Source organism: Hyalella azteca, unplaced genomic scaffold (assembly GCF_000764305.2).
Source record: "Hyalella azteca isolate HAZT.00-mixed unplaced genomic scaffold, Hazt_2.0.2 contig10999, whole genome shotgun sequence".
NCBI lineage: Eukaryota > Metazoa > Arthropoda > Malacostraca > Amphipoda > Hyalellidae > Hyalella > Hyalella azteca.
The window spans coordinates 376250-432906 of NW_025941012.1; the positions used below are offsets into that span (position 1 = coordinate 376250).

Here is a 56657-nt window from a genome sequence, read left to right on the forward strand (position 1 = left end):
TCAATGACTGCATTAGTCTAACCAGCATACCATTGTTAAAGAAAACACTTCAGTAGTAAGATAAGAATATTTACTGGTTACACATGCCCATGACTTATGAGGCTCTCAAACCTGCATTTGTGGTAATGAGATAATTTTTATATACCTATTGATGTGAACACATCGAGGCTTCGCGTATAGAGGATATTATGCATAACTTACATAAAGTATATGGTTCAGCAATGAATAAAAAACATGATCAGACGCCTATTCTGCTTGGTTAAACAATGTTACAATTGCTTAAGCTAAAGTCAGTACAGTAAAGTATGACTGAGTTAAATTGCAAAATGGGTCCCACGTGGAGCCAAATTTATTGTTTATTTGTTCAGAGTTAGAGATGAAAATGCTTTTTAGATTCTATAATTACATGCAGGAAGAGACACAAGATAAAAGAAGGTAATGAATGAGGTAATATTAATGCCTAAATTGTTTATATCGGAGCTTTAGACGCCTTGGAAAGCTCGGATGTTCACTTAACTATTAAATATCTGTTCCGAAAGCCCTAGAATTTTTCGAATATCGACAAGGCCTAATCTAAACCACAAAATATGCGTTTAAAAAGTATTTTTTGAAGATCCACTTCTAAAGAGGCCGGTATCTCCGATGTTACACATGTGCAATGGATTTCTTATTTTGTTTTAAATATTTAAAATAATGTAATTTTAATTTTGTTTATTCTTTCAAATTATTTATGCTTTATCTCCGACTTTACGCAAGTGTGCAAAATTTCAGATCGATTGGACAGGTGGAAGTGCGAACAATATCGATTATAAGATTTGTGGCAGACAAATAAACAGACAACAAGAAGTGAAGTTAAAGAGGAGTGTGGCAAAAAAATGGAGCGCACGCTCGAGTTGAAACTATGACAGAAATTTAAGTAAATGATGTTTATTTTGATTTGTCTCAGTCGTTTTATTATCAACTTAATTCATCATGATTTTTCATGCAGAAGCTGTCCATAGAATACATAGTTGTGGTGATAGTAGTGGTTTTGATAGGTAACCATTAAAGCCATTAATCATTTCGAAATTACAGTACTACTGAAGAAAATTAAAATTGCCTGCCTTCAAAATAACTCACAACTAATTAGTTCATTGCGATTGAAAAGAATGTTATAAAAATTGTTGTATAAATTGAATGTATATGAACGTTTAATTTTTATAAATACTTAACAAAAAACGTTTTATATGCGGTTATTGAATTACGAAGACAATAAAGCAATATTTTACGGGGAGGTATGAGGTGTAATTTCAAGGCCTAAGCGTGAAATAAAATTTTGTTTTTGAGGTGTAAGCAAGGTATACTATTATAATGTTCCTGCTGATGTGGGTGTATCAATGCATATTAAAACATTTGTCAGGATAGATATTAGTCTAATATAAATATATCTTGCAACAATACATAGACGAAAGGTGGCTTCGAAGGCGAAATCTTTCCGGATGAATCTGGACTCACGATGAGTGAATCTACGCGGTAGACTGTGCACATCACGCAAATAATTATAAAGAAATATTCACTTCTAAATAATATTTAGATTAAATAATACCTGGCATATCAGAATTAGAATGATAGACGAAAGAATAACATTACGAATTTTTTCTCATTTTCAATTATAATAAAATGCTTCCTATTAGCTCGACTACGTGTATATTGTCCATCAATAAAACCGTCTGACTAGAAACTATATTTTTATTAATTGAAAATGCGAATATTTTAGCTAGGAAACAATTCAAAATGAACACACAATTTGTCACTATCTTTACAGAGGTAATTCCTTTCTTTGTCAGATGAGAGTGATAAGTACAGTTGATTTCTAATAATACTTGTTTTACGTTATTTTAAACAAATTTTTTCCAAGAAAGATGGCAGTACGAAGTCTGGTTCTTGTTACAAATAATCAAAGAACTCATAATACAGTTATTGTTACAGGTAATCAGAAAACTCATTAAATAGTTATTGTTTCTAAGCTTAGTAATGCAGGGATTCCTACATCGTTTTCTCGCTTTAAATTTATGATTACCATAATAGTAAGTAATTATGTCAAAAGATCACATAACTAGCAAGTTCTCCATTTTTTCGTAGGTCTAGCCTCCACTGGTATCCTATCTATTTTGATACCATGAAACTTTCTCACGGGGCTAAAATAGTTTGATTGATTACCAAGATTTCCATGGTTAACTTGATTACTTTGATTCTATTTATCCAGTTGAAAATGAGTAGATAAAAGTGAGACAGTGACTTTTACTGACTAACTGAAGGAAAATTCGTTTTTACTCATCCACAAGTTAATAAACTTTTGTTTTCAATTATTAATCTGTATATTATTTATTAATATTAATTAATACAAATAATACAAATAATATCAATTAATACATCAATTAATGATATGCTTCACACACCAGAACGGTGTGTTCGTAAAAATATCCATTTTAGCAGTTCATTTTGTTACGTCGAAATTAAAATGCACTTCGTTCCCTGTCTCTTAAACGAAGGGTATTATTAACTCCATTTTCTGCTATGCTAACCCAAGGTTGGATGAAAATTTGAAATAATTAATATTTCAATATTTGAGCATGATGAACATTTTTGGAACAGGCTATGATAATAATTATAGACCATCCGGAGAAAAAAGTGCGTTCAAATGACTCGCTTGGAAGAGTGCAAAACTCGTTCAGGCAGCAATTCGCTTTTAGAAAGTCTGCCTTCAACGAATATCTTCAATTATCTGATCAATTCTCACGCCACAGTTGATGAAACTGATGCAGTTTATGACCGACACAGTTTTTGAAAATGATGCAGTTTGTGACCGGCACACTTGATATAAATGATGCAGTTTATGACCGACACAGTTTTTGAAAATGATGCAGTTTGTGACCGACACAGTTTTTGAAAATGATGCAACTCAATTGTTGACGCAGATCAGCTGATGACACTCAATTGTTGACGCAGATCAGCTGATGACGCTCAATTGTTGACGCAGATCAGCTGATGCCACTGGGTACTCTGATGGCTGATGGCGCGAAGGAGGCGCTGTAGGAGGAACGCTTGCATGGAGTCTGCAAAAAAATTATTTCGGCGAAGAATGACACAAATGAAGTCGAGAAATACAGTCAAAAATTTCAAAAAGCTGATAAAATAAATTGATATCGATTGAACAAATTCATAAAATTGATAATTAAATCATAATTAATCTGTAGAATTGCTAATTGAAGTCATAAATATTTTTCGAATGACTGAACGAGTAAAAACATTTGGTAGTGATAAGACCATTAAAATATTTCGATCAAACATGTAAAACTTAGAAATATTAAGAAGCAAAATTCATGACCACACTCGTTAAAAAAATATTACGAAAAGTATTTAATACCAGTTTCCTCTTCTATCAGTACAAAAATAGCATATCCCTACACCACCTGCTACAATTGATTTGTAGAGACCCGAATCCTGAATCGTAGAGACCCGCAGGAGAACACGCGATAACTGCAGATGCCAAATCCAAGGAAAATTAAACAGTTGTCGATGCAAGTCCACCAGGGCTCGCTAACCGCCGATGCAAATCCACCAGGAGTTAGCAGCTGCCGATGTAAGTCCACCAGAGCATGGCAGCTGCCGATGTAAGTTCATTGAGACTTGGCATCTGCCGATGTAAGTCCACCAGGACTTGGCAACTGTCTATGCAAGACCACCAGGACTTGCAACTACCTATGTAAGTCCACTGAGACTTGGCAGCTGCCGATGTAAGTCCACCAGGAATTGGCAGCTGCTGATGCAAGTCCACCAGGACTAGATAGCTGAGATGAAAATTTTTGAGGTGCTGTGCGGAACTCGCTGGGGAAGATTGTCTGGAAAACAATATTCATGTCACCGTCGCATGAGTAATCACCTTCCATCGATACTGGCTGGACAAATCAGATGTTGGGCAAGTCTAGAGTCATCATTTGAAACGAATAAAATAGTCTCAGGGGATGGGTATCATTTTAATTAACGGTATTAAATCAAACGTTTGATCACACACTTGAGTCAACAATGATAAAAATCGAAGAAGTGACAACAAAAAATCTTTTAAATTTTGAACAAAATTTCTTCTTATGCAAAAGGAGAGGAAATATGAAAAACAGTCAGTAGGGTAACGTGGGGCAGCGCGCCCCCCACTTTTTTTAAACTAAATTTTTGATGAAGTTTTAATTGATACGAGGTGGTTCTTTGTTTTGTTTAAAGGTGCAACTAATGAGGAATGTATGATGTGAATTAGATGCCTATAGAGTTATTCGATTTTTAATGAAACACTATTTTGTAAAAAGTGTCAAAATGGGCCCATTGCCCCACCCCTGGGGCAATGGGCCCATGGGCTTGGGACAAAACACCCACCCTTGGTCCCTTTACCACAATTGCATATTTTTCGTTTAAAAATGATAAAACAACACTTTACAGTTAAAAATAAGAGAAATGTAATAAAAAAAATGACATTCATTCATTTATTAACAACTCAAAAATCATATCCATAAACGCAAATATTTAGCAAAACGTAAATCCGTACACTTCATCCCAGTGAAACTGTCGACCGGCGGTAGAGAACACGGACCAATATCTGCCATACTTAGCGAGAAACCCGCTATGGGCCCGTGACCCGCAGTGGGCTCGCTGCCCCATGTTACCCTATTGATAGAAGGTGAATCGTTCATCAAACACATTTATGTAGAGATTCATATTCACTATGAATGATGAGACATCTGGCAATAATGCTCAGTTAGGAACAAAATATATGTTCAGCAATCATCAGAAACCAGAGAAACGAAAGCATTTGTCATCATATTGAGGAAGCATACATTGTTCCGTTACGAAATCGAATATTATGTCTCGGGAAAATATGACGATTGAATACCAAGATCAATAACTGCGCAATCAATCGATCGGCGATGATTTCTCCATCATATTTGAACTCATATCAGTGATTGCGACGTCCGAAATAACTTGACAATACACTTCAGGCGCAAGAAAAAATATCCAAAGTTACTGTTTTTTTACTGCCATTCACTTAGTATTTCTCACATCAGAATTCACGGCCTGGTTGTTTTCAAAAAAAGTAGGTATATAAGTTTTTTAGTTAGTGAAATGTATGTTCACATCAAACAAATATCTCAGTTATACTGTTCTGATTAAATCCGTTCATTGGCACTTTCATGTTGCTAATTCAAGTTAATTAAAGAAATCTTCTGGCATAAATTAAACATTTTTACAGTTATAGTAACTTTGAACGCTTCTTTTCAGGAACGATATCACTTTCCTTTCAGGTCCGGAAAAAATATAAATATATTTCTTACCTTACACTGATGGAACAGCACGATGGATACCTTAGAGTCAACATCGATTAAATTCCAATGTTGTAGCTCAAAATGCCACATAAAACAGAGTGGATCTATCAAATGGAAAGAGTTCACGAACATTCAAAGAAATGAATAAATCATTTAAACTGAAATAAAATTGTTAAACGTTAATGCGAGGAAAGCTCTTTGTGTGTTTTCATCACCACGGTGCTCTATTTATACTGAAATTATGCAAAATAAAGCTGCTAAATTTGCACTAACATCATAAAAATCCTATTATATACTCAACCGACGACGAATATATAATGAGGGGTTTGGAACTTGTTGTCAATCTGCCGAGGGCTGAAGGAAGTCGTAGTAAGGGTCATGCCTGTGCTCTAAAGTATACAAATTTAAAGGTGACATATATGGTGCTCATACCTAAAAGGGTTCAGGCTAAACAAATTGATATTGCCTTCGGTAAATGCACAGAAAAGGCGGAAGCATACATTGACTGGGAAACTACAGCCTGCGACGACGACGACATAAATTTCTACTCATTAAAAATATCTGTCAATAAATAAAATCAGACAAAAAATGGAGATAAATATACATTTACACTTAAAATTATATTTCTTGTAGTTCATTAGGCAATTTCAAAAAATTCCTGAAATATTCATCTCAACTTCCTAATCTTGACCGTATCGCCTTGCGGAAATGTTTGCAAATTTTTATTAATTTTTATGGATATTTCTCAGTGAGGGAAATTGCCAAAGAAGCGATAACATATGAACAAATCAGCCTGATGATGAACATTAAATATATTTATCATATTCGATAACTAGGAATTATTATATTTAGACTAACAATAAATTTTTTTGGAGAAGAAAAACAAACCCTGAGTCAACGACGCAAATATTTTATTATTTTGCAACTTTTTACCTCACGAACGGCAGTGCAATTCAAGAGGTTCAGTGCAGCTGGAAGCAATGCAGTGAAGAAGCGTATCGCAGTGCACGAGATTATAGAATTTTGTGAAAAATTCTTGAAAAACAATTTTATTACATGCTTATATTTGATAAATCTCGGTTGGAAAATAAATCGTTTAATCGATCTTCGTTTAAAAAAATAGAAGCTGTGTTTAAGTAAATCAATAAGTACTTAAGTCCGTGACAATTACTTTAAGCTACATTTTTTATTAAATATAACATCACCATGAGAGTAAATGTGAGAATAATTACAAAAAGAGATTCCAACACGTAATGGCATATCAATTTTTCAAAATAATTCATGATTCTCTTCGTAAACTATGAATTATTGAATCCAGAGAACCATAAAAAACATTTGAAATGCAAAATAACACCGGTGGTTATGATAAAATGCCTATGTAATACGTAAATGTTTGTTGGATGTAAACAAGTTCACGTTAAGTAGTTCCTTTAATGAATTTCATTTAAATCAAATTCAATTTTAGTGGCGCACTGTAGATATCGCTGATCGAAGGTTGATATCTTGCACAAAGACTTCTTGGGTGGACTTCGATAATATCCTTATAGTAAAGTATTTTCGGCATTGAAGACTAGGTCTGTATAGGCCTTGTGACATAAACATGTCGTGTTATAGGCTCGCAGTCTTCTTTGCTGTCCAGCACAACGAGTAGAAAAATTCGCTATGATTACGCTATGACCGGAGGCTCCAAGTGATCTGTCTTCGGCGATATTATAGAGCACCTCATTAAATCATCCTATGGGAGTAAAGCAAAATTATATGTATGCTTGATACTCAGGTTAGTAACATCGGTGAAAGAATACTAGCCGCTGGACATGAGTGCAAGGTATAAGAAATTAAAGTTAGACAAATGCAAAAATCATAGTAAATATCGGTAAGGAAGAAGGAAAAGATTAAAATTTTAGCATCTGAACAGGCTTGGTTATAAAACAATGATTTCGATGCACTGTAAACCAATTTTTTTTCATCCTGTATGAATGGATTAAAATAACAAGCAACAATGAATCAACGCAACTTTCAAGATAGTTAGGTAATCTGCCACTTCGTCTATGATTAAAACAGAAAGCCAGGGTTTTCATGTTAAGAATAAAGTGATTTTATGGTCAATTATAGTATACCAGTTGATAATATGAAGGTTCCATTAGCTGAAAATGACTCAAATCTAAAATTAATAATGGGCAAATTACAGGGCACTCTGAGAATTTAGACATTTTGGTATGTTACTTCTAAAAAATGCGTGGGTATAACTTGATGAGTGGTTTTATACATATAATTTTGCCATATGATGATTAAAAATGATGAGTAAAATATTAATATAGAAGAGCAAAAATCATTATTTAGTCATATTAGTCGGCTGTGGCACTGACCATGCTGCTAAAACTTCACTACTATTAAAATCAATGCTTGTTCTGTTGGTGCAGCAGTCAATGTGACGAAATTTCGACGGGAAATTCTGTAAGAAATTCCATGAGACTTCAAATGTTGTGAAATGCGTCACAGCCATTAGGTTATTGCTCCATATTTCGGCGCATTGTTTGCCCAATGTCATATTTCAGTTAGACGACATAACACTCTTAGGCAAGTTGAATTTCAGAATTACTGTCACGTTCTGAACGTAAGCGGAAGTTTTGTTGTAACATGACTAATAAGATTGGGCGGCTGGAGACAGACAAGCCATGCAGATATACTTTATCCTATTGATCTGTAGAGGCCGCCATGCAGGTTTTACATCACAGCCGAATAACGGCAAATTTGACTTTACATTTGGCTGGAAGGTCTGTAGCTAAGGCACGTATAATAATGGTTTAGTTATTCTATTGGCTAAACATAATTTATTTTCACGTAGAACATATAATATTTATTAGATATGTTATCAAATAACAACGTGGATATAAGTTCTCGACGGTTCTTCACGATGTAATGGAAATGAATGAATTATTAAATGCTTTTAATCTAGCAGTTAGATTTCGAATACCTAAATGAAAGACTAGAATTACTAAGTTAGAATCGTCGATTCATGTGTCTTGCAAGTGGTTTTATTATATGTATAATATTATTATTACGGCCTAATATTTAACACGGAATGTGACTTGACAACAAACTTTATTGCTTGAATCATATTCTATTAAATAAACATGATATTCCACAACATTTTTATACAATTAGCAAGAATTTAAGGGGGGTTCTCCTCCATAAATCATAGAAATAACGTTTTCTGTGTTTTTAATCTTATTTTGAAGGGAGAATTATTAAAATTCGGCAGCAAAAAATCCGAGAGTAATATCTACCGTAGTTTTTTTTTAAAGCAACTGTGAACTTTTAAAAAATGACCATTTTATACCCATAGTTCATAAAGATTTCCTTAATTAAATCTGCATTGGACTGAGCTCATTTTGTAGCTACGGAGAAGACGCGTGCGTCTTGCGCAGCCAATTTTATTTCTGTGAGGGTTTTAATTTTTGCATTAGGCCGTTTTGAACTTTAAAAAATGAAAATTTTATGCCAATATTTACAAATATTTTCTCTCAAATGGTAATTATAGATCATTATTGTAAAATGGTAATTGCAAGGTGTTGGCACTTATTTTGATACTGCAACAAAGGCGCGTTCAACATAGCAAGTACCTTGAATTTGCATGTAATTCTTTTTGTGGAAGGCCTCTTGAACTTTTACGAAATTTTATATAAAAGCATATCTTAGAAAAATCACGTTTACTGCCTGTTATTTGCGTTAAAGTGGACATGAATAAATCTAAAGACGCTTGATGGTACCCTCAATACGAGAAATTGGCAATGGGAAAGCTACCTATGGCTAATGTATCAAGCAAGTTTTTTTTAGCATTTCTTCTTCTAATCTATCTCTCCCTACGATTTTGAAGCTATAGCATTGAGAGACATATCATTCGATTTTTAAAGAGAATTTCTATCGACTATATATATATGCCCTTTTTTCTGATCGGTTCATGGTTTAGATTATCTATAGACAAAACTATTCGGAGGTGGGGGTAAAATGGAAAAGTCGTAACAAAAAAAGTAAAATTAAAAAAAATGCATATAGAGTCGACAGATATTTCCTTTACGAATCGAATGATATGTCTCGATGTTGTATAGCACGAAAATTGACGGCTGAGATTTGCAAACCTTTTTGCCCTTTAGTATGCATTTGACCTTTGCTTCTAATATTTTCGAAAAACTCATGGAATAAAAATTTTTTTTAGTGATTTACATATGCATACGAAGTTTCAGAATGATCGATCATTGTGCCTATGAGATAATTTTGAGAAAGACCCTCTCCTTAAGCTTGAAAAACGTGTTGACTGCTACGTGAAAAATTCCCCGGATCTATCGTTTGGATGCTGGATGTATTTTGAGTGTCAACTTCAGAACGATCATTCACATTAACTCCACTTTACCGCCGACGCACTGAAATGCATTGTAATACATTCATCTCTCTTGCGACGATAGCAATGCTATTATAGTGATGCGATGCGACAGTAAAATGTGTTGCTACATTTCGCTCTAACAAAACTCAGTTCCTAAATATAAATTCATTAATATGAGGATAATCTGTAATTAAAAATGTTCTTAGATTAGCCACTTGATATTGAGTAACATTCAGTTCATGTAAGCATGCGTTTATTGCGACAAGCTTCTAAATATTGCTTGCTTAACTGAAAATAGTGCTACTGAAAAAACAAATGAAAAGCAAACAATTTCGAGACTCTAATACATCTTTAATAATTCAGCAGAAGCGTCTACAGTAAAAGTATTTGAATTTACAATATGCATATATGTGGATATTTGAAAAATTAAATAATTATATATGACACTTCTATAGCGAACGACAATAATGAGCAGAAACAATTGTTGGTGCACGTCAACGACACAATAGAAATTAAACAGCAAACCAGACGCACTTCGAAGAGCTTTTGGTGTGTAATTATTATTAAATATTAGGAACCGAGGTGGCTAAGCTAAGATTAGGTATTATTATTATTAAATATTAGGAACCGAGGTGGCTAAGCTAAGATTAAGTATTATTATTATTAAATATTAGGAACCGAGGTGGCTAAGCTAAGATTACCTCTCATGAGAACGCTGTTCCAGCAGGTGCTAGGGCCACCACGCGGACCAAGCGTGTTAGGAACGGTGAGCAAGAAACTGCGAGGTCCACTCGATCTGAAATAAACCTCGGATTATTGAGAATAAAAGTAATTAGCGATGCGACATTTTCAGGATGGAATAAAAAAATATAACTCAGTACTCACAGCAGTGAGTGACAGAGAGCGCATTTTCTCGTCTACGAAAATGTGAAGTCACGGACGGACAGACAGACAGACGGACGGTCATGGCGAGCACAATAGTGCATTGTTTCCATATTGAGCAAATGCGTTAAAAAGACCGAAAAATGAATATAGGCGGGTTCAAACGGGAGTTATATTTTAGACACAAAATATAAGATTTTGAGGTTCCGTTTTCAGGACAGTTTATGCTAAAATTCAGAAAATACAAACGTATATTGATATAAGCTTCTGTTTAAACGGTTATAAACGAAGATTTATAATAAGAAAAGAAGCTTGTGTACAGAATATATATATACATGTACAAATATATTTAGAATATATAGAATTTTTGCAAAGCATTTATACAGATTTTTGCAATTAATTTGATTTCACTTACTTGTTCGAATGAAGAGTTAGCACCAGATGTCTCCAGTAGACTTTCTTTTGAAGCTGCCAAAGTCGTCGAAGACTAAAATTTTCACGTTTCAATTTAGGCCAGTTAGGTCACAAAATTCCATTTTGCCATACTTTGTCATGGAATTCCAGGCCAATATTGCCAGCACTCCAGCGAACTCCAAAAGAATTGAATTCAACTTCGTGATGGAAGGAACTTAGGCATGCGGTGGAAAGCGTCCGGAGTTCACCCATCTTCTTTTTGATCCGCGTCAATTTCGGATACCAGATATGATGCGATTTGGCCGATTCTTTGTGAAATTTCAGCGAAATTTTCAAATTTCTGATCGTACATTACAATAAAATAGATCACATGATATTGGAAGTCCTAATGAAGCCTCCGATCTTCAGTGGAATGACTCACTTTTTCGCAGATAAAAGATGCAGAGCTCATGTTTGTGTGTAGGTGGCGTGAACATGTGAGAAGGTGGACAGTCGTAAGCAACATGCAAGATATTCCTTGACTCTTCACACCAATGCCCTACTCAACAACACAAGTTGCATAAAAAGTCAAGGAACATCGCAAAAAAGCTTATTGAATCATCATTGGTTTTGTTCAGAGTCCCATGGTTTCGGGCGAGCTACACTAACTGTCACCGCTCCTCCCCTATACATCAAGCCACAGTCAAACCCTGCCAACATATCATTTATGGCTGCCAAGATGCCATGACAAGTAATGCAAATGCAGATTATAGTTTCTTTCAAGCTGGATAAGCAAGGAAATAGGTAACCTTAAAATGTGCATTAGGAATCTGGACATGATTGAAAACTTGAAGTATGTGAATTTTAAGGATGACAAAGAAGTGCCGAATTTCAAATGCAATTTCAGAAATATATCTATATATTCTATGTTATTTGTCATTATATTTGAGGTAATCAAGCAAGTTGGGGAGAGTATATCTCCGAAGTTTGACAAAGGCGTTGAGCCACTAATTCTACCGTAGAAATAAGTAAATTCGGCGTGAACTGTTTTGTCAGAACCTGCCAATTCATGCAAAGACTATCACTAGAAGTAAAAATAATAACATTCAGTAACAACAACAAGTCAAAAATGCTGATACCAACTGAGGCATCTCACTTTAATTACGAAAGCACATGCTTGAAAAATATTTAAAATAATCAAATATTGTGTAGAACGTCTTTACACGGATAAGTATTCAAAACATTTTACTTGATTTTTTACCACATCCGAAGAATATTAATTCTAAAATATAAGGGATCTCAAAATTAAAATACTTCTGTAACACAAAAAATTAAATCAAGAACTCTAATTGCGTCAATACATTCAAAATTGACTCACAGCTCATATAATTAATTATATTGACACATTAGCCATGCGATAGATAAACCATTTTAGTTTGTAACACTAGATCTAAGACAATTTATATAAACATTAATTAACGATGAAAAGCAGCATGACATTCTCGTGAGCATCACATCAGATGCAATCGGAGTGAATATTTCTATACTACAATTTAAAAATCAATCCACGCTTTAATAACTCAGATCAAGATCAAAAATTATTCATTATACACCCCCATAAGCACGCTCGGTAATTGTAATTGGACTAAATTTCAAGCATTATTCTATTGTTACAGATAGCCCTAGATTCATATTTAGCTATTATACCTCTAGGGATAAATGGTATAATTTTTTAAACATTATGCATTTGTCATTAAACTAACTGCATTACTGCACGCAATCAAAGGACACTTCCAGCTCAGAAAGTTAAATTATTCCGTCAACATTATGCTTTAGACTAGAGAATAATAAATTACATTTTGAAATATAAGGCTTCAGGAATTCAAAACTGATGTTTCGTAAAAAACATAAGGAAATTCAAATATTTCTGGCAAGGCTTATTAAATGGGGACAAGGCTGAGAAATTCTTTAGAAGGCACAAAAGAAGCGGATTCGTAACCGAACGATTCTTCCCGAAAAAATCATTGAATAAAGCGGTAAAATTATCATTATAATTTACAAATTAGGGCACTCTGTGGGATGAATCTTAGGCTTCAAACAAAACAATAAATCAAGGAAATTAATCTTTCACTTCAAGAGGGAAACTCATGAGATATCGTGGCGAATTTATCCGCAACTTCACTTGAACTTCGGCAAAGGGACAACTGAAATCTGTAAATATTGATACTCGGCTGTCCACTTCATGTATAACGTGGAGGCAAACCATTTTGTTCTATGAAACTTATTCAAGGTTAGCGAGTTGAGTTAATCAAGGAAAATGTTTTATCTATGGTAAAATTTAAAAGTTTATCTCAGGCCTCGACTCCAAGTCACGAGCTTGTGGAAGGCCACAACGGCCATAACCGAAAGCGGCCAAGTCCAGAGCAGCTGGAGGCTGTGGACAACCATCAGTGACACGACGTTGCTCATCATAAAGAAACAGTCACTTACATAATGTAGACAGCAATGCAATAGGTTTGTGTGCACACAAATCATGCCTGCGATAAAATAAGCAGAAATAGTGCACACTCCAGGGACATTGAAAGAACGGTTGTTACGTATTGCCAATTTCCATGCAGCGTCTGGGTGCCCCGGTGACGAAACAACAACACTCATGCTCTTCAGAGTGACACAGCAAAGCATAACTATAATGATACTCATGCTACTACTACAGGTCTCTATTCCCTGTAAAATAAAGCTCATGGTACCAGCTAGCCATGATTTAGATACAAGAAGAAGCATTTTAGAAGTACTGGGAAGCGAGGAGACCAAAGCAGAAGGTTGAGGTCTGCCTTGTGAAGTGCTGAAGAGGAACGAAAGAAGGGCGGGAGGAGCGGCGTTGCATAGGTCCTCTTCACAAAAGCACATGTGGCCACGACCGTTACTTTCACGCATACAAACGTGATCTACCATAAACAGTTTGATCTGCATCTTATCCGTGCACGTTCTACGGATGGAGGCATAAGCTGAAAAGAGAAAATAAGTAAGAGTTAGTTATAGGTAGCGCGATATTGCCCTAGTGAATACAATTGTTATGCCTGTGCTGGATATTAAAATATTTTCTCGTTCTAGATGTAGCTATTCGGGGCAGACCTTTAAAGAGCAAGCCATGATTTTCTTAAATTCATTTTCGTGTTGCTTCGACTTTCTTCGCCTCTTTGCAAACAAGTCTACTTACTAAAAAGTTGCACAAAAATACAATTCACATTTATTGCGTATTTTTATAGCTTAGTCGTGTGGTGGAAGCATCACAATGGCAATGGTCGTATTCTTAAAATGATCTTGGATCAAAGGTCACATGTCCTTATGAACCTTACTGGAATTTATTGGTTTAATGACGAATCTAAATCTGTCTAAACGAATATTTCTAAACGAAAATTGATACACTATTTTCAATAATTTGATATAGAATCAGCATTGCATTATTCCAAGATATTTCACGTGCTTTTCAACCCCATGAGCAACGCTATAGGCAGGAAGGTGCGCCGAGACTACTATTTAAATTATATTAAATTTTGTACCATGGGCCTTTATCTGCGCTAGAAAATTCCACCATAACATATTTTTTTCCTGTACATGGCAAGCCTCGCCAGGGGCTGCTAGTCTAGTCGTGCGCGAGTCGCAATGCAGACGCGGCGACGTAGTTGCTTGGCAGCGCCGGGCGGCAGTGGCAGCGATCAATGCGGACCACGGCGCCGACTCACGACGCGTGCTGCCTTGAGTGATTATTTATTTTACGGGCGCACATAGTGATTAGAGTGGACCCAAAACGTACGCATTATTATGATCATTTCGTGCTCCGTGAATCGCAGTAGAAGTAATGCCTATTTTGCGCGCTTCCAACTGGATCACGGGACTATTTACCTTCTTGTAACTGTTATCATCCCCGCCAGTTGGGGCCAGGGCCGCTGTTCATTCAATAATAAACAACATAGCCGCAACTGCAAATCGGAATGGTTGACAACCATTGAAACAGTGTTCTTTGTTTATTTATAATAAAATATCTTCGGACTTGACATGCAGTAATTTTTCCCTCTGGCTGAACAATCGTTCCCTGGAAATTTAAATCAAAATACGTTTTAACGTTGATCTACTTTAAATTCCGAAATAATAGGATAGATTTAAACTGACTTACGATCGCGATAAACTATTGTCACGCTAGAAATACTGGATTATCTTAAATATCAGCACTGATACCGTGTAGACTGATAATTAAATTTTCCAGTGGTATTTTATTGAACTCACGAGTTCCAATATGTTGGACGAGTTTGACACAGCAGCCATCGCACTCCTCAGTAGGCGGTTGCTTGGCGCGGGGCAGCGTGAAGTTGAACGGGTCAGAGCAGCGCGGGTCCGTCCACGACGAACATTCGTAGCACATGATTTGACCTGACGAGGCGAGTTGAAAATCTATATGAATATATATATATATACTTTTATATGAATATTGTCCTATCTATATGAATATTGTCCTCTATATATGAATATTGCCCTCCATATGAATATTGTCCGCTATATGAATATTGCCTCTATATGAATATTGCCGTTTATATGAATATTGCCCTCTATTTGAGTATTGCCTTCTGTTTGAATATTGCCGTACAGCAAATTTTAGTTCAGACCGAAAATTTATGATTCATTATTTGACCTGTTGGTAAATCCAGTCACATATCTTAGGATTGAATCAAGGAAGTCAGAAATCAATACGTAGTGGCAAGTATTCAGAATTTATAATAATTTTGTATACCTTCAGTAGGTGAAAATATTCTATCACAATGAATTTATGGTTATTACACTATAATAGCTAAAGTTACAATAGAAAAACACGATAATGCCGAATTCCATTGCAAGCAATATGATGACGTGCAAATTACTTAGCTTTATTATTTTAGGTCCTTATCTACAGTTTGAGACCAGAACATTCACGGAACGCTTACCTTTGAAATAAATTAGTATAGTATCTTCGGCATTAAATAAATAGGCCTGGATAGGCCTGGATAGGCCTGAATATTGCCCTCCATATGAATATTGTCCGCTATATAAATATTACCCTCTATATGAATATTTATAAATATGAAGTTAGTATAGAGCATTTACAGTAAAGTTGAGTGCTCGAAAAGTTAGAATTTTACTAGGAATTTCAGCAAGCAAGATACATAAACCTTTTGTAGTTCCTTTATATTTCTTTCACTTTACCGAGTTTTATCTAGAAAATTGCGAAGTGATTCTAAACACGAATAACAATGCTACATAACTAGCGCAGCGTTCGTCCCAATGATAATTGCATACTGATTACAATTGCACTGTAGTTTGCACGCAGTGATCTGAAGACTGGATTCGCTGTGCTGCAGACTGTACAGTGTAAAGTACACAGTGGTCGGCAGACTTACCTCGCTGTACTGAAGATTACACGCAGTGGTCTGTAGACTTCTTTAAATGTACTGAAAACAGTACAAAGTTAACTGCGCTCTCATTTTTACACAAGACTGCAGTTGCTGAAATGAACGCTGTTTTCATTGTACCGAAGACAGTATTTCTGAACTGCAAACGTCAATCACTTAGCAAAAGACTATCCTTCCTTAATTCAATTGCTTACTAAACTCACATCACACTAAATGAAGTACAAGCTGTTCGCACATTGGCAAAAGGCTACAACCAATGTACAACACAGTGCAGATTTATCACACATCACCTCATGAATCACTCGTTGTTCATACCTCGCTACATGTTACACCTTATGAACTACGCGCAGTCCTCATCTCTCTTAACGCTACACCTTGCCTGAGACTGTACCCATTGCACCAGAGACCACTCACTGCACCAGAGACCACTCACTGCACCAGAGACCACTCACTCTTCAGAAGACTGTACTCACTGCACCAGAGACCCCACTCTGCACCAGAGACCATTCACTCACAGCACCGGAGACTGACTCACTGCACCAGAGACCACTCACTGCACAGTAGACTGTACTCACTGCACAGTAGACTGTACTCACTGCGTCGCACACTGTACTCACTGCACAGTAGACTGTACTCACTGCGTCGCACACTGTACTCGCTGCACAGTAGACTGTACTCACTGCGTCGCACCCTGTACTCACTGTGACATTCGCCCTCACCTCGCACTGAGTGCATTAGTGCCAGCACTGTAAGACAAGAATTTACAGTTATAGAAATATCGAAATACAGACCGTGGGTTGTGAATACATTAGCTCAAATATGTCAACATACAAAATTGCAAAGTATATCATACTATAAGGATTAAATGTACATAAAAGGCAGTAAATTCCATATAAAAAACCTTGCCTGACTCCGATCATTGAGATTCGTTAACCAAAATTCATCATTTAATCGTCATTATTCACATGAAAAAATTATTCCACAAAGATTCTTTGGAATTTTTAGTCCAAGTTTTCATCGGGTATAACTTCAGCAGAATGCATTTAATTAATTAAGGTTCAACGCCGATCACTGAGATTAGTTAACCTCATCAGCCGATAGGTATCGTTTAATCGCGATTATTCACATGAAAAAATGATTCCGCGGAGATTCTTTGGAAATTTCAGTCCAAGTTTTCATCGGGTATAACTTCATCCGAACACATTTAATTAACCACGGTTCAATACTTTAGTAGGTCAGGAAAGGGCATCAAGTCAGATGTTGACATGTCAGGCAGATGGTACGGAGCTGGCAAGCAGCCAGACGTACAACACGCTTCATAATTCAAAATGACATTGAAAATGACGTCAACAATATATAGTACGGTTTAATTAGCCACTTGTTTAATAAAACTCAAGTGTTTATGACAGCCGAGTTAAGAAGTATTTAAATGGTCATTTTTAGATCGATAGAGCAAAAATTCTACTGTAAAATGAGATTTAAGCTTCTTTCTGGAGGTTTCTAAAGCAAGACTCCTGGTGCTGCTGTTCCTGTCGACAAATTTTCTGCCGTTAAAGAAGCGTTGTAAGCTGCCAAAGAACGTTCGGCGTTCAGGTACCGTGTGAACGTTTATATTTATTGCGTAAACGTATTTAAGTAAGTAACTCGCACGCCAGGTCGCGCATTCATTCGATGAGCCAAAGTTAGATCAGCAACCAGCGCGCATTCAGTGCTTTATGAAATTTTCTGTTCAAATAAAAATCGAATAACTGAAAATATAACAATCAGAAAAAAAATAAAACTTTTATATATTCCTACAAACGAAACGACGTACCTTATGTAATTCACCATGAATTGGATTTATTGCGCAGAAGTAAAAATGCCGGGAGTTAACAGACCTTCTATTGTTTATTGTTTATTGTTTATTCACAGAGGAGCACACAAAAATATACATAACAAGAGACCATAAAATTTTGAAGAAAAAATACAAATTGCTTCCTTGTGAATGCCAATGCCTATATAAGCTAAAAAGCTTCACAGGCGACATAGGCGAAATTACTCTCAATAGAACAATAACGTAATGAAACTGAGATAAGTCAATAGGAAACAGAAAGTGCCCAAAGTAAGAAGATCCTTATAAACTAACCCTTAATAAAACTGATATAAGAACAAGCAACTTGGCGACTAAAAATGAATATAACAAAGCCAATAACAACCTAATACCTAAAAGACAGATACAACTAAGACGAAAAGTCAAAACAATGTTGACTTACACCATAAAACCCCACCCCAGATTAGCAACGTGTTTGATAGTTTAGATAAGGACAATGAGCAAAAAAGCGTTCTTAATGATGGAAGAGGTAAAACACTAGATAGAGCACGCAAGACTCCGTGGGCTTTCTATATTTCCAGGCAACACAAATCATCCAGAAAAAAACAAGCATTCGCGCACACAATTTCTCAAACAACCATCAGAATTACACAAATAACATATTATTAACCCACCGAAAAATGCTAGCACGAGACAGCGTCGCAGCGCCATTGTGAGACGTGGCAGGAGTGATGTCTCACACTTGATGCAGCAACAGCGTTAAATAATTTTTCCTTTACAATAGCCTTTTTATTTCTACGTATATTTCTACCACTTATTTCTCGTTGAAACGTTCATAAACGCTTCAATTTATCGTTGCAGCTAAGAGTATACCGAAGCTACAGCGATGAATTTCCTTAATAAACTTGGTTTCTCTTCCAAAAATTCGTTCCCAATATATCGGCTATTTTCTTTTTGTTTTCCTCCCAAATCAGGATGAGGAGTGGTATGTCGTTTTGATCCTTTATTTTCGCAAATTTAACAAGACAATCACATTTGAACGTCTTTTATGTCCAGAATACTGGCAAGAAATGTTCTTTTTCTTTGCCTCAGTGAACGTCAACACAATCGTCCTGCCCCCGCCTTGCGACCAGGCAAACGTTCACACTTCGCTCGCGTTAGACCGGGACGGTCAGCTGAGAATCCTAAGTCCAACTGCTAATCAGCGTCGTGCACGGAGCCCAAAAGTTAGTCAACAGCAAGACTTACAATATGGCTTGTGTGGTATCCAACTTAGAGCCCGCTGATCAGGAAACATCAGTTGTAAAGCTAAGGATTGTCAGACGAAGACCGCCCGAGCTAACTGAACGATTGTGGACATCACCCGGAAGTTCGTTACGTGCGATTCTATTTGCTAAGATTATTTGCTCGTATAATTATGATAATGTTCGATGTTACTCGGAAACATGAATTTAAATCAATTGTTCCATTGGATTTTGTCACTTGCACAGGGAAGTTTGCATCTAAATTTCAGTAGTGAAGGAATCCTGAATTTGCCATTCCAACTGTTGGAAATTTCACATGAAACACAAGTTACTTCTTCCCATCGATATCTGATACACAATATGGCGTAGAGCGCTTCGAAGTCTCGTATCTTGGGTCAAACTGTACGTCGTGCTATTTATATGCGTTCCCAATTTGATCAATACTGAATTTATTTAGTTCAGCCTGACTCTGTAAAAGAAGAGTTCAGAAAATTTTTGTTGAGTAAAATGCGAAAAAAAAACTAGTTTGCTGACAAATTTGTATTACTATTATGAGATAAATATGATTCGCCCTAGCCCTCCGTTTTCCCAATTATTCCGAAAACAGTTCCTATTTATATTATTATTAAATGAGTAGAGCAGATTAAATGTTAATATCTCATACATTATTACTCTACGGAATTACTTGTAAATAGCCTAATATTATTACATAACTCATGACAAATGTCGATAGCATCGTTACTTCTAATATTGTTATTGTTAGCATTTCATAGCTATCAATATAATAGTTATGATAATAATAATGTTAATGATCATTATAATTATAATGATAATGTTTGAGCAGGAGTATCAGACTATATTTCGGTCGCAACTTCTTTATTATTATTATTAATAATAATTATTTATATTTCTAAATTAAAATATTATTTATTTATTTATTTATTTCAGCAGTGGTATTGCCCAACAATGACCTGCGACCTGAATTACTAAAAAAACAACTCACAAAATAACAAATTAAATCAGAAAATGTTCAAATTCTTCGGCACTTGTTCCACGTTATTTTGAAGATTTAATATTCATATATATTTATTATGAATAAGTGTAAGGTGAACAAACGGGAATTCATTAAGCCTAATGTGCTGAATAAAATAAGTAGTGATCATTAAAAAGTGCCGTTGTAGTATTGATTATGAAGAATTACGAGATGATAGTCACTCTACGGGACTTAACCTTCAATGATGGCAACATCGACACCAACGACGATGAGAAACATCAGAACAGCCAACTAAACAGGCAAGGCTGAAATGCTAGATATGTTTGTTAGATATATGTTTTGTTGCATTATATTATACTTGTATTATACAATATAACTTATAATAAGACACTTAAGTTCACAAATTGCTCATAACCATTGTATATTATATGGAATATACAATAAATAAAATGTGGATAGAACAACATTAGTCAACATAACGGAGGCAAATCAATGTATGACATAAAAATTAGACCAATTCCGAAATGCTCGACACGATTAAAGTCATATAGCCTAAATGATACTACAAAATATTTAATTTTTGTGACAATAATATTCGATGTAATAACGGCACAAAATAGCGACATACACCCACACGTCTCGACCGCTGACGCTACACTGTGAGAAGCGTTCGGCTTTAGCAGAGTTAGACGTGCTGCCTCGCTGCACCATTCGCTGCACCACTGCACCAACTCCACTGGTGCACTAGAGTCAAGTGCTACCAGCACTAATACTCTTATCCATAACGATGTAACTGGGCAAGCTTTACAAGTATCACTTATGAAGATTACCCAATGTGACAAACTAACTGACGTAAAATGTTACATTTCATTGAGAAAATTGCATGAGTCACGTTAAATCTAAGGTATTATGTTGTTAAAATTTAATTAATGTTAAAGGCAGCTATGATTTATCGGTTCTTCTAGCGGTATATGTATCCAATGACAACTCCTGCCAAGCAGCAGTGGTACTTAAATTCTGGTTTTAAAGTCCGAAGACTTTCCATAATTTTCTATCACGAGTTAATTTAGGGTAGACTGCATAAACTTGAATCGGAATTTTTTTCATTAAATTGGAATTCTTCTTCATAGAATGCTTGAAATCTATGCACAATGTAGATGCTACATCATCTATTTGCTGAAAATGCGCTATGTAGGCACATAGTCTACCCATCTTTCTCTATTATACGTTAAACGGAATTCACTATACCTTTAAAAAACGGAACCTTGGAACCTTTTGGAGATCCATAAGCAATATAAGTCGCGATGAAAAGCTATTCTTTTAAAATTTTTGAACATAATGAGCCCTGAAAACTTCCCATTGATATATTTTGGCAGCATTGAAGGATGTGCAATGATACGGATGATGTTGGACGGGGTTTCCACGATAAAATGATGTGATGTCTGTCGTAGCCTCATCATCACGGCAAACATCGCATCACCATCGCGTGAAGCTTCGTGTGGATCGTCTACGTTTCATCGTTGATTGAAACATCGCATGGATGAACGCTTCACGCGACAACACATGTATAAATTTTCATTTCGAAACGTTTTCAATATCGATATGGTGAATTTGCTTGGCGTTTTTCTTTTTGCGTTCAAATTTGTTATGAATTTTAAGTGTCGTATCGATGGAATATAAGAAAAGAGCGGCCAGTCGATTCACCCTGCTATTGGTGCCCCCAATTTTAATTTTTATAATGTATTCATTTGATTCATTCGTTCATTTTTCTTTCGTCTCCGTCAGAGATTAAAGTACATTAACTTAATAATATTAAAATAAAGTTTATCGCGTGCAGCACTAAAATGAGTATCGTTTAACGAAAGCGTGGTGCATCGAACATATAAATAGATTTCTTATTATTTCTTTTTTTTCCTGCAGTGACATGCCACTGCCTGCAGCTGCCATGTTGCCACCTGCTGTTGTTAAAATGTTCTCTCTCTTCCGTCTATGATTCCTCTATTGCCGTACTATAAAAAATAGGTAAAAGTAAATAGACGGTACGCGTCCAACGTTACATCCGGGACCCGAGGGCGAGGTGACCTGCATGCCTAGTGATGACTCGGAGACGCAGGACGACGAAGGTGGCGCATCAGCGTGACCGGAGAATATGAAGTCCAAAGCTCATCATAAGGTCACAATCCCTTGAGAGTCAGCCAATCCCCTGCGACTTTTCATGTTAAAACCATCAATAACCGATGAGAAATCTGGCGTAACATGTACTAACTTATGCCGCTACCTAGGCCGCTATGTGCATGCACTCTGGCGACTAATGATAGTACGGGCTCTGATGACTTAATTACTGAAATTATATTCATAGGGCATGACGATGAAAAAAATTCAGTCTATTTCAATTCAGGCTCTGAATAAGTCTGAGAAAACCTTACCTTGATTCAACAGTTTCAGTTTGTAACGAATCTGTTTCAACGTCTCTATGAGCGCCATACAACTGCATGCATGGAATAATCACCCCAAAATATTCAAATTTCAGCCTGACTGGTTAGCGGTGGTTTGAACTTAACTTAAACTTGACCTAAATAAAATGTAAGCTGCTATAGAAGCACATTAATAATAAGAATAATATGACTTGTAGAGAGTTTAAAAAAAAAATACTCGAGGTACATTCCTCTAATCTCCTGATGCATCTCAACACTTCTATATATGATTTTCCCGCACAATTCACTTTAATTTCTGCATAGTAGGTAAAAAAGCACGTGGTATATTTTTTTCAATATAGCTGCCGATGAGTGTGATTATTACACTTATTATTTTTTCCTACTTTATTATATATTAACTAGCGTATAAGTAGCGTTATAGAACTATAACGCTACTTACAAACTTTAGATGACATATATCTTTTATGCTATCTCATCTATAAATGTGTTACTACATTTTGAACAAGACACTACCATGTGTCAAGACACGGTAACATTCATAGTTCCTCCTCATCCTGAATTATTAGGCCGCAGTAATTTCAAGCTTCATTCCGTAAAGAACGTCGCCGTCTGAGTAGCTAACCGTCGCACTGCTCACTCAAAACTTTGTTAATGCAACGCAAAAATACGGCAAGTGAGACAACGAAAGAACGTCGTCCGTTGCCGTATGTGCAATAATCATGCCTGAGTGGACTTATAAAATTACTGAAATATGAGCTAAAACCTCAGCCTGCAAGACTTTTGAATCCGGTGAGCATAGAATGACGTGAAATCTCTCAATAATTTTTTTCTTAATCATTTACATTCATATAGTTGAAACACGCTGAAAATGAATAAATATTAAGTTATTATTTCGATTTTGAATATTTGAATTTTACCTGCTGTATGAAGTATCACTAATTCACACATACACTCAATTTTCAGCGAAACTTATACAAAATGTTGCTACTTTTAGTCAATTTTGATGACTGTGTAGAGAACCTAGAAATTACGACTTTTAAATAAATATATCCTTTTTCCTCTGCCTTGGCAACACCATTAGGAAGTTTACTTCACGTTCTAGTCTGTCCCTTAGTCAGTATAGCCCAGCCGATCCACAACAGCAGGTTAGTTAAGATTTAGGTCTCTAAGATAAGTTTCTTTGTTTATATGCGTAACTGGTTATATCGTACTATTATTTGCCTCATCATGGTTACTTATAAGACATACTTCTCGAACAGGTTCCCACGTTGCCAAGGGTATTATTTCTATTATAAATATTATTACTGTTATAATTTCTATATTCCCTGCCGTATCAAATAAATTCACTTGATCCAGTTTGATTCATTTCCGAGCTCGTAATTTCCTCACTGTGCGGGTAACGTACGGCAGTTACCCCACAACTGTTTACCACTAAAGTAATTATCAAACAGGTTTTGTTCAACTATAGTAAAGGTTTTTATATAAATTAACAGTTATCAATTAACAATTCCCTGATTAAATTCCATGATTAATCCCATGATTGATCCCATGATTAATCCCCCATGATCCACTGAGATAACAAAGTTACTGTCAGTGGACCATGGGTTGATGCAAACCACCGATTCCGTTTTAATTGAATTAATTAACCTTAATTGCCTTCATTTAATTAATTAATAAGCTTATTGTCCGAAGAGTTAACGCAAACCACTGATTGCGTTAACGCCTGAATTATTTAATAAGGCTTGATTGTTTTTTTAAGCCATGAACTCATCCTTAAGGTTGATGCAAGCTTCTGATTGCGTTCATTAGTGTAATTCAGTCAATTATTATTATGTAAGGTAATTGAAGATAATTAATTTCGTAGCTGTAGGCATAGGCAATGTTACTCTTTCTTTCTTCAATAACGGTACACTGTAGACGCTAAAATCTTTATTTTTTCAATAATATATTGTTAACGCGGATTTTAGTTAATGTACGACTCGACATTCACGCAGTGTCGGTGATTTGATGACGCGAACTTCATTATTTTAATATTCATAATTCCAACGAGTCTCTTATTCATTCCATACTTTGCAAGCAAATCAAAATACGTTAAAAATGTTTTTAGATTTAAGATATTACTACGAGGCAGAAAATTCGCAGCATCCAATAAAAATTTCATTAAAATCATGAAATTAAAACACGAGCCCTGCAATTATTCATATTCAAAATCAAAAAATGTTTCCTATTTTTCCTTTCTGAATGTCACTTTCAGTCATTTAAACTGTTTTATATTTTATATGCTAGCAATTGAATATGTCAGATTATAAAATTGAACATTAACGCAACATTTTAAAGCACAGAGAGCAAATCTCTACTGCCGTAATGGATATTTCCACTTTCCCTAAGAGAGCAAGAAATTCATAAGATGTTAGTATCTTCCTTTAACCAACTTGACCTTCCCTGTTCGTGAAATGGCGCCGTCTAACCTTTAATGTTAACCTTTAACATTCGGGATCTTGCTTTTCATACTGTGAACCGACTAGCAAGAGAGCAACTTAAAAGCTCAAGATTTTTATCTGAGGAATTAAGATAATTGAGGAATGCAAGGTTCTTGGTGGATCAATAAATAAATCTCAGGAGCTGGTAAACCATGACGAGAATTAAATATCCTGATAAATGAATGTTTAAATTTGTTTACAACCTCCGCCTATGTAGAGATTTTCAGTTTTTAGTCTCACAAAACGTCCCATCTTACGACAAAATTTTTCTTAACAATTTTGGATAACATAGGAATAGAATACCTGTTCGTACATTAAACAGTTCAATGTCATTAACGGGGAAACAATTGAGATAAAATGGGCTTCTCAATTTTAAAAAATTTTGGGCCAATAAAATTATTAAATTTCGAATTGAATGAAAACATTTCCGACAGTTGATTAAATTTTATCAGCAAGTAATACAATTTCACAGGTTTGCGCCCACTCGTCATTTCCGACATTTTATGCAATATTCGATTTTCTCATACTAATTCTGTCATCAGAAATGGAATTTCTTTCAAAATTCTCTCATGCGTCACGTACGCTGAAGCATCCTTCCGAGCACACAAAGCCGTTAATCAAGTAGGTATATACAACTTCATTTTAATCAAGTATTTCCATCACGAAAATATTGAAAATACTTTATACCTGGTCGTAAACGTGGAGAAAAGTAAAATTTTTCGAAAATAATTTTGGCACGATTCGCATTTTATTCTCCAATTAACAATGCCACCTTAACCCATGATCTTCTATGTTCTCTGATTCACTTCATTTTTTCAATTTTTAACCTCCATGCAATCCAGCCATAGAACTTCTTCTCATATCCAGCAATTGAAAATTTCGCAGCAAGCCCGCCTCTACTCGCCTGAGTGCCAGCTATCAGACCCACTCAGTGCCTAGCAGCGAACCTGGTTTATTTCTGCAGCACCTCGCCGATGGATGAGGTCAAACTGTTATCAGCCTTACCGTCGGTTCCATGAGGCTCTAAGCGAAAGGTTTTGTAGCTGCTTGCATTGATTAAAATTATCCTGAAAATTTTGTTGTCCTCCAATATATAATTCTCTGAACATTTAATCATTGCTCGTGAAATCATATTTAATTATTCAAATAAATTGCTATAATTTCTGGGTCGTGCAAATTGCACGTCGTAACAAAACAAAATTGAATAGCATAAAACTAATTGTAGTAGAAAAAATATGTAAAAAAACGCGAAAATGTAGATACTAACGACATTTTACAAATTTTCACGGTACGATTTAATATTTTCGCTTAATGAGTATAAAAAACACGAATTAAAGTCCTCTCAACCATATTCAATAAACCTAATGAAGATACTCGCAAAATCCACACTAGATCCGAAATAAATGTTTTATTTTAAGTTCAACCTGAATAAATGAATCCCAGACCAGCAATCGTTAAACAGCTACAGAGCAATTTTCTCCCTTATACAGCAGTCACCGACAGTTTTCTTTGTATTATTGTACAGCGATATGAAATTCATGTGAAGGCGATATTGAACCTTCAGTTTCGTTTAAATATTGCTTAAACCAAATCGAGGCCTTGAGAAGTCTAATGAGCGCGTTAATGAGGCTCTAGGTCGCCTTAATCACCGGTGAGAAGCAGGCCGCTGTTTGTAGGGTGACAGGCTAATATGGTCCGGTGTATCTAATGTGGTAGAGCGTTGCATCGATTTATCGATGCAACAAACAACGATCGCTTGCTTTGTATCGATCTTATAACAAAGGCAAGCGCTTAAGCGCGATAATTTATTTTTAAAGCGTACAATTGCTTTCTCCTGATGTATGCACTGTTTAAAAGTTGACGCCTAATTTTTATTCGTTTTGTGTAGGTAAAATAGTACAGACAGGTTAATCGAAGTTTGCAGTCAATAAATTCAAAGAAGTATTCATTCCCGTTGCGTATGAACTCACCGTATGAAATAGAAAAATTGCGGCGATTACACGCAATGCAAATTATTTTCTCTCAATGCCGCCATACGTGCAGACTTGCCAGATAAAATTTCCTAACTGAAATTCCCGCCTGAAATCATTCCGCATCATTTACCTTTCTAGTTCATATATCCTTTGTCGCAAGATCGTAACCGGTACGTACGTAATCCTATCTTTAAATCGGTTAAAACGCCTAATTTGTTAAAATTTATCGCAGATTTTACGGTTTGCTTTTTAAATAAATAGTGAAACTCAAATTATTTTTTTATTCATCAACTTCCATAATTATTTTCCGTTCAATAAACATCTTAATTTACATTCGCCAGACTCCTTTATGTGTTTCACAGGGAATTTCTCGGGGAATACAGCGCTACCTATTGCCTCCTGCTTAACCTCTCTGGTCCCTCTCCCCTCAACAATCCCAAGCCCCACAGTCCTAAAAAAACCGACCCTCAAAAAACAAAAAAAAACAAAAAAAAACAGGAATTGCTTACGAGAAAAAACCACAAGGGCGGGGCTCGGTCTCGAGGTTATGTCCGCGATGCGCCCAAGTGGCAAACGTCCTTTTTTGCGTTCCCTCGAAACATTGCATCTAAATCCGTCAAACCTGAGGTAAAAGTGTCCTATCTTGCACCTGTATCGTCACTAGTGTCTAAAGAATGGCACATTCACAGGTAACGATGGCTACAAATAACAATGAGGTATCCGTAAAACCCGCTCTGTAATAATGATACAATTTCTCATCCCTTCTTTCAGCTCAGTTCAGGTTTCTTTGTCGCTAAATTTAGCTCACCAATTGCTCTGAACGAAAATTTTCGGGCTCTCATAACAGGACGAAAGTATAGTGGATCAAAATTTTTCGTTGCAATTGAACCAGTCTCAATGCAAATGACCACAAAGACTAGCGTACAAATTTGCATTCACTAACGAGACAACTTTACATTTTCCACAAATTTCGGTGCGGAAAATAAGAAGATGACTGAATAATATAATCGAAAATAGGGAACACATCTGGTATTTTTTGTTAAGCTAATGCGAATTCAGATTTTGTTTTCACGGACGAATAAGAAAATTACCTATTCATTCAATTTCTTTTGACTGGCAATCTTAATTGTCTATACCACTTTAAAATTCATTCAAACTTTGAAGAAGAACTTATTTTATGGATTTAATATATTAATAAAATTTTCAATTTTTTGTGCAACACATGCACTTAATACCACACGGAAATTTGTTGTTGTTGTTGCTTATATGTTCAGTGCCACACAGAAGAGTGTCCAAGGTTGACATTTTCTGCTAACTTATTTACATAATTTGCCGTGCTGTCCACACCCGTAAAAATGAATTGGTTATGTTGTCTAGATAATAACATATTTGCTATAAGTATCACTGAAGCGCTCTTTTTATTTTTAAATTTTTCATTTATCTCTCTGACTGCAAACGCGTCAGAGATATGATCATCTCATCTCAGAGACGCGCTTGCCAACTTAAGAGCTAGCGTCTAAATTATGAATTATATTAATTATCATTGAATTGTGCGCAAGCCAGCCTGCACATTGAACTATTGATCGTAACTTATAAACTTTTCCATCGGTAATCAGTTATCGTTACTATTAACATTAACCCTTCTTGTACACCACATTGTTATCATCGGCATCATCATGCACATTATAATTCTTACCAACATAACCATTACAATAACCGTTCGCTATATGATCTTCTCTACAGTAACACTCTCATCATCAACATCATTCTCATCATCAACACTCCAATCATCAATATCATTTGCATCATCAACACTCTTATCAAATCAACACTCTCATCATCAACACTCTCATCATCAACACTTCATCATCAGCACCCAAATCATCAACATCATTCTCATCATCAACACTCTCATCATCAACACTCTCATCATCAACACTCTCATCATCAACACTCTCATCATCAACACTCTCATCATCAACACTCTCATCATCAACACACTAATCATCAAGTTCACCACCATCACCATAATCATCATCACCCCCATCATCACCACCATCATCACCACCACCATCACCATAATCACCATCACCACCATAATCATCATCACCACCATCTTTACCACCATCATCACCACCACCATCATCACCACCATAATCACCACCATAATCATCATCACCACCACCATCATCATCACCACCACCACCATCACCACCACCATCACCACCATCATCACCACCACCACCATCATCATGCTGTTGCTCTGATGAGCAGCACGTCGGAGACGAGAAGGTTGCCATGGCGACGCTGTTGACAGCAGCAGCGCCTAAGTAACTCAGCCTCGCAGTTTGGAGTTGGCTTGTTATGGCGGGTCCTGAGTCCAGTCAAACACGCTTTGTAGCCCTGAATTGACCCTCATTTGGACCCATTTCGCTCTTGAATTGCCCGTGATATCCTTCTAAAGACCAATCAGAAGTAAATTGTTACATTGATGCCTTATGAAATATGTTGAAAAGGTAGGAGTTTATGAAACACAGTCGGCAGCGGTAAAATAGGTTCTAATTTAGTTTTCTTTTACAGTACAAAACTGTTTTATTAAAATATTTGCATTGCGAATTTATGAATGTATGCATGAATTAAATCATTATTTCTTGTAACCTCAACTACTCAAGCAAATATCCAATCTGCAAATCATAGAACAAACACATGACATCAAATTCCGCCATTAAATGGACTGTACAAAGTGCTGAGCTTGTCAGGCAATTGAACTGAAGTGCCGAGCTAGAGTTGCGTCACCCGACCACTCGCTTGCTGTGTCTTTTGTTTGTTAGATGACACTTCATCACTTGATGACACTTCTTCACTTGATGACACTTCATCACTTGATGACACTTCATCACTTGATGACACTTCATCACTTGATGACACTTCATCACTTGATGGCATTTTATCACTTGATGACACTTCTTCACTTGATGACACTTCATCACTCGATGACACTTCATCACTTGATGACACTCCACTTGATGGCACTCCACTTGATGACACTTCATCACTTGATGACACTTTACTACTTGACAAGTGGCGTACATTAGAGATTAGAATAGGAATTATTGAGATATATAGTTCGCCAATCTCGACAGTGAAAAATGACTTGGCATGCCTCTCTCGATAATCGATTTATCACAATTATTGAGTATGGGTTACGAAAGGAAGCGGGGATTTTAATGTACGAGTAATATTATGTAGGTTCAACTATATTGAACTGAGATGTTGATATGTGAATTATACAGACTGTGTTTGTTTCCATGAGGCTCCAAGTACTAATCATATATTAATTAAAGTTTCATTAGTTTAAGAAATAATTTTCAAAACTTTTGGTGTAATCAGTGAGTGAAGCCATAAACTTCTTTACCTAAAAATTGAAGTATAATAATTTTTCGCTCCGTAAATTGTTACTACACTCTTTCTTGTTTAACCATAACATGGCTTGATGCATCTAATATTTGCATAGATCTCATCTCTATAATAAGACCTGATGCCTCCTACAGAAATTCCGTGAAAATTGGCGTCAAAATCCGTGGAGTTTCCAGCATTTCCGAATCCTGAAGATAAAATCGGTTATTGACTTACTTCGAGTTTGGAAAGTTTCACGGTGCAGGAAGACTGATGTGAAACTCAAGCGAGAAGGTCGACTGAGCAAGAACTTTAACTCATTTTACGTTCAAGTGAAGCTCATTCGTGGAATTTGCAGAATGTTTGCTATATGATTACAATATTTTTCAGCAGTTCAGGCTGTTAAAGTTAATTTTGTTGGTAGGGTTCGGAGTTCATTTATATATGTACAAGAATCCTTTCTTAATATGTAGAACTTGGGTACATTAAACAAAACTATAAGTATTACTGATTTTAGAGCGTCATAATATTCATGGAATATTAGTCATAATATTCATGGAACGCTCTAAAAAATGCAATTGTTCAGCGATATTTTTGCAATGAATTTACTCGCAGTTATTTCGAATTCTTAAGTTTCTTATATTCACGGATAGATGCCCAAATTAATTCGTGTAAATTAAAAACCATACTTATTTGAAAGAATTAAATATTGTGCTTCATAAATGAAATTATTCCTGAAACAAACGACGTCAAATTTTTTACACCAGCGATTTTCACACACCATAAACTGAAATGGACATCGATTAAAATGTAGAGTAATGGCACAGAAAACTTTGAAACTAATGCATAGTTTGGGTCGAGTACAAAGGCCTGGCGAAGTCCGCGCCGAGTTTTATCTGACACGTTCAAGCCTTAATTCGAATGAGAAAAATCCTGTAACTTGCGTGAAAAAGTTAGGGCCTCGAGAACGGGATAGATTTACAACTTACTGATCAAATTTCAGGCTTTATAACTTATCAATTGACGTCTCAAACAGACTGGAGGTTAGGTCTTGAAGGCGGTAATGGACCGCAATTTCATGGCTTCGAATCACATATCTATGATGTTCTGTCGTTTCCTTAACCGAATAATTAATTTTTTAAACGTTGAAAACAAATTAAGAATATTAATAAATTTACCTAACAATGAATGACTGAATTTACCTAACAATAAGAATGGAATTCCAACCCTCTTAGAGTAAAAAGGCAAGTTCGTACAAGTCAAAATTCGACTTTATCGATGAGAAGAGTAAATGACCACTTGACACGATGAGCTTATGATGAGTCGGTAAATACCAACATCTTACGCTCTCCTGAACATCTTACGCTCTCCTGACATGAGGAGTAACTCGCGAAAATTAATAACCCGAGATGACGAAAACCTAACACGGCGCAACAAGCTCCGTGAATGACAGGTTTATTGAATTTCAAAGTTTATTTTTAATGATGTATTTACGTGCTATCGTATCCATTATACTCTGATCTGTAATATAGGCGATTCCTTCGTACTTGATTCGTGATTTTTACGTAACTCTCCCGATAAAGTAGACCGACATATTCTTAGAGTTGAGAACACATGAATAAGATTTTATTTCTTTCGTTCCACTGAATTGAATGTTAGAAAATTCATTTATTTGTAACTATACAGCAAAACGAGTGTAATAAGATTAAAAAATTTAATCGCTCATTCCCCCACGATGTATTCAAAAGTAGAATTCATTTCTTTCGACTTAAGAACAAACTTTGAACACTTTTTCCCTTGATGTGAATAAGAAGGAAATAAAAAAGCCACGCCTAAGCTCACTCAAGGGAAAAGCTCGAACAAATTTGCATTTTAACTTCCACGAACATTTCTACACACTTTTTCCTATGTGTGATGATATTACTGTTGGTGCTAATCTTATGCAAGGATTTAGGTAAATATGACCACATTTTTCCTATTTTCTTCTCCGTTTGCACTGAAAATTTGAAAGTTTAGGATTTTCTTCAAAATATTTTGCTCCAGAATTTGCTCTGGTTAGAATATGCACCATGAATCCGAATTCATTCGTAATATAGTTCATCTCAATAGCCTTCCGTCGAATCTTGTTTCAAATACAATAAAAGGTTTTGTCTGAACCATATTCTATACCTTTAATGAGGTTAATATCTGGAAAGAATAATAATAATACAATAACTATTTATTGTACTTATCTATAAATATAAATTATTTCCAGGGAGTTTTTAATATTATTCATTGAATACTTCCCGAATGTTAACCTGCATGTGTTACTGGTAAATTATTTTTATATTGCTTTCTTCGTCGTGAATAAGGATTTTATTCCTCCACGGAAGAGTTAATCTGGATGAGCATCACGATGCTCATCAACGTTTCTTAATGGAAATAAAGTGGCTAAATTCATACATCAGAGTTGCTTATCACCGCGATATGAAATTTCTATTTGAACTGCCGCTTTCTCACCCCTCGCATTCGGCTATTCGGCTGTGCGCTTTCAAGTTGAACAGCGCGACGTTGTTGTATCAGGAAATGATATCAAAACTCTTTGTTTCACCTCTGGTGCCTCTGGTTCAAATGTTTTAGAATTATAGAATAAATTTCTATAGAATCCATGCTTTTACAACGCTTACTATATTTATACAGATAAAATTATTGATGGATTGACTTTTACGCTCCTTGGTCCGCTTTTTTCGGTAGCAAGGTATTAATCTCTTTTGTGATAATCCGGCTCAACTTTGTTCATTGCTCATAAATTTTATAAATTATAAGCTGGTGATGGAGAAGGTTTCTAAAATGTTTTCGACATGGATATTATGAATTTATAGGCATTTTATAGGCAATTCATTTTTAACTCGCGCGAGTTGAATTATCTTACACTACTGGTTTTTATTTACTATGTGCATATAACTGAAATTCCATCTCTTATTTTCCTTCTTCACATCTTCAGAAAAAATCTCAGCGCATTTAAGCAAACGACACTCAAGGGAAACGCGTTTTTAATATTTTATTATATAGGCCTACGCCGCGGCATTGATTTGGACTCAGAGTTCTTGCGCTGCATGAATTATTGCACGCGCTGGATCGATCCAGGGATCCCCTACAGAAAATCTTGACCAGTCTATCGGCGGCCTAACAAAGGCCGCTGACGTGACATTGATATGGAGACGCAAAAAGACTATAGACATGTAAATAATTGAGAGCGTATTGGGGAAGTCGTTGTCTAAGCGAAATCGTTATATCCAAGCTTGAAAAATATGTTCTTTTAGAACACTAATTTAGTTACTTCTCTTAGTATTTTATCTTAGTCGCATTGCTGCCCAATATTTCAAGTTTCAAGCTTTTTTATTCATAATTTATTATTTATTTTTATTAATTTAAATATTTATTTTATTCGTTTATTTTTAATCATTTAATTTTGTATTCATAATTTATTTTATTTTACTCACAATTTTTGTAATGCTTAAAATTATTGTTGCCGAAATTGTGTCGCATATTTGCATCAATATTGATAAAAAAAGGTAGCTGAAATAAAACTCTTATTTAAAAATCAAATGTTGATACTCCTGGGCGTGAAGTTTTGATCATTCGAGCCTCCCATTCGAGAGCTGCACTCAACAAAATGAGTGTGATGTTTGCCAAATATCGATGCATTCTTCGCCCCATGTGATGTGGGTCATCCTAACCTAGTTTGGTCCGGCATAAGAACATATCAGGGCTACAAACGCTCTCTACTCGTGCTGTGGGTATGCTTGTTACTGTATGGACAATATTCATTGTTTCGTATTTTTTCGTATTTACATGACCATGTATTTTTCTGTGAGTGAGCATACGGGTGCATCACAGTGAGCATACAGGTGCACCACACATATTTTCTATGTGTGAGCTATACAGGCTGCATCACAGTGTCGTATTCGTTGAGATAACCGATTTATAATCGAACGTCAAATTTTATTCAAGTACAATTACCGACCTGCTACATGAAAGTACAAAATTGTCTCGAGGAATAAACTTAAAACCCGAATTTTAGTTAATACGAAGGGGGCAGAGCAATCAATTTCCAAGTGCTCCTAAAAGCGACCACGCCCTCCCTCATGGCGGAGTGATAACGGCGTTAGATTGAGGTAGCTCTTAATTATTATCCTGGCCAATTTATTGCCCCATTGCAAGATAAAATTTACCCTGACAGCTTTTCTCACCGACTGTATGATGACGTACCTCTCGAAAATGAATCCAATTAATTATGCATATGAATTAGCGAGGTGTTGAATATGACTAAACTATAGAAATTGAAATAAAATACTGGGAAAAATTAAGGAAGGGAAAGAGAGATTATAGTTCATTTCAAGTGCTTGATATGCATGTATAACAATTTATAGTTAAAAAGTCATCGTAGCACGGACGCCATGCATCTTTTAACTGTTTTTAGGTCCTTAAGCACCGAAATGAGGACGCGGCCGTGGAATTTCAATTAAAAGGTTCGCTTTTTCTTTTATCCCGTTAATTAATTGAATCACATTGAGTCCCAATTGCCATATTAGATATATTGAGGACATTAGGTGGCATTAGTGGCAGTGCTGACAAATGCTGACTCAGCTTCACCGCGCGCTGCAGTGCTGATAAAAGTTATACAGCAAATACATAAAAAAAAATTAATTCAAATTCGGAAAATTACAGGGAAATTATTTGCCAATTTAAATTTTCAAAGTTAAATCGAATTGCAAATTCTGGAGAAAATTCTAGCATCTATTCATAATACCAGATGAAAGTAGAATTTATAATAAGATTCGACGTTTTCCAATATAAAAAAATATGTTAACAAGGGTTCTTTAAAAGAAATTTCGTCAAGAAACTCGGTCAAGACAGAAATAAAAAAAAATTGAAAAATCAAAGCTCAATTATTAGTCCTCGCATTTCGGTGGTTTCGAACTTACGAGTGATAGATTGCAGACTCAAAAATGAAATAAATAATAATTGGCATGATTCAGATCAAAATATGAAACATTACGAGTGGTATATTGCGGACTCAAAATTGAAAAGATTGCGTTTTAAATGAGAAAGATAAAGGCAAAGATAATACCACAAAAATTCATCTTTTATTTATAAGAGAAAACGTTTCCTCGTATTAAGAAATAGTGAAGTTTTGTGGTATTGTCTTTGCTTTTAAATTCCTGGTTAACTTGCGATTTAAGCAAGCAAGTGACTTTAATCGAGTTTTAAACATAGGTGGTCAGTAGCGCGCTACATGTAGCGGTAGCGGTAGCGGTAGCGCCCGCTACATATTTAAGTAGCGATACGAGGTTTTGCCGCTACAGCGCTACCGCTACATTTAGAGAAAAAGCATTTAGATTTTACTTAATAGTATTAAATATTATATAAAAACCAGCATGATACATACATAACATAAATTACAGAACACAACTGTACAAAAGATTTCGGTGTAATGTTGACAACCTCAGCCTGTTACTAGTGTCAACATGTTAGTTGTTAGTCCAGAGGTGGGCAGTAGCGCGCTACATGTAGCGGTAGCGGTAGAAGCGCTACATTTAAGCAATTGTAGCGGTAGCGGTAGCGCCCGCTACATTTAGAGCATGAAGCGGTAGCGGTAGCGGCCGCTACATTTCAAAGTAGCGCTGCCCAGCTCTGGTTTTAAACTACAGGTCATAAACTGGAACGATAAATAAAGTATATATCATTCTGCAATCATCATCAGTATTATAGTTCAGCTGGTCATAAACTGATAAGATAATAAATTGAATATGTACGGTCAAGCCACTAAAAAAATCACTTTTTACAGAAATGTTAGCATTTTGAATAACAACTAAATATGAATTCTCTGAAGCTCGTTGTCGTCGAGGCGGGTGTGAAATTCGTAGAAAAATAATCTGACGAACACGGCCGCTCGTCCCGCCCTAACACACAAACAAATAAAGGACAGAATGTCATGTTCTATGCATGGTTTTATCCCACCCACGTTCACAATTTTTCAGCGATATAATATATCTAATATCCACTTGCTGACCTTGCAAATTTATCATTTGAGACTTTTTCGAACAATTTGCTATTAAACACAAATTCAACTACGAACATTCAATCAAAATACTTTTTTTCTAAACGAAAACATTTGATCCTTCAAAAGAGTCCATTAAACTCAAATTTCTTGTCAGAAATTACGTTTGAAATCCATCTAAAACGTTAAAATTACACAGCCACTAAATATCCATGAAGTTAGTACCCAAAGAGCAGTTTTAAGTCACACCTTCAATTGGTATGACAATTTATAGGAAAAGTGCTCAGAGTTTTATACAAGTGAGTAAAGATAAAAGCGATCTGAGATCGATGCACTTACCTGACCAGCAATATAGAACATGACCACCGCATTAAAACTCGATTAGAATGAGGCATTCGTGCCTCGTACACGCAGCATGTGTGTTGCATTGAAGAATTCGTTTCAATCATCAAATAAAAACGATTTTTGCTCACAATTTCGATCTTTATTGAGGGCACGGACCCTAAAAAAACAGAATTCATGGATCTTAAATTCCACGTAAACAAAAAATAATTATAAAATACATAAGGTTAATGACTCGCACAATACTCAATCGCACAAAAATCCTATATTGTTTTAATAGTAAATAGAGATTTATAATACAAAATTTCTTTTAATTAATGGAGGCGAGTTATGAGTTGCTAGTATTAATTTATAACACAACATTTTTTTTAATTCGTGGAGGCATGTTATGAGTTGCTAGTATTAATTTATAATACAAAATTTTTTTAATTCATGGAGGCGAGTTATGAGTTGCTAGTATTAATTTATAATACAAAATTTTTTTTAATTCATGGAGGCGAGTTATGCGTTGCAACATTGTATTCACAGAGCAGAACGCAGACATCATCAAGCGACATGCGCATGAGAAGTCCAGCCTACATCGACCGCTGCCACACTAAAAAAAATAAATGGGTTTAGTTCCCTTCTCTTACTATTTCATCTTAGCCGCAATACTGCCCAGTATTTCATAATTCAAGCCTTCATTTAATGCTCAAAATTAATGTTGCTGAAATTGTGTTGCATGATTGATAAAAGTTAACCTAAATAAAACCCTCGTTTAAAAATTATATACTGATATTCAATGCTGGGTCATGTTGTTCAAAAAGTGACTCACTTACCTACACTATTTTCTGGCCAGACTGGGTCACAATGACTCACGCAAAGGTAAAAGGTGCATCTTTATATGTACAAATTCTCTCGATTTTTTTTTTCGAGCGCACGCTACGCCTTAACTCGTTCTGTACTCACGCACTCATGCGTGACGCCTCAACATTCACGAACTCAGCTTATTGACGCGGTTTAATTCACGTTCATTGCAGCGTCTACTCATGTCATTCACAGTATTCTTTTAGCACTTGTAAATTTATTCTAAATTAAGTCACCGTGTACGCATTCACCCATCTCATACATGATAATTGACAAGCTATTTCCGAATACAAAAGTATGGGGATATCGTATATTAATAGTAATAAAGTATAGTAATTGTTTAGTAATCGTACTGTTATCGTAAAGTAATCGTATAGCAATCGTATAGTAATCGTATAGTGATCGTATAGTAATCGTATAATAATCGTATGCTAATCGTATGCTAATCGTATAGTAATCGTATAGTAATCGTATAGTAATCGTCTAGTAATCGTATAGCAATCGTATAATAATCGTATGCTAATCGTATAGTAAAATTAACCGATAATATGAACCGATATGAGTGCTCCACTTGCTCTCTTTACTCTCACTCACCACATCAAATGAGTGCACCACTCGAGTGGCAGACACTCACCACAGCTGATGAGTGCACCACTCGAGTGGCAGACACTCACCACAGCTGATGAGTGCACCACTCGAATGGCAGACACTCACCACACTCACCACTCCGCATTCGTCAGCCACTCTGCATTGCGTCAATCGATCGCACTTGCCAGCTCCTTCCAAACGCCATCACATCTTCATCAGAACATGCAAATCATCTTCATCAGAACATGCAAATCATCTTCATCAGAACATGCAAATCATCTTCATCAGAACATGCAAATCATCTTCATCAGAACATGCAAATCATCTTCATCGGAACATGCAAATCATCTTCATCGGAACATGCAAATCATCTTCATCAGAACATGCAGATCATCTTCATCAGAACATGCAAATTGGCCGCCAGTCGCACGCACTTTACAGACATTTGTTTCGGCACGCCGTTAATACTTAAATACTACCTTGCGTTACGCAATGCTATAGTATGTATCATCACCCGGTCGTTGACCTCTTCAGAGCAACAAGACGATGCATGGTAGTCTATAAGAAAATATAACTCAGTACTCACGACAGTGAGTGACAGAGAGCGCATTTTCTCGTCGACGAAAACGTGAAGTCACGGACGGACAGACGGACGGACATGACGAAAACAATAGGGCATTTTTTCCATAAATGAGAAAATGCGCTAAAAACATTTGATCTACGTGCACTGTAATGCCGATTACAAAAAAAATAAGTTGGCGCTGAAAAATATACGAGCATGGATTGCTGTTAGCTAAATAAAAATAAATCATAACATAGAGGTTTTTGACTTGCTTACAGATAGTGTAATTATTTTATTTTTCGTTGGTGTTACTATAAATTTCAAAATAACATAACTCACTCACCAGAGATTTGGAGCCAATAATCAGTACATATTTTTACATGTACTGTCAGCAAAGTATCTCCTAATTTTTAATCTCGATTCATAAACTTAAATAAATATTTTCCCCAACTTCCTTGAACGTAAACAAATAATAACAAGCAAGAGCAATCACTTCCCTAAGCCACACGATATTACGGCATAGACCTGCAGCAACGACATCCAACACTAATGGCTGCGCTGTAACGCACGCACCGTTATATTGCATAACACCATTAGAGCGCATGCACCGGCCGTTATATTGCATAACACCATTAGCCATTAGCCAATCACATCACGGGATGCAAATCTACAAGACGTTCTACATCAAGACAACTAAATTCAATGTATTCCTACAAGTTTCAATGACGAACCAGTTTATAACGAGATCTTTAAGGTTGCTGATATTGTAGTGATCTTGAAGGTTGTAATGAAAGTAAAAAATCGCGTGGTTTTAGAAGTTGTGAAATTGAATAAATTGCCAATCGTAGAAATTATAAACAACAGTATAAATAGCAGAGATTGTATACATATAAACAGAAGTTACGAGTGTTAAAGAAGATACCAAATAGGATTCTATTTTCAAGCTGTCAGTCGGAAAAATCAAAATTAAAAGTTGCTATTATAGTAAAAGTTGGCATAGAGAAACTGCCATCATCGCAGAAGTCACAACAATCAAAGCGCATAATAATCGCATAATTTAGCATATCATAGAAGTTGCAGTAATAACCAAAGTCTAGGTAATCGTCATGGTTACCATTATTATCGAAGTTTCGATCATCACGTTAAGATTCGAGGGTGCAGCCGTCTGCTCACTGACATTTTATAACACCGTAATCTCCAGCAACGAGTAAAGGAGAGAACATTAATTAGTTAACTAACCGAGAAAGAAAACATTGCAATTAATTTTCTTCCTTCCATGCAAATTAATTCTTTTCGCAATATTCATCCTATCCACTCAAAAATTCTATTCGTAATAGAAAGAATTTAGCAATTTACGCCTGCATATATGCTTTTAAATTTACCATTAGAGGCTGTTGTGAAAGCTGCAGGATAAAACTTGAGCACAAGTTTGTCGATAGAGGCGAAAAAGTAAAAATTGCAGAAACACATGAGCGATCCATAAAATATGAAGTATGCATATGCATAAACAAAATTAGACTTTAAATTCATTATATCAATCTTCGAACACATGCGTAAACGTGCTGAAAAATAAATTTTGCACAAACGCAAAAGAATCGATCAATAGACAGAAAATCATAAGTTGCCGCTATTATTGAGCTACACAAATTTTAGAGAAACCTTAGCTTGTTATTGATTAAGTTGTTATACTATACAAGCCAGTCGCACTTTAAGGTTGATATAGTTCAGAGTGCAGCGAAGTCTGAGAGCGAGGTATCACTCATCACCTTCGTAAGTGTCTGGAATTTATGTTATAAATGTTTACTATGATGAGATATACCTTTAGTTTGTGTTGAACCTTTTTCGTGTTAAAAGTAAGCTTTTTAAATTAATTCGTTGATCCCGGTTTACTTCATTTAAGTAGAACATAGGAGCTGAGTTACTCCTCTTGGACCGATTGTCCGAGACAACAAGACAACAAAAATCTTCATATCGAAGAGAGTATAACCTCGCATCATACGTTGAAATATCGTTGACTTCATATATTTTCAACGAAATTTATATATCCTACGTTGATTCAGCGTCATTTGCCTGCAGGAGGGTGGCCAAGCTGAGGCGGAAGTTCTGCAGTGCAGAGATTATCATCGGCAAAAATGTCTTGGAGTTACAGTGAGCCGTCACGAGATGCTTGCTGATTGCTGATTATGTAGCCTGCTTACCTCACTAGTCACTAGCAACACAAATAAGTGTATTGTACAATGACTATGACATTTTATCTCACTATCAGCACAAAATAAGTTTATTGTAGATTGACTATGACATTTTACCTCACTAGCAACACAAATAAGTGTTTTGTACATTGACTATGATATTTTATCTCACTATCAACACAAATAAGTTTATTATACTTTGACTATGACAATTTATCTCACTAGCAACAGAAATAAGTGTATTGTGCATTGAATATGACATTTTTCGAACGCTCAGTGTTCTTTTTTCAACGGGATAGCGAAATTAGTCGATAAAATAACGATCATTGGAATTCAGTATAACTATGATATAAAATATAAACATTCGATGTACTTGCCATTCGCTGTAAATTATTTTCTCGTTCAGAAAATTTGTCAGAAGAAAATAGAATACAACAAAAAAAATATTGCAAGAAGAAACAGGTGGCACTCGGCGTGATCCACAGCATGGCTTACGGCCAGCTCTGCTGCTGTGGTGCTGCTGTGGTGCTGTGGTAATGCTCTGTTGTTGCTGTGGTGCTGCTACTGTTGTTTTAATGCTCATGTGATGCTGCTGTGGTGCTGCTGTGGTGCTGTGGTAATGCTCTGTTATTGCTGTGGTGCTGCTACTGTTGTGTTAATGCTCATGTGATGCTGCTGTGGTGCTGCTGTGGTGCTGCTGTAATGCTCTGTTATTGCTGTGGTGCTGCTACTGTTGTGTTAATGCTCATGTGATGCTGCTGTGGTGCTGCTGTGGTGCTGTGGTAATGCTCTGTTGTTGCTGTGGTGCTGCTACTGTTGTGTTAATGCTCATGTGATGCTGCTGTGGTGCTGCTGTGGTGCTGCTGTGGTGCTGCTGCTCTGTCGATGTTGTGGTGCTGCTGCTGTTGTGCTGCTGTGTTGCTGCTGCTGCTGCCGTGCTGATGCTGCTGCTGTTGATTTTTTACTGTTTTTCTTCTGATGATATATACTGATGATGATGTACTGCAGCTGATGACCTGATGTTGCGCTGTTGCTGATGTTTGGCTGCTGGTGTTCTGTTGATATGCCCGTGTGCTGCAATTAAGCAGCTATTATTATAATTCATTGATATAATTCTGTAGTTTTGTAATTGACGGAGCACTGCTGCACCAGCGGCTTGTGCTGTTGCTGCAGTGCAGCTGCAATGCAATGGTAAAATCGGGTTCATAAGGCTGGATCCATTGTGGAATCAACTCACGAAAAGTAAAAAGAATCGGCAACAGGCCATGGGCCTATTTCTTCAGTGCCGACACTTCTATTCTATTTTATTCCATTCTAATGCTATTGCATTACTATTCATCCTGCTGTTTTTTAATGATCTTTTGTATCGAACTACCGTCGTCGTCATTTCGCAGCCATATTATTATGCTTGCTTTGTTACAATCGATCAAAGAGTTCTAACAGTTCTGGAGTTACTGTCATCAATATGCCACCGCACTGCTCTTGAACACGCAGAAATGATCGGACAATGACACAAATCTCCATTAAAAAAGCAAAAAATGTTATTATGTCGTCAACTCACATCGTTTCATTTGAAACTACAATTAATACACTTAAATATTACCTAATGACAGTCAAAGTACCTCTTAAAAATTACCTAATGATTGTCAAAGTATTTTCTAGCGTGAAAAATTCCACGCGTTAGCTATCAAAAGTACAAAAGGTTTCGTGCACTTGTTCGTGAACTCAAAAGCGAGTAAGAGATCGACAAATTGGCAGGCTACTCGACACTATCAGAGGCCCGAACAAACCTCACCAAGTGCCAATTATTGTTCATTGTTAAGCACAAGTGCCAATTATTGTTCATTGTTAAGCACAAGTGCCAATTATTGTTCATTGTTGAGCACAAGTGCCAATTATTGTTCATTGTTAAGCAATTCGCAGCCTTGGTCGGGGAGCTCGAATGTTGTGTCGCGACGATGAACAGCAACAGGAGAAATACCTCGGCTGAAATTAGAATTAGGTAATATATATTTATTTATTTAGATGTATAATGTTGGACATAACTGTATTAAAAAAATCTTCTTCCATCTATCTTAACTAGAAATATTTTCTGCGGCTTCTTGATTACTTTAAATTAAGCAAATTTGAAATAAATTCGGCATTGCAGTACGTGTTGCATATTGAGTACGCTTCTTTACTTATAACACAACAAAGATAATGAATAAAATGCTGACTGCGACCATACTGACTGATAGAAAAGGTGTTTATCCAACACTTATCACTTGTCTTACTACAAAAAAATATTTAAATCGCAGCGATGTTTTGCCGCTTCGTAACTCCCGACAACAACATCATTATTTGTGATCATTCCTACCTAGCTTGCTGTGTTCATTCCTCGCTTCTATCATTCTTTGCCATGATTACTTAATACATTGTTAACATTCTCAAACTTACATGATTGTAAAGTTCATTTTTTCATTTATTCATTTCATTCGATTGCTATTATTCTATATTACATCTCTAAGATGCTATTATTCTATATTACATCTCTATTCTATTTTACATCTCTCTACTTCTTTTTTTAACGCAAATCTCATAGGTTTTGGTTCGCATCTGTAATGATATCTGCTTGATCAAAGTCGTAACTGGATTCTTAAAATAATTTATAAAGTTTTTTTAAATTACTTTTTGAATTTCAATGTATTTTAAAACAACATGAGGACACAGTAATTGTGACCGCGAAAGCCATGTTAAGTTACCATGATAGGTTTTCATGTTGGGTTATCATGTTAGGTTATCATGTTGGGTTACCATGGTAAGTTATCATGTTCGGTTATTATGTTAGGTTATCATGCTAGGTTACCATGTTAGGTTATCATGTTTGGTTATCATGTTCGGTTATCATGTTAGGTTATCATGTTAGGTTATCATGTTATGTTATCCAGATAGGTTATCATATTAGGTTATCATGTTAAGTTATCTTGTTAGGTTATCATGTTAGCTTATCATGTTGGATTATCATCATCATATTAGGTTTTCATGGTAGGTTACCATGTTAGGTTATCATGACGATCGATCGCGAGGCCAATTTCCAAATTATTTTTCAAACGATGGCAAGGGATTTGCAATCAAGATAATGCGGCCAACCTCAATCTAAAAAAGTAAAACCCTTTACAGAAAGCGTGTTTAATGCATTTTTATAATCATGAAAGTTTAATTATAATAATAGTAAAATAAATTGCTTTTTACCACGTTAAATCGTCGAAATTTTTATAGCTAAATTGTATTTCGGCATACAGATCTTACTTTAAGCTGTGCTAATTATTTTCTAATTAGTTTCAGTTGAGTCCTAAAATTTTAACTTTAACAATTTGTTATATATTTTTTAACTCGTTAGTTTGTCTATAGAAATCACTATGCCAACGCATCGATGCCATGCTATAATTTTGATTGCAGCGTGATTGGAAATTTGTACATTAATTCAAGTCAGGACCGGAATATATCTAGTTTAATATTTTTCAGGTTTATATTGATAAGTGAAAATGATTGTCTTTTGATTCGTGAGAGTATCCAATTAATCAATAATAATAAAACGTAAATGATTTTAGTAAAAGTTAATTAATATCAAGGAAACGTAACAGAGTTGTGCTAATATCTGATCAAGAGGCAGAGGCAGATCAAGAGGATCAAGAGGCAGAGGCAGATCAGGAAGATCAAGAGGCAGAGGCAGATCAAGAGGATCAAGAGGCAGAGGCAGATCAGGAAGATCAAGAGGCAGAGGCAGATCAAGAGGCAGAGGCAGATCAAGAGGCAGAGGTAGATGAAGAGGATCAAAAGGAAGAGGCTGATCAAGCAGAGGTTAAAGTGGCGTGTACAAAAACAATCAATATTTTCATCTGAAATAGTTATAATTATAAAAATATCATCGAAATTTCAGCCCAATGTATAACTTCGTGCTGCTGCAATTGAATCTTGAACGTTTCTAGAATTATTCATAACAATAGGTTACACTTGACGTCCAAAAGAAATATTTAGTCATAAACTAAGGCAAATTTAATATTCGGAACTTATTTATATGGTATGCAATTTCATCATTAATATATAATCAATTCACTCCAAGAAAATTGGGAAATTATTAAGAATAAATCTATTCCTTAACATCATGTTGTACATAATTTTCATGTACATATGTAGTTAAAATTACATTTAACATCAAAAGTTCCTCCATATCTCCGAAGAATGTGCGGTAGATTACTTCCATGTTTCATCTCCATATCAAACACGTGTGCCGCTCCAAAAATTAGTTCTTTTATATTTAGTTTTTCGTTAGGTGCGCTACACGCGTTTCCATCGAAGTATAATTGGAATGAGCGCGCCCAATTAGCGTTTCTGAGCTGCCTTTCACGAAGCATGGTGGCCCTTTGGCAATCAAATTTGAAAGTGAGAATATATATATATATATAAAGCAGACGTATACGTTTACAAATTGTACTCGTATGTTCTCAGTTCAGATAGCCTAGAACAACGTGAAATTCATAACAACGGGAGAATTAACCTTGACAACTCAATGTAGTACGGTTATTAAAGAACAATGCTACTGGAAATATGATGCATAGAGTACATGATTTCAATTGCTGCGCACGTGTACGAATCTAAATTTTAATTCTGTTTTACATAGATTCAAAATTCTCTTAAGCTATTCAATGCATGAAGATTTTCAGCAAAATAACTCACTTTAAAGAACTACCCGAATATGAAGCAGTATGATGGAGGCCGCATCTAGCTGATCTAAGCCATGAACTGCCATCACAGGCCAATCACGAGAGCGCTTAAAGCCGTTTTACGGCCAATCACGGCCAGTGATGGCTTATCAAGAGAAGGCCAGAACAAAAACAGCTGCGAAACTTCCCTGCACCACATATGCAAGCTCTTGAAAATAAAAAAATTAACATCCTCCATCAAAATTGGAAACAATATTGCAAAAATAATTCGGCAATATTACATATGATTGAGCAGTATTTCGATACCGAATTTATCTATGCCAAGAAGAATGCTTCGAAAAATATTCGACTTGGAAGAAGTCTTGTTGAGTGAAGTAAACGGTACAATTATTATCAGGGTCTTCCGAAAAGTAGTACCTGTTTGGGAATTAAACAAAAAAGAGTAAATATTAACAAATGTAAACATGTTTATTGAAAAGAACATGTATTACACTACTTCTCTACATAATCTCCAGGAAAATTTAAGCATTTGTCGTATCGTGTCACGAGTTTTTGTATACCAGTGTCATATTCTTTTGCCGCCAGTGTATTGAGATACGCAGTCACGTGTTCTTTCAGTTCTTCATCATTTTGAAACTTTGTCCCTGCCAGGCTGCCACGAAGTCCTTGAGTTTCGTAAAGAGATAAAAATCTGAAGAAGCCAAGTCCGGACTGTAGGGTGGATGGTCGAAAAATTTCCCACTTGAATTTTTGGAGACGTTGTTGTGTTGTCCGAGCTGTATGCGTATGCGGCCTGACATCATCGTGCAGGAGAATGACGCCAGTAGACAACAGACCTTGCCGTCGATTTTGAATTGCCCGCCGTAATTTTTTTGATGCTGCACAATATGCTTTGGCATTGATTGTGTCTCCACGAGTCTTTAAATTGATGAGCAATACACCTTGCCGATCCCAGAAAAACTCGAGACACGATACGACAAATGCTTAAATTTGTCCGGAGATTATGTAGAGAAGTAGTGTAATACATGTTCTTTTCAACAAACATGCTTACATTTGTTAATATTTATTTTCTTTTGTTCAATTCCCAAACGGGTACTACTTTCCGGATGACCCTCGTACATCAACCCAAGTTAAAAACACACGTTCATGCATTCATTATGGCGATAACCAAAGTAATCATAATAAATAAATTTTAATCGCATCTTCCAACTCATTTCTCGGAATTGAAGATGATTTAAACAATGACTGGCTCACTCTTTCGCCAACTCGCACCGGTGCCATCCATAACCAATTAATTTAAACGGATTCCCAAGAATTATTCACATAAATAAAATATACTAGCTGCAAAATACACGACACTCATGAATATTTAATGATCGTCAATGAAGCAAGCAAACAATAATGCTGATGGTAACAGAAAATAAATAATAATCTGGCTTGGTCATCTTCAGCATGGCTTGCTGTGTGGTCTTTGAAGCATGAATCTCGTTACATTTGTTCTCGTTAGCAACAACGAACGACTATTCCAATAGACTATTTATTTATTTATTACAAATCGCCAATACATTACTTAAGCGTTAACTATGAAATAGCATGGGAATTTAATGTAGAAGCAAACATTCAAATATAAATTTGAATCCCAATGCAAAATATGCACCATAACATTGAACGAACATAAGGTGAATCGTGTTTGTTTTGAGCTAAGGAGTTGAATGAAGTCACAAGATCAGGTTGAATGCAGTCAGAACATCAGTTGAAACAGAGCCAACAAATAGTGTTCAAGATAAACCATTAGATTCGCTGCTGCTCAGTGGTCTCAATAATGCAACTTGCTTACATCCTTATTTAACAGCACTATAATTTCATGGCACATGAGAAGCTATAAAATTTTATCAAACATTAAGATCATTAACTTGACAGCTGAAATGTGTTTCTTGTCGCCAAGATTATTTATTTAGACTGCAAGATTTATTATGGCGCAGCTGTCATAATTTACCGCTTCTTAATTATCATGAAAGCTGATTAATTTCTCATCTGATGAAAACCAAATTAAATTGATTAAATAAAATTATTATAGTAAGTAGTAATTACTAATATATTAATTACAATAAAGATATATAATATATATGTCAATATATTAATATACTCGTAAACAAGAATTAACACAGATATTACATATTTAGTTATTAAATTAATTAAAATATAAGACCGCAAAAATGCTAACGAGCCTTTGCAGTAGACGTAATAATACGTGCAATAAAGATTTACGACGGTGAGAGGTAACAAAGATTTCTTCGGCTTAGAACTGGAATTAAATCTCAGAGCTAATACAAGTGAAGTACTAAAGAAATTAAAATTGACTGTCGATGATGTGAAATTATTAATGAAGATTCAAGAGTGATTTTGCTTAAACCATTACTGATAATTTAACCTGCAAATGCGGTTGTCCTAACCTCGGGATTGTTTAACCCAGTTTGTGATGTTTTGTGATATTAGTGAACCTGTGGTTATTTACGAGTAAAGGGGATTCAATTATCAACGGAATGAAACTTCAATTGTTAAAGGAAAAAACTTCCATTATCATGAGATTAAAACTTCAATTATCAAGAGAATAAATCTTCCATTATCAAGAGAATATATGTTCAATTAATTATCAAGGGAATAAAACTTCAATTATTAAGGGAAAAAACATCAATTTTCCAGGGAATAAAAAACTTCAATTATCAAGGGAATACAACTTCAATTATCAAGGGAATAAAACTCCAATTGTCAAGGGAATGAAACTTCAATTATCAAGGGAATTAAACTTCAATTATCAAGGGAATAAAACTCCAATTATTAAGGAAATATAACTTCAATTATCAAGGGAATAAAACTCCGATAATCAAGGGAATAAAACTTTAATAATCAAGGGAATAAAACCTCCATTATCAAGGAAATAAAACATCCATTATCTATGAAATAATACTTGCAAAATAATCGAGAAATAATTGTATGGAATGACTCACCAGTGCAGAGGGCGAGGACAGAACTATGGTGTCGACTAACGCTGGTGTGAGAAGCAGCTAAAAAATATCGTGGACAACAGCCAAAAACACTGATTAATTTTTTCATTAACTCAATGAGCCAAAAGCACGAGTCTTCCGCCTTGTGTGGGCGATGAAATACTTGCTCTGTGTTTACCAGAGCAAGTGAACTGCGCTCTGTGCGGTCGACTTCTTCAACAGAGTTGACCGGAACTCGTTGCTCAGACTGTCTAGGATTTTCACTAAGTTCAGTCAAATGTTCACTAGGCTTTAAGAACTTTTCCTCGATTGTTTCATTTCTTGATATTTCTTCGGATGCAAGGTTAGTTCCTCTTCTTAATTCATTTGAATTGCAGTTGTTTTCACTAAATGAGCATTCAATTGCTGCTCTCTCTTCCAATTCAAGCACGATTTTGCTTCTATCACAGTTTTTAACGTCGTCATTACTAGATTTTATTACAAAACTTTTTCCATCACACTGTGGCGGGATTTTTTCAGCATTTCTTAATGAACTTCTATCCGATTCCAAGAATCTTTCGTCAATGTAATTAATGTAATTAACCACAACACCTTCTCCTGACTTCATCGTATTTACCGTTTCGAGTTCCAAAAATTTTTCAAAGGAACGGGAGGAAATTTTCGTGGAAAATTTAAAAGTTTTCTCGCCTCGTTCGTAACTACAAGAATCATGATCACATGTTTTCTGCATTTGTTTTTCAGTAGCAGAACAAAATGTCAATTGTTTCGACCGACCTTCTCTAAAACTAGGATTCATGTCCGGAGAATCCGATAATCGTCTTTTTCTCTTCCTCTTTTCCCCAATAGGCTCAAGTTTACCGTGGCAATGGCACGTATTCCTCAATACTGAAGCACTGACCTCTTGACTCTCCTTAGGAGCGACTTTCTCCTTTGAAGACTGGCTTTTCATTGCAACAATGAAATTTTTCCTTAACTTCAAAAATGGTTTCAGTTTCTCATATCTTGTAAAACCTTCAACATCAATTACGCCCAGAACGGAACGACATGACAAAATAAGGCCTTTTATTTGCTAAACAAAGAATTTAGATAATTATTCCACAATATCTTCGTAGGAAAATTGAGTATTGTTGTTGAACACTCAGTGATCTGGGTTATGTATCAAGAAGGAATTCGACACTCGGACATCAACTCGCGGATTGAGCCGCGCACAGCAGAGTAATTTTAAGTCAGGGGTTCTTTTCTACTTTAACATCACTCCGAAGCCGTCGAAAACTGTTTATTCCTCGGAAAAATTAAATTTAAATAGCAATATTCAACGAAACTTCAAGATTTCGTTTAAAAACCCGCTGCCATGAAAGAAGGGCATCCCTCGTCGAACCGATGTCGTCCGTTAATGTCTTATATATAAACATTTTTTAATTTCTTATTAAAATGCGTTTAATTGGTCGCAAATATTCCAGATCTCGTCCTAAATACATTACCAGATCCTTTAGCGAGCTTCTGTAATAACTTTTTCCTTGTAGTATGAACATTTTAGTCACAACTCACTGGCAGTGTGATCTGGAAATATTGTACAAGTTCGATATTTGCTAAAGATTCAAGAGTCTCCTGAAAAATATATTGCAATGGACGTTCAAGAGCAGCAATATCTCCAAGGCATTGATCACAGCGAAGTATGCGGTTTTGTGAGCTGTTCTATACCAAGCAATTATTCTAAGTTCCACACTATATAGGTTCTCAAAGTCTGTATGTTTGTTTTAAAATTTGTAAGCCCATCCAAGGCTATTTGCGACTAGCATCATTTTTTGAAGCTCTAGCGGCAACTGATTGATTTCACAAGGTTGTTTAAAAATTTTATTATTTCACTTATTGGCAAAACAACATGAATTTAAAAACTTATTACCTTCTTTTGAATAATTTTCGGATCTTTTTCTAGTTCCAGTTTGGATCAGATCTCCCATATGCATCATGATGTAAACCAATCGTATCTTTATTTCATCTCGGGCAAAAAGATCCCACCCTGATTACTCAGCCTCATTCGGTAAATTTGCCGAAAATTACCGAAAAAATATAGATCTTCAAACGAAATTTTTCCTTCTTACACTCCCTTTTATAAAATTCGTGTCACTTACGAATCAAGCGTTTCGATGATTGGTTCGTCTGATGTTTTTCACCTGTAATAATGAAATTAACAGACAGGCGAAAACACTTTCGCTTGGCGCTTCAGGTCTGAGTTCGACTTGGCAGAAATATTTTCCTTCCAGTCGCACATCAATTAATTAAAGCTAATAATTTGTTTAAAGATTCGGTCTTGTCTTAGATGGCGTTCCGTGAACGTTTGGTCAATTAGAAGGACACTTTGAACTGCTTTTTAGTTCATTAACTCTAACTACACAAGCCAGAAGAACCTTGCTGAGCTAAAGAACTGCACTAGTTAAGAATCGAAAAGAAGTGAGAGATCTGTGGGGGAAACAGGGAATAACAAGAATTCAATAATCTAAGTTACAAAAAAATTGCAGTCTTTTCCAAGTCTTAATTATCTACTCGAAATTTCTCATTAATGAATCAATTAAGGCCATAGAATAAAAATCAACAGCAAATAATCTACTATCGACCACTTCCAACTATGTACCTAACGTGAACTTGAAACTAAACTATCTTCTCATATAAGTGACTACTTTGCACTTCTAATTGAAAAATCAAATTGAATTGATAATTAAGTATAGCAAGACAACCCGAAAAACTGTTTCGGAAATTATTTGTAAAACCTAGTTTGCAAGTCAAAGTCGAAACATGGTAAGCGTTCGCTCTATTTAAAAAAAGCTTTAGCTATTCGCCACATCGAGTCATGTTGTTATTATCGGCAGGTTCACAGGTGGCCATTTGCCGTCTAAAGCCTGGCCATCGATAAGCCGATGAATGAATTCATAATTGATAGCAATTACGCTGAAGCTCTTCCGGCTTGGCAAGTGGCACGTTAGTATATACGACGTCTCGCTTAGTATACGTGAGATTAGCTGTCTGTCCGTAATTGTTTAGACGGACGGACCGGCGGGCGACTGCTGGCCTGTCTGGAGTTGTGAGTCAGTAGCCACGATAACTGTTCGGATTTATCACTCATTTATTTGCATTTATCACTCAAAATTTTGCATTTTGCAAAATTTTGCATTTGCAGTGATGCATCACTCAAAATTTTGCATTTGCAGTGATGGAACACATAGATCAGGATTTATTCATTATTATTAATAATACAAACGGAGTGCTTTTAAAGACTTAAGATGTAATAAAAACGTTAATCGACCTCATGTACACGAGTCCTTCCTCACGACGCATAAATAAAATTTATGGTAGCCTACTTCATCTAAATTCACAATCAGCACATACGTGAGGTTAGGCGGCAACGATGACAAAGCTATAAATTTTTGGAAATTTTAAGCACTGATTTGAATGAATGGCTTCAATTTGGTTTCATGATATATCAAAATGTACTATGAAGCAATTACGTAGCATTAATATTGGACATTGTCAACCTGTACCTTGAAAGGCACCGATTCTACTCATGAGAATCCTTATGCTTCGTTGCTCTTAAATCTATCGGCCCTCTGACATTACTAAACAAACGTCAAAAGCTTTGCAAAAAAACCTCACTATTTTCCTTCCATCGTAACAAAATTCACCATTCATTGTAAGCACCAAGTCAAATGAATTATTCAGCGCACGTATAAACATATTCGGAAGGACACGATATATGATGACCTACCACGGAACCATTTAAAATGGAATTAATCCACAGGTTTCTCTGCATAAACTTGTATCAATTATACACTAAATGCATTGCACTAGAACGTGATGGGATTTCAAAGCTTCGGGCGGAAATTCATAAAGCGTGTTACAAGAATTAGCATAATACGGACTAGGATTCAGCCATCGGATTTAGAGCCGCCATCTTGGCGCACTAATCAATGCTCAAAAGCGGCTTAATTTCAAATCACATGAAAAAATCATGGCTAATCCTGTTCCAATTTGCTGATATTTCTGATGGTTCGGCAGAGAACATGGATTGCCAATTACCTATAATGATTACAAAAGTCTATTGATTATTACCAACACTGTGATGTGGAGGCGACAAATGCTTATTGATAAAATTCTGAATAATGAAAACTTATGCAACGATGCAAGTTAATTTTGCGCTCAACATTGACTTGATTATTTAACGTACTGATTAACGCGTTCATTGTAATCCAAATTATTGCGCGTGTGGATTTTCGCTTCGACTGTAATACAGAATATTATGTGTGTAGATTAGATTAATACTGGCTATTGTGCGCGATAATTAGCGAGTTGATTGTAATAATGAGTATTGTGTGCGTTGATTACTTTTCCTGAATCCAGGTTATCAAAACCTTTAGTCAAATGTCACCTAATTGATGGAACTTGATTCGAAAATTATCCTAAACAAATTTGTTAAATTATTTGCAAATTCTTATTGATTGACTCGAGAATCAAGAAATCCTCAAGGATCTAAAAAATTAAGATACGAAAGCTAAAGTTTTTTATATCAATTTTTTTAGATGTGTCGATAAACCTGCCAGTCGCTGGTAATTTCTGCTCATCATAATTATCATTTGCAAATATGGTAATTAGAATCGTGATATTAATTGTTGATAATGATAAGGATAATTAGTTCGTTAATGATTCAGAATCGAAAAAATTTCATGATCATTCTTCATAGAACAATCGATCAATTTAGAATATTTTGAGTTCTAAACGTAGTCAAATTTGTAGTTTAATTAATAAAAGTTGGATGCGTATAATATAAAGCAGTAACTTCGAGCGCGGCCTCTTGCTATGTTCAATAAATATTATTACTTATTTTTCCTTATTACTTATTCTTTCTCAAATGCTGTTGTTGAATATCCCGCTTTGAATATGATGAAAGCAAGCACAAATGTAAACTGAGAAGCAAAGTCAACTTTGCAGCTCACGGTTCTAGTTATTAAAAATCTTGTGTAACTTGAAAGAGAGCAAAAATAACTGAATTTAGGCAGATTTCTTCAGCAAAATCATTTTTCAAAGCTTTTCGTTTCCCCTAGTTCTAGTTTGCTTGTGAATACGAATTAAGGCTTACAGAGTAATAACCTAACTGGGCAACTGCAGCCAAGTTTAGAAATTGTTTAATAAAAGGAAAAATATATTCACAAATGGAATTGATGAAATTAAAAAACTAATTGTGCTTCATGCAAAGAAAATGATAGTCAGACGTCTAATTTTTTTAATTCGATTGAACCATCAAGGATTGTGGCCTCAAAAACAAAAAATTTGAACCCATTCACAGGTTTCATTGAAGATTAAATAGGGTTTTTTAATATTTTTAAATGCGTGCAGTAATTATGTTTTTTAGTTTGTGTTAAAATATTGCGCCGTAATATATAATAAAATATTTTTAAAAATTTGACAGCATGGCTGAGCAAAAGCAAATAGAATATTAATGAATATTTCAGGAAAAATCATTTTCTTAAATAAATTAAGAAATTAGTTCCACCTATAATCACACCACTAAATTTAGTCGAAACTATATTTAAATCCATTTTATATAAATTAACTGTGCACATATCCAGCAGCGGGTGGAATTTCATTAGCTAGTCTCAAATAATTTAAGAGCAGGTTCAATATTATGGTCTTTTAATGTCATCGTAGCATGCTTACCTGTGTATGTTTTTGCTACTAAATAAATTCACACATATTTCATACAGCTAGAAATAAAATAGAAAATATTTCATTCCTTTCTTAATAGTAGAATATTTATTTCTGTTTTCTTCCGCTTATTGCGTCAAAGCATGCATATTTCAGCCCTAAAAGCCAGATCAAGCAAGTGACGCTAGTACCGCTGCGCGATCTGAACAACCACTCACTACAACAGCCCGAGGCGAACTGCAGAGCATGCGATGCTCCATGAATTTTAAAGGCTACGCCGAACAAATAAGGCCAGTATTGACTGAGTTACATTTGCTAATATGAAGATTATACCTGTTTTCACTAACCGTCATAAGACGGCATCATTTTAACGATTTAAATTATTTACTGTAACGTAAAACAAGCAAATATACAGTATTTGCTTAACGTAACGTAAGCAAATATATTTGCTGTAACGTAATAATCTCGTATGGAATAACAAAACATTCTAGCATTCTTATAAACAGGTAAATATTAGGTAATACTTAATAATATCAAAGTAATATTAGTATTAAAATAATGAAATAATTGCATTACTCTCGCTGATAAATTAGACATTGAGACACAACTAAAAAAGTATAAATTATAGTCATGAAGTTCATGATTTTATTTGCAGTTTAGAGCCGTGGATTTAAAAAGCACTCAAAATGAGATGCCAACGGATTTCAGTATTTTCAGACCAGAAAAAAAAACCTTAATGAAGACAAAGTAGCGCTTAGTGTAGCTCGTCTCATATGCGGCGCTTGCATGACGAGAAAGGCTATTAGAGATTAGCCGTGAGTCGAGTGCAACAGCCCTTCCGATAGCAGCAAAGAGCCCTTGAAATCGTTTACTTGAGCGTGCAGAATCTTAAAGGAGAAGGTAATCGCTTCAAGAGGCGCAACATGAGACTCCCTCAAGAGGACATAGTTGCACTAAACAAACTGCGGTAAAATCGTGAGCGAAGACTTGGCTATTCAGACCGATACGTATCGACGACCAAGATACTCACGGACAGCCAAGTTACGAAGATTAAAACACTTTGATTCAGCGCGCTATTTAAAATTCTTTCGTAAATAACTTATCGCAGTCGTCATAAACAAACAACGTTTATCACGTAGAAATTTCTGATACAATATTCTCTTACGTATGACTCTGCATTTCAGCAAAGAACATCGATAATTTGAAAGCAAAGAAAACGAAAACATTTCGGAGGCGAGCTACAAATATTTCGGCGAGCTATAAACATCAAAAACATTTCATCAAAAACATTTCAAATGCGAGCTATATAATCAGTTTTCAAATGTAGAGGATGGTGCAATCAATAGAGGAAAGCCGAATTTGCATTTGATGAGAGTACATATTACCATTAACTTAAGCAAGCTTTATAAAGATTCGGTTTGTTGTTATTATTATGAATAGAAGAGCATTGTCTTTTTCCGGAGGTACGTTTATGCGCCTCCAGACTTTGTAAGTATTTCTATCTGAACCTAAGGACAAGAATTCGTTGTCTAAGTTCATAAGAAGTAAGTAAGACACCATCTATCAAGGGAACTTATCTTTATACGGGGTGGTTATATGAGAGTTATATTAATATTATTGGCATAAGGCTACGACGTCGACCGTTAGGTCGGAGTAGCTCTAACACAAGTTACATTGGGGTGTGCTTGTCACTTACTGGGGGCTTTACTAAGATGCCCAGCCCTTTTATAGAATCACGACTCCTGTCCACTACTGAGGTGTTGATCTCATCATGTGTCACGTGATGTTGACCATGCCGACTCAGGTCTAGTGTTTTTCCATCAACCTCTACCACTTCTAGCGAAGTTACGTCTCAATTACAGATGATCTAGTCTTAGAATATGAATGAAATCATTCACATACAAT

The 56657-nt window shown here is 35.7% G+C and overlaps 1 protein-coding gene and 1 long non-coding RNA gene across 5 annotated transcripts; both read right to left on the minus strand.

Moving 5' to 3' along the window:
* Positions 1 to 2937: 2937 nt before the first annotated feature.
* Positions 2938 to 12257, minus strand: LOC108665289. Of its 2 annotated transcripts, XR_001930428.2 has the most exons (4): positions 11030 to 12257; positions 10434 to 10528; positions 3453 to 3881; positions 2938 to 3095 (listed from the first exon to the last, which is right to left on the minus strand). It is a non-coding gene; the product is annotated as an uncharacterized LOC108665289 (long non-coding RNA). The 2 variants fall into 2 exon arrangements; XR_001930427.2 differs by having other exon boundaries at positions 2938 to 3881.
* A 106-nt stretch (positions 12258 to 12363) lies between these two features.
* LOC108665291 lies at positions 12364 to 50885 on the minus strand. Of its 3 annotated transcripts, none has more exons than XM_018152025.2 (4): positions 49062 to 50885; positions 17150 to 17194; positions 15292 to 15435; positions 12364 to 14012 (listed from the first exon to the last, which is right to left on the minus strand). In XM_018152025.2, the coding sequence occupies exons 1-4, from the start codon at positions 50005 to 50007 to the stop codon at positions 13354 to 13356; spliced, it is 1794 nt and encodes a 597-aa protein (XP_018007514.1). In that variant the 5' UTR covers positions 50008 to 50885; the 3' UTR covers positions 12364 to 13353. The 3 variants fall into 3 exon arrangements, with proteins under 3 accessions (XP_018007514.1, XP_018007516.1, XP_018007515.1); XM_018152027.1 differs by lacking the exon at positions 49062 to 50885 and adding an exon at positions 18933 to 19973 and having other exon boundaries at positions 17168 to 17194; XM_018152026.1 differs by lacking the exon at positions 49062 to 50885 and adding an exon at positions 18933 to 19973.
* Positions 50886 to 56657: the final 5772 nt, after the last annotated feature.

Bases quoted from the DNA above. Each gene is read 5' to 3' on its own strand.
- LOC108665291 (XM_018152025.2), bottom strand. From the start codon at position 50,007: ATGAAAAGCCAGTCTTCAAAGGAGAAAGTCGCTCCTAAGGAGAGTCAA. The intron at 15,436-17,149 runs GTGAGTACAGGG...TCGCCTCGTCAG, and splicing joins AGGTGAGGGCGAATGTCACA to GTCAAATCATGTGCTACGAA. The intron at 14,013-15,291 runs GTGAGTTCAATA...TTCTCTTTTCAG, and splicing joins CGTCCAACATATTGGAACTC to CTTATGCCTCCATCCGTAGA.